The sequence below is a fragment of the Hermetia illucens genome, chromosome 4, assembly GCF_905115235.1.
Source record: "Hermetia illucens chromosome 4, iHerIll2.2.curated.20191125, whole genome shotgun sequence".
Classification (NCBI taxonomy): domain Eukaryota; kingdom Metazoa; phylum Arthropoda; class Insecta; order Diptera; family Stratiomyidae; genus Hermetia; species Hermetia illucens.
This window is the reverse complement of record NC_051852.1, coordinates 15,851,680-15,909,949: the sequence shown is the minus strand read 5'-3', so window position 1 is coordinate 15,909,949 and position 58,270 is coordinate 15,851,680. Positions and strand designations below refer to the sequence as shown.

Genomic DNA, 58,270 nt, shown 5'->3' with positions numbered 1-58,270 from the left:
TCGTTCGGATTTTGAAAATGGCCAGGTACTTTCATAAGTGTTAATTCGGTATGTATGCAAACCTTCAATGCTTCACACAAATCTAAACTGGAAATCTGGACTGTTCAAGGTGAAAAAAGCTAAAGTTAGATAGATAATAGGAAAATCAGGACTTCGAATTGTCAGGTTAACTTGAACTATGTATATGTACATATTTTGTAACCGTAAACTTGCTCTAGGACAACATATGTGCTTCATGTTAGTACTGGCAATAATTATCACATTGCAATATGCATAGGAAGTGCACATTCCGTACTAATCCTATATAAGGAGCCACCATGATCCATAAGATGTAGATGTACTCTAGGATAATCTGGATCTAGATCTTGTGTAAACACAAAACCTTATTAAAATCGGTTTACTGTCTGTCTGTGCGATCACTGAGTTGACCGCATCCCAATTCTCTTGATGTGCTAACATTTTCCGCACCAGATTTTCTGGTACCAACACTTCTCCTAGAGTCTCCTCTAGATTCCTCCTTTCTTCCAAAAATCTCGGACAGTGGAAGAATACATGCTCTGGGTCCTCTGGGACTCCATCACGATTTGGACAGTCGGGTGAGGTCTCCAATTTAAACCTGTGAAGGTATTGGAGATATCCTCCATGTCCCGCGAGAAACCGAGTGAGATTATAATTAATCTTACCGTGTCGTCTCTCCAACCACTCCTTGATGGCAGGAATGAGCCTGTGAGTCCACCGACCCTTTCCCGAGCGTTCCCACCGCTCTTGCCATCTATTTATGGATCTCTCCCTCTCAGCGTTCTTCGTCTGCAATAAGGGAGAGATTGGCTTCGCATGGCATATATTCGCCATCTCATCTGCCAAGATGTCAATCGGCATCATTCCAGAGATGACGAATGCTGCATCATCTGAGACAGTCCTAAAGGCAGAGCATACCCTCAGAGCTGTCCTCCTGTAGACTGCATTCAGTTTGCTAGTGTTAACTGACATCCGCAACGCCTCGCTCCAAACTGGGGTCGCATAGAGTATGATTGAGGTCACCACCCTGGCTATAAGCAACCTAGAGGTATGACGTGGTCCTCCCACGTTCGGCATCATCCTCGCCAGGGCCATACTAGCAGTGGATGATTTATCACAAACATACTGTACGAGTTGCTTATAGCTGAGCTTCCTGTGATGATATGATTCCCGATTTTAACACAGGCGTAATTTCTCTTCCGGCGCTTCGTGATGAGTACCGCTTCTGTTTTTTCCTCCGCAACCGTCAGACCAGAGCTCTCTAACCAACATTTGACAGCACTGATTGCCTCGCTTGAGTATAACTCAGCATCTTCAAGATGCTTTGCGACAACAACCAGTGTTATGTCGTCAGCGTTACCCACCACTGTAGCTTCCTCCGGAAGGGGAAGATTAAGTACATCGTTGTACATGATGTTCCACAGTAGTGGGCCCAATACGGAGCCCTGTGGGGCACCTGTGGAAACAACGTACTCCTGGGGTCCGTCATCGGTGTCATACCAAAACCTCCTTTCAGTTAAGTAACTATCGACGATAGCAGCGAGATAGGCGGGAATACCAACCGTCGCTAGGGATTTGCGTATTAGATTCCAATTGGCCGAATTTAATGCATTTTTCACGTCTCGGGTCACTACCACGCAATATTTGCTGGTACTACCCTTTCCGTGGATTGCATCTTCGAACAACTCAGCGAACATGTCCGACCTGGATTTCACGGCAAGCATAAGGGCCTTATTCGGTACTCCGTCCAGGCCCGGTGCTTTATTGTCTCCTATTCTACCGCAGATCTCCAGCGGCTCACCTCTGGGGACTGGCGGGATTGCCGTCACATTCAGAGGTGGTTAGAATGTGTCGGTGCTCTCCTCTTGCTGGGGGAATAACCCCTGGATGATTTTCAGCAAGAGGGTGGGACACGTGATCTGCGGAGATGAACGGCCTCTGAATCGTCCCATCACGATTCCATAAGCTCTCGCCCACGGGTTTACGTCCACTTCTGCGCAGAGCTCCTTAAAGCATTTCCTCTTGCTACACTGGATGGCGAGCTTAAGGGTTTTGCGAGCTGCCTTATAGGCGCACTCTTTCTGCCCCTAATCGACTCTACCTACCGCCCTCTGGGCCGCTCTTCTGGCTCGGTGACAGGCTGATCGAAGACCGGTCAGTTCATCATTCCACCAGTAGTTTGGTCTTCTACTGGGGGATGAGCACCTCCTAGGCATGGACGCGTCACATGCTTTGGCGATGCATTGAGCCAGGTGGACGGCTCTTTCCGTAGAGGTACCTGCTTCATCAGGTTGATCTAACCACACCTCCATGAAGGTCTGCTCATCCAAAGATTTTGCAGACCGGCCTGAAATCTTCTTCGATTTCGAGCATGATAGTTTTTTGGCTGGTGATCGTTGTGGGTGTAGCGTTCGCTGACGCACTAGGACATACCACGCGCCAGCGAAGGGCTGACAAAGGTCAGGTCTACAACTGAGCCTGACCCCCCTTTCTGGAAGGTGTTTACAGCATCTTCGCTAGCCAAAACTATGTCCATCTGCGCGAAAGCTTCTATTAAACTGCGCCCCCTTGCATTTGATTCTCTGCTACCCCACTTCAGGGCCCAAGCATTGAAATCACCAGCAATCACCTTTGGACTTCGTCCCCTTACGTCGAGAACAAGATTATCAAGCATTTGCTCGAATTCAGACAGTGTCAAACTTGATGAGGCGTAACAGCTGCACACATATACCCCACTTATTTTCGCCCACACAAAGCCACTGGCTGCCTGACTTGCAGTACATTGTATGGCCTGTCGACCACGAGCCCACATCGCCGCTCCACCAGTGGAATCTGTGACCCATATGCCACCGTGATGGTTTCAATATGGTTCACTTATGATGGCAATTTCCATCTCAGATTCGAACGTGGTCTGCTCAAGTAAATGCTGAGCGACCCTGCAATGATTGAGGTTTATTTGAATAAACCTCATTTGCTCATTGCAGTGAGCGGCTTCCTAGATTCCGGACATTTACCACTTGCGGCAATATGCCGGTTATCCTGTCCCTGTTTTACTTGGCACAGTAGGCATATGAGGTCCCTATTGCACTCTCTGGCAATATGGCCTCTCTCCCCACACCTTCTGCATCGATCGGATCGATCAATGCTGCTTGTGCATGCCTTCACGAAGTACCCCGTCTGTCTGTCTGTCTGTCTGTCCGTCACACGCATTTTTCTCGGAGACGGTTGCAGCGATTGACACCAAATTTGGTAGAAAGCTGGGAACTGTGATCGCTCACGCATACAGTGAGTTACATCCTTTCACGACGAATTTAAGGGGAGGGTGGTCCTCATACATGCAAAAGAGGGGTGCACATTTTTTTTTCATCAAATATAGGCATGTGGGGTATCAAATTAAAGGTCTCCGTTAGTACTTTTCGAAACCGTAGTTTTGACATTTGTTAGAATGGTGGGGGGCTGAAAGTGATCATTCCTTTAAAGGGGCCCTTTTCAGAAACTACCCAACCGAAAAATCTGAAAAAAATGAGGAGGCTGCCACTATATCGTGCCTGGGCTCCAAAATACCTTCCATACTGATATTTGTACAACTAAAGTTAATAATAGTATATTACTATAATTTTTAGTAATTGGCTGCAAAGACCCCCTTAAGTTCATGCTAGCACCACGAAACAATATAGGTTATAATATAGAGCATGAACTCACCAAGTTTAGTGGAAATCGCATTATCACTTTGCAAATTCAAGACTATGAATGTCAATATCATCCGATATTTTCACATAATATATGCATATATAACGTGCTACGTACTAAGAAATACACAAAACCTTTCGCACCTGAACCGTCCAGCTTCCGGTTTCCCGACTTGCTTTTTATGCCTTGGAAGGTGGAAAAGTTCACAACCTACCGCTGGCTCCTGCCATACGGCTATGTGAGACTATTACTCACTGAAACCACCTCCTTCTCGCTTACCCCGCGGGACTGCCATTTCAGTACTCCGTCGCGGGCAGGATCAGTTACGAACTGCGCCTCGTGTCTTTATTTGCAAATTTCCTCTGAAGGCCCTCCTTCGTCAGCAGATTGTGGATCGCCTGCATTAATTTTTCCACCGCCCTTCAAGATGTTTCTGAGGCTAACATGTGGTCCACGATATTCTTGGGAGTCAACCGTGCTCTGAAATGAGGATACCCGCAATCGTTATGGGTTTGCACCGATCGTGGAAAAATTGTAAGAGAAGCGTCTTCGATGGTATGGTCACGTAATTCGCGCTAAGGAGAATCTATTTGCCAAGATTGATCTAAACATCGAAGTCGATGGTAAAAGACCAAAAGCCTCGAGATTACACCCAGATCAAGCATTCCATAAAGCCAAATGGCGAAGCCGATCACGACGAGCCGACCCCGCTTATGAACGGGAGAAAGGCTGAAGAAAAAGAAGAACCATGCTCTGACGTCAATTTCCGCCTCCGCTCTGTGTGCGGCGAACCGCAGGCAGTTTTCAATGCCTGCTTCCCATCCGTCAAAATCACCACGCATGTCGGGAAATACCAGGAGTCGCCACGCCCGAAGCGATAACGATAAGCACTGTTCGCTTAGGAATGGATTAAAGTGGTAACTAACCTCACCGTGCCTTCGTTTGATCCATTTTGAGACATCTAGAATAATCATGTGCGTCCAGCGTCCTTTAGGTGAATCATCCCATCTTTTTTGCTATTCCAAAATATATTCACCTCGTGCTAATTGCCGACGAAAGGTATTGAACTCGCCGACTGCATATGATGGGTCATCGAAGCGTCGAAACTCGTTCGCCAAAATATCGATGGGGACTATGCCTGCTATCTACTGTGGCACGGTAAGCGCACGACGTGCGCAATACACTCAATCGCTATGAGGCTGCGATTTTTCTTCTATTTGCTTCCAACTTCAAAGCATATGCCCAGACTGGACCTGCATAAAGCAAGATGGAGCTCATAACTCTCGAGATAAGGAGCCGACGGCTTTGCCTAGGACCACCTATATTTAACATTCTTGCCAGGAATGTAGCCACCCCGAAAACTTTGGCTGCTAAATTTTCAAAATGAAACTTGAATTTCAGTCTTTGGTCGACCATGGCTCCTAGGAATCGTTGGCTACGACTGTATGATGTGTTCACCAATCCTGACCCTTTTCGACGTTTGTTTCCTTCGCTTGGTGATGAAAACCACATCGGTTCTATGCTCTGCGACCATCGGACCAGCTTCCTCTAGTGAAGATCTGATTGAATTGCCTCGTTTGTGAGTACCTCAATCTCGTCAATATCTTGTGCCACGATAGTCACTCCGATATCGTCTGCGAAGCCAACGATTGTCACTCCTTTGGGCAGTTGTAACTTTAAAATTCCATCATATATTATTATCAACAGGAGAGGACCAAGGACTGATCCTTGTGGAACCCCACAGGTATTCTCTACGTCTTAGGTCCATCGTCCGAATCGTAACACAATGTACTCTTCCGGAGAAATTCCATTAATAAGTGCACCAGGTATTTAGGTGCGCGCAATTTGGCCAAAGCCGCAATTATTTTGCTCCATTTTGCCGTGTTGAAGGCATTCTTCACGTCTAGGCTAATTACCGCGCGAAATTTATTAGCCTCCATTGTTTTTTTCGCCACCGTGCTGATCGCATTGACAGTAGATCTTGCCTTTTGGAATCCGAAATGCCTGCCTGAGAGACCAGCCTCATTTTCTGTGATTAATACAAGCCTATTGAAGATGACCCGTTCGAAAAGTTTGCCGATGTCGTTTAACAGGCACATAAACCTATAAGATGAAGGATCACCCAAAGATTTATTTGGGTTCGGGATTAGCACAAGCTTCTGTTTCGTCCACTTTTCCGGGGAATCGTAATGTTTCAGCGAACTGGAACTGTTTTGACGGCTACTGTCAGTGCTTTATTCGGAATGCCGTCTAAAATGACTTCTTCAGTGGTTGCCTTCGGAGTTTAATCAGGATCTATCTGTACAATTTGTAAGTTCGATTCCCTTGAAACTTGTGGGAAGAGAGTACTAGTTATATCCCGCAGCAAATCAGGGTTGGTGATTGACGGTGAGCGCTTATCCTTGATTGACGCCATAACTGCTTGCAGTTCTTTCCTCGTCTTCCTATATCGGTTTTGCAACTCTTCATACTCAGGCCGATTTTTGCTGCGTTGGCTGTCTCCTGGCCTTAAGGCAAACTTCTGCGATTTTGGCATTCCAGAGACAGTTTTAGCGATTCAATGAGAACGATTGTGTGTGTTTTTCCGGTTGAGTACTTTGAAGAGCTGCTCAACAACCAAAATATCAGCGACGTGGAGATCCCACCAACTGAAGACGACAGAAACGAAAAACCAAAGAATCAACAACATTCAATCGCACTGCCCACTGGAAAAGTAAAGATAGGAGACTACAACTTTGAGACCTTCGAAGGTTTCTCCTATCTAGGGTCGAAAATTTCAACCGATAACATCTATGACGATGAAATTCGCGCATGGTTGTTGGCAGTCAACAGAGCCTATTTCCGTTTACAAAAACTGTTCCGCTCGAAACGTCTCACCATAGGGCCAATGCTCTTACTGTACAAGACAATGATCTTACCAGTCCTCATGTATTCCATGGAGACTTGGATTCTTAGCAAGAAAAATTGCGAACTCTTGGCCGTGTTCGAGAGAAGAATCCTCCAAAGAATTTTTGGCTTCCTACATGAGGATGGACGATTCCGTACCCTACATAACGACGAAATCTATGAGCAATGAGCGGGTCACTTAATTCGTATGAATGAGAACGATCCAGCCCAAAAAGTCTCTAAGAGCAATACCTATGGTGGAAAAAGAAGACGACGCAGAGCCTGCCTAAGATGAAACGATGACGTAGGCCAAGACGTCAAACAGTTTTCAGGGATATATATCGTCATCACTCGCTGCGATCAGTAGAGCCTTCAACCCTCTTCATTCATCGATCCGCTTTCACGATTTCGCAGTCGGTCAAATCTTATTACGCCCTTTCAGGACATGGTCGACAACCTATGTAGCACTCGAGAAAAGAGCACTTTTGATGGCAGCCCAATGTTCATTGATATTCTCAGGCGGGTTACTCAATATATAGGGTGCGGCAGCATAACTTCCTTTTTTCAAAACTCAATAAAAACTATTGTATGCATCGGAAAATATTTATTTATTTTTTATAATGTAGGTACATGTCTAAAGTTTTTATTTACATTGTTTTGAAGATCAAATCTGCTAGGTGACGTCCCCTATTCTCCATACATTGCGTAAACCGATTTCTGTGACTTCGGGTGAATGCAAAGGCTTTTGATGCAATTCTCGAGGGTTGGTGTCAGCCCAGCAGCGCATGTTTTGTTTGTTAACCGACCCACACAAATGAAAATGGGCTTCATCGCTAAAAACAACAATAGCACCCTCGGGAACGACATCAAGAAGAAGCTCACACGCGTTCATTCGAGAATTGAAGTCACGTTCTGAAAGTTCCTGCACTATCGCCATCTTATAGGGATGAAAATGAAGATCATCACGAAGAATTCTTCTCACAGAACGATCGGATAGTCCAAGGGCAGATGCGTGTTTGCGCGCAGAACGCCGTAGCGATCGCAACATTGACGCTCTCACTGCTTCAATGTTCTCAGGTGATCTAACGGGCCGAGGGACTCCAGTTCTTCCTTTTGTCGCACTTGCAGTTTATCTGAATGTAGTGACCCATGTAACAATTGATTTGGGTCTGGGACGGGAGCCAACGGGGCTAAATTAAAGCGATTCCGAAATGCACGCTGTGTTGCAATAACCGAACATCCGCTTGAAAAGTAAACCTCAACGGCAAAGGCACGCTCCTCACTATTCCAACGCATGATGGCGACTGAACCGTGTCGGGACAAAACTTTACAGTATCCCCTCTTGAACGAGACCACTAGCGCTCCGCTATGACCTCAACTAACTGAGTGGCGCGCATTTTAAAAAAGGAAGTTATGCTGCCGCACCCTGTATTTGCCGTTCAATCAGCAAGATATTCACCCACTGTCGAGCAACAGCTGGGTCATACAAGCAGTTGATGTTGAACTTACGGGGTTACAGCTCTCCAACCCTGCGGGAAATGCTGGAGGCAACACCATCAGATGGTGATCCCTTTCGAGGCTAATGACAGCGCTTTCTTGTTACGCACATTCAACAAACAACTCCTCAATCTACTGTTGATCGCGAAGTGGTCGACCTAATTGGTCGTACGGCGTCGATCAGTTCAGATCCAGCTGACCATATGGCATGCTCTGTGCTCGACCAATGTGCAACCACTGACGAGGCGGTGCAAGTTGCAGAAATCCATGAACCTCCCAACCACAGTAGATATACTATAGGCAGTACCCTTACAAAAATGACCCCACTTGCAAATGTGCTTGCAGAAGCTTATCTGTACACATCAGAGATGCTAAACAAGGAAAAGGCATAATCTTCGTCAAATCGTATTGGTAAGAGAGAGATGGTGAGCTTTTCCTATTCTGGTACTACGGCGTGCTCACCCATATAGCAAAAAGTTGTTTCACGTATTGACTATACATAAGCAAAAACTTGCCAATCTCACCAATCCATTGGCAAGTCCGGGCGGTATGTCAAACACAGCTGATCGGATTTTCGGTACATCTCGCTCATTCTCAAGGGCAAAACAATTTGAAATCGTGTGTACTCGCACTGATTTCCCCCCTTGAGGGGCAAGGGGGAGTGAGGTAGCTGTCTAGTATCTAACTGTGCTCCCAACATTACCACTGCGGTCGCCAAGAAGGTGATTCCCCATCACATGTCCGAGCAAGGTATTGTCAGAACCCATCTTGGCATTCAGATCACACATCACGACCACAATGCCACGTTTGGGTAACTTCCCCTGAACCGCGTTTAATTGCTGACAGAAAGCATCCTTCTTCACTATATGGGAAGTCTCCGTTAGCGCGTAGCATTGCACAATTGATCAGAATCCTGGAGTTAGAAGTCTGCCAGAAATCGGCTCCCAGGTCAAGAGAGCACACCTTGCGGTAGAAGTCGAAAGCAACCCGGCACCGGATTCGCGTCACATGGCTTTTCAGAAGACAACAACACATTGTCATTGGTGTGGCAAGAGGGAGAGGATTACTCGCCAGAGTCCCGCCATTTGACTTCGCTAAGGCCGAAAATGTCCAGTTTATATCGCTGGAATTCCCACTCAATTTGGACAAAGCGAGTATTTTCACTTTCGTATCGAGGAGCATGTTTACATTCCAGAAACCAATCACGGTTTGTTTTCGATAGCCAAAGGTTATTTCCTTCAGGTCAGCCTCTTCCCGAGGCGTTGTTGATGTTTTGGTAACAGCAGAGAGAGTTTCAATTTTCAGGGTGTTAGCCCGCAAATTTCTATCAACACCCCCCCCCCCTTGCTCTTACGAAGCGAAGACTTGGAGTATATTCCTAAGCCCCAACTCAAAGGGCACAAATATGTAATGGGATTGCACATAATCTGCTATATATTTTTTGTCATACAGGATGCTAATATGACACCCTAGAACTCAAAAACATTAAAAATAATAATTACTTGAGGTAATCCAAAAAAAAAGTTCTTATTTTGTTGGAAACGGAAAACAATTTCCATATGATTCTGGTCTCTTACAAAGAATACTCGCTATCGTCCTGTTTGTTTGGTGTCGACCCCTTCCTCTGCAGATAACATATGGAAACAAAAAGTGGTTTCGACCTACATAGTTGCTTCCGCATTCATTTCAGACACACATATCTGTAGTCTTTTATCCGTAATACACCTGCTGCCTTGGAGCCTTGGAAACCGATGGCGAAAATTTTGCCCAACACCGAACCTAGTCTCGCCTGTCCACAGGCATTAGCTCTTTCTATCCTAGGAAGTTCACCCACAACACCATCTCCAAGCCATTTATAATTTAACTTCGTCATTGGGTGCATCATCCCCTGAAGCCTGACGCACTAGCAATAAACCTATGAGAAGATGCCCAACTATAGATTTTATCGATATCCTTTAATAGCTATCGACATTGTAACACACAACAAAAACACCTGTATTGGTTTCCACTGCATTTTTCAACGGACGTTTCTTACTAGTTGCATTTAGTCCTCTTTCCAGTGAAAGAAAAAAGTTCGCACGATGCATATTTTAACCATTAATAATGATACCTTAGGAAAAGGAATCTCTTCGCAGACACAACTGTACATACATTTATCAAAATGCTTTAATTTAAGGACAATATGTGCACCGACTTCGTGAATGTAGGTCAACTTAATCGTTGGACGCAAAAAGTACAATATTTGTAATGAGTTTCACCTTGCCATTCACAGCGTTTAATTGGAACCGAACAGTGGACTCATAACTAATTAAGCAGCCATGAGAAATCCTTCCTCTGACAGGTTCCACCCCATCTTTACCATTCAGCAAAAACTGGTCATACACACGTCCAAGTCGGAAAGCAAACAAAGACCACTTGTGGAACACAGAAAAGTTTTAATAAAGGGATAATTGAAAACTTCTCCTTGGGTTGGCCTTCACTCGAAAGGACTTTCGGGAAGGACTTGCTGCATTTGGAAGCAGCTAACGCATTCTTATCCCACTGTCCATGTTTTCTTGTGCAGCATTTGTTATGTATGTTTGTTGCATGTTTCCCAATTGTAATTGCAATCGCATTTGTAATTACTTGCAAAAGGACAAAGAATTGGGGCAATATTAAAAGCAAAGGAGAAACTGTTATTATCAAAGAACTATAAAGGATGACGTGTTTAGAGACAGTCGAATGAAACTTCACGTTCAAAACTTAATAACGGTGAACATGATATATCCCGACTATCTCTCATGACTGCATACACTGAATGACATTTCTGCTACTGGCTACGTTTGAGAGAATCTGAGACAGAATAGTTTCGGCATCCCCATAGTGACCATGGTTTGGGAAAGTACTCAATAGTAAGTTGGTCATTCCAAAATCACTGGCGTCATCAGAAACCCTGCCCATGGTATCAGAGATACCCAAGTATAGCGAGAAGTTAAGCCAGTTCAAATCATTACGAAGGATCTCTACTTCCATCTGCGACGGATCCTATATCGCAACGGCAGAAAGATTAATGATCCTGTAGAGCAAATTAATTGGGGATGGGAAGTCTTGGAACACTTAGAAGTATATAGAGAAAAACTATGAGAAAGTTTGGGGTTTACTGGGTCAGGACTACAGTCATCGATGAGCCTTGCCTGAGAAAGAAATTCAGAACCTCATAGACCTTCCTCCAAGTGTAACAAAAGGATCCAAGCAACCTTGGTAGAAAAGGCCCGACTAGTCCCCTAAAAACCAAAGTCCGCCATAAATTTTAACGATTAGTTTATGGGCAATCGATTCATAATAACATCTTCTGGGAAAGGGTGAGTGACTCTACAAAAGACCAATTTCCCAAGCGTTTCACCCCCAGAAAATGGAGCACAATTCTATTAAACAGAAGTCGCGCAGTGAGTTTACTCTCGTAGCAAAAACAGATGAGGGAAATAAAATTCAGTGTTCATACCTCATAGCGAATCACAGGAAGCGTTATCAACGAAAAAATACTACGGCATTACAGGTTGTGCATTCTATGTTACTCACACAAATATGGAAGAGGGTGTGATGCATGAAGTTAAAAAACCTCAGATGTAACATCTGCCAAGGATAACTCGAAAGAATCTCCATCCCAGCAAGAGGCGGTAGAAAAACGTTCCTACGCAAAAGAGGGGTATCTCACCGTGCAGAAAACTCCACTTCTCTAGCCCATTCTTCTTCCGTTAGTCACCCAGAAGTAGTACCGTCCATTTCGCGGTAGTAAGTAAGGTTTTATATTATAACATGTATCACTCATTCTAGATATTATGGACATAACCGCGTAACATTATTTGAGCGGTATTAAGGGTATTTTAAGGCCTAGACGTCGTAGAGTAGGTACCCATTCCCACCCCCCGCCCCCTAAAACTCATCACTGGTCAAGCGAAAATAGACTAGATTGTTTGCCGGATATGTATCCCTGCTCCAGATGACTTGAATTAGGCCACATAGCGGTTGTATCCACCGGTAGGGTAGGTAGGTATCAGTGGCCGCTCCGAGGAGCCCAATTAGCGCATTGGTGCGCCGTTTTGATGCCACAAACAGGGAAGCAGAGTCCAGCTGGCTCAGATCTTCAGAGCCAGCCCGTAGCATTCACGAAGGAAAGCAGCTCTCCGACCCTGCAGCTAGAAATCTCACTGAGGTCCCCAAAGAATGGTTTACCCAGCCGAGCCAGAGCTGGGCAATCGCAGAGAAAGTGCATGAGGGTTTCCCTTCCTTCTCCGCAGCTTCGGCAATGCGAGTTGTAGGGTAAGCTGAGCCTAGCGGCATGGTCTCCTATGGGCCAGTGCCCCGTCCAGACCGCCGTAATCTTGAATGCATTTGCACGCGTCTGGCACAGGAGCTCTCGTGATCGGGCTATGTTATAAGCGGGCCAAATTCTCCCTGATTTGACACAGCTTGTAAGCCTTCGCCATCTCAGGCCCGCGGCTGCTAGGTAGTGCGAGTAGCCTCGGCCCCCGACAGCCGCCAGCGGAACACCGACTGTATTCCCCGAGGGACTGCCAAGAGCAGAGCCTTGCCTGGCCAATCCGTCAGCCCGCTCATTCCCCTCTATGTTCCTATGCCCGGGAACCCAGAGGAGAGTGATCTTCAGCGTGCCGCCCAGATGGTTGAGCGTGTCTCTGCACTGCCCCACAAACCGGGAAGATGTTGTCGTTGAGTACAAGGCCTTGATGGCCGCTTGGCTGTCGGTCAGAATGGCTATGTTACGCTTGGGGCTCGAATCACGCTCCAGCCATCGACAGACTTCCAATATCGCCAGTACTTCCGCCTGGAATACACTGGTGAAACCTGGGAGACCATACGACTTGGATACACCGTGTGTATTCGAGAAAACCCCCGCGCCGACTCCATAGGCCATCTTTGATCCGTCCGTAAAGAATACCGTGTCATAGTCTTGCAACACGCCGCCGGTTTTCCACTTTGCCCTAGTTGGAAGGTCCACAGCAAAGTTTCTCTTGAAGTTCAGCTTGCGTGTGACATAGTCCGCGGGGGATGCCCAGATTTCTCGAGGTATTTCATTTAGAATGTTGTTGTGGCCGTAGGACTTCGCTGCCCAGCATCCGGACTCACGTAGTCTGACGGCACTGCACGCTGCAACATATTTGATGTGGAGGTCCAGGGGGAGGAGATGCAGGAGTACATTGAGACCATCTGCCGGGCAGGACTGCAGAGCCCCCGTAGCACCCGCACACGCGGTTCTTAGAATCCTATTAAGCTTCGTTCTATTGTATTTCTTCTTCAAAGCCTGCCACCATACAATAGATCCGTACGTGAGGATCGGACGCACTACAACGGTCTACATCCAGAGAACCATCCTCGGCCGGAGACCCCATTTCTTCGCAAAGGTTCTCTTACAGGCATAGAAGGCTGTACAGGCCTCCTTAACCCTCAGTTCTATGTTCAACCTCCAATTTAGCTTAGGATCCAGGATTACACCCAGATACTTTACATTAGAGGAAAGAACCAATCTTTGTTCATTCAGCCGTGGTAGATGGAATTCAGGTATCCTTGTCTTGGTGGTGAACAGCATCAGTTGCGTTTTGGTTGGGTTTATGCTGAGTCCGCATCTTGCGGCCCACAGGCACACCTCTCGCAACGCTCCTTCCATGATGTCGCTCATAATGGACAGAAACATCCCAGATACTAATATCACCAAGTCGTCGGCATACGCCACCACCTTCACCCCGCTGCTGTCTAATGTACGTAAAATTTTGTCCATTACTATTAACCAGAGCACCGGTGAGATAGCACCACCCTGGGGCGTGCCTCTGTTCACAGCTCTGGTCAAGTGGTTGCCTCCCAGATCGGACTGGATTATCCTGGTACTCAGCATGGATATAATCCAATGCGTGAGATACCCCTCCAATCTAATACCGGTCAAGGCTTCCTTGATCGCGTTGGTGCTGACGTTGTTGAAAGCTCCATCTATATCTAAGAAGGCAGAAAGGCTATACTGCTTGTACTTCAGCGACCTCTCAACCGTGCCAATTACCTCGTGGAGGGCGGTTTCTGTGGATTTTCCTTTGAGGTAGGCATGCTGGGACTTAGAGAAATGCGTTCTCTCCATAATCGTCCTTAAGTGAATGTCCAGGACGCGTTCTAGGGTCTTCAGCACGAAAGAGGTCAGGCTGATTGGCCAAAAGTCCTTCGCGGACTCATGACCTCGCCTGCCCGCTTTCGGTGTGAAAACCACCCGTGCGCGCCTCCAGGACTGCGGTACGTATCCTAAAGTGATGCAGCTCCGGTAAATCTCAACAAGCCACGGCACAACCCTTTCCTGCTGCTTCTGTAGCATGACTGGCATTATGCCATCTGGGCCTAGAGATTTGTATGCGGAGAAGCTGTTTATAGCCCAGCCGATCCTATCCCCGGTAATTACCGATTTGATAGTCTCGCACAGCTGGGGTTGCCGCAAACCCTCCAAGCAAGGTTCTGACTCACAGTCCTCCTCGCTGGAGGGAAAGTGCGTTTGCACCAGCAGCTCCAAGGTTTCACTAGAAGATTCCGTCCAGGAGCCTTCCGACTTTTTAAGGAAGGATGGACTCTTATGTTCCTTGGACAGAATTTTATTGAGGCTCGCGGATTCACTAGTGCTTTCAATGTTCTGACAATAGTCTAGCCAAGACCGCCTCTTGGCGGTCCTGATGGCCGACTTGTACTTCTTTAGGCAGTCCTTATATGGCTGCCAGTATTTTTGCCTGTAGCAGGTGTTGAAGATTTCTCTGGTCAGCTTCCTGAGACTAGAGAGATCTTCGTTCCACCACGGTGGCAAGGTCTTTTTGCTGTACTTAGCAGGGCACGAGACCTTGAAGGCGATATCAAAAGCCTTCTCCAGAGCCCCGACCTTTGACTCCAGTTCGTCTGTCGTGCCAATCCTACCAATTTGGGCACCGGACAGTTTATTCTTAATTACCTGACCAAACTTTCTCCAGTCGATCCTCCGGGGGTCTCTAAAGGGCTTGGGAACCTCTGTGGCGAGATCTAGACTGAAGAGGATCCAACTGTGGCCAGAGAAGGATCTCTGGTCAGACACTCTCCAGTCCTCCACCCTAAGAATCCCGTTGTCTGTTATTAGGGTGATATCAAGGACCTCCTCCCAACCGTCACAGTTCACCGAGCAGGGGAAATGAAAGGTTGGTGTACTGCCCCTGTTACACACCGATAGATTTGAAGTAATAATAAAATCAAAGAATGACTCACCTCTTTCGTTGATTTCGGAGCTGCCCCAAAGCGTATGCCTTGCATTTGCGTCGCAGCCTATCAGCAGGTTGGCTTTCTTTGCTGTTATGGTGTTCGTCAGATGTTGTAGTTCTTCTGGCGGAGCTGATCGGTCATGAGCCATGTACGCCGAGGAAATATACACGTTCTCTGCCCCCACCTGCTCCAGCTTGACCACAACTAGGTCACTGGAACTCAGGTCCGGGCACAGGAAAGCGTGCAGACTCTTCCTCGCAAGAATACATGCTCTAGGTCTATCCTGATCAGCGTCTCCTGTGCTGTGGAATAAATTAAAATATTTGCTTTGGAGCCCTTTGATGGTTCGGTCGCTTCCGACCCAGGGCTCCTGTATTAATGCAATGTCGATGTTTTCCTCTAAGAGGAAGACGAGCAGATTAGCCGAGGCGCACTTCGAGTGCTGCAGATTTATCTGCGTTACCCTCAGCATGATCTGCTTGCGTGGGGGGTTTGTCAGCCCCCGTCGAACCGTCGATCGCCATCTCCTCCAACAGCTCGTTGGCGGCGTCGATTGGGTCAAAGTCGTCGTCCGGTTTCGCAGAACGGAACACTTTTACTTTGGCATTCCTGACTCCGAACCACACTTTATAATCAGCCTCTTTCAGTGCCTCCAGGCACTCCTCGTTTATGCGGAGTAGTACGGACTGGCTGTTTATCTGAAGTTCCTCCTCCTTTATAACAACCCCGTCGTCCATGGGAATCCCGGGGTTATGAAGGCGCAGGAAATGGACGAGCTTGTCCTTCTCCATGCGGACCTTCGGCAACCAGATGCGAGCGACCGTAAGGGATAATCTTGAGCTTAACGCCCTCCTAGGCGTCGCTGATCTTAGCGACACACGAGCCTAGAAAGTCCTTAGAGAACTGGTCCATGCAAGTTATTACGTGGAACCCACGGACCACCTGAGATGAATCAAAGTGGGGAGTGAGTCCCGGGTGCTTGCCTCCGGTCTCCACGAGATGTTCATAGACCATGCCCGACAGCCTAGCCTCCACACTGGTCCACACCTCCAGCGTTAGTTTGTCGCTAGCAGATCCGCCAACGCCACACGTAAGTGACACCTGGCCACGTCGCTGAAGGGCTTCGCAGTACGTGGCCCGCCGGCTGACGGTTGCTGTACAATTTCTTCCGTATGTTGCTTGGCGTCTGCGCTCTTGCCCACTCTGCTCCGCTTCTTATCTTGTTCGACCTCGTCTTGAGATCGGTTGCGTTTTAGAGCGATGGGCTTCGCCTTCTGCTCGTCAGCCCGGCGTTTGCTGTTGTATTCATCAACAATCGCCTGGTATTTAGCGAGGCCTTTTTCATCCCGCTCGTCGACAGTACCGGCCTCCTTATTCTTGGCAATCTTGCCGAGAATCTGCATGGCCTTCTGGTACTGGCTCTTGAGCAGGACACCCGTGGACCTTCGCTTCTTAGCCGGTTTCCGGCGACCGACATTCTTGTCGGTTTTCGCTTTCGAGAGATCCCCCGACGCTGAGGGCTTCGGGTCAGGAGTACTATGTCTGGTACTCGCTACACCCAGCTTGACGGCAGTGGGTTCTAGGCTGGAAGCCACTAGTCCGTCTGGCGCCTCGCTCCGGGAGGTCCTTGCGGTTGGTTTCAGCACAACGGTGCTACGGCTGGCACCGAGTGTACTGCTCTCGACGGCCACTATCTCCTGGCTGGAGGCTAGCAGCTCGTCCTCCGATGATGCGCCTGGCATCATCTCCTCCTCTTCTATCGTCGTTTTAGTTTTTTTGTTAATTGAATCCATGTCTTGGTCCCACGAGTAGTCCGGGAAGAATGTCCACCCTGGCTGGCCCGGACACCAGGGTAAGGGTCTTATTTGAAACTGAAGGTGCCAAGGTATTCAGAGTTCGCATACTAAAGACCAAGCTCCCCATTGGCCACGCAGCCCTCGGCGTATGCTGTTCCACCTTGGCTTGGGGTCCTATTAGCACCTTCTCCGGTGCAGGGAGGACGATCCCCGGGCTGTTGCTTCAGTCCATCCCCCCGCCAGATCTACTTGCCCCTAACACATGACCAGCAGATAAGCAGATCCTCGTCAGTTGAATGGGCCGACTCCCAGCCCGGCCCTACACACTCTTGGCCCGCCCGAAGACGGTTTCCAGCGGCCACCACGCGGAGGTCGTCTGAGTACTTGCCGAATTATGCAATTTTAACCTGAAGCATAATCAGACCAGGCCGCCATCCACCGGTAACTGCGAAAAAAATCACATATTCAACGAGCGCAAAACAGACCCTGAATGATACCCAGTATTTAGGATAAAGCCCAGGACCTTCCCTCATAAACCATCTACAAGGAGGGGGTGGAAATGGCAATAATCAGCGAACCTTAGAACAAGAAAATCTACGGTGGAGGCTGTTATGGAGGTTATGAAAGCGGTTCATCGGGTTGAGACAAACAGCCGCCCATCTCGACGAGTAGTGTTCCTCATAATGCTTGATGTCAGAAATGCCTTCAATCCCGTACGATGTACAGATATGCAAGACATATTATAAAACTTATTCCATGTGCTGAGCTATCTGTTGCAGATATTGAGGGATTATCCGAGATATCGCTCCTGCTATATGGGACCCTAGAAGGCCAGAAGAGTATTAAGATCAATGTGGGAGTAGCAAAGGTATCCATTTTTGGACTAGATCTCTGGAACGCTTCTTACGATGTCTGCTAAAGCTTCGACATACAAGTCGCGACTGAGTGGTTACGCTCATTTAGCTTTGTATTGGAAAAAAACCGAAGTAGTCACCTTGACTAAAAAGAGAATCGCCAACCTACTCCCATATTGATGGCGAGGAAGCTATACAATCAAAACCAATGATTAAGTAACTTTTTCGAGCAAATCAAACCAGCAGCGAACAAGGCTACAGCTGGAGTGCCTTAAGTTGGCTAATAGCGAATGTTTAGGACCCTATATATTCCAGGAAATAACTTCCTACGAGTCAAACCTAGCCCGTTTTGCCCTAGGGCGCGGAGATATATGCTGAAGCCCTTCGCATTGAATTGTTTCATAAGTACTTTGCCTAAGTGCAAAGATGGAGAACTTTGCAGGTGACATCTGCATATCGCAATGCCAGTTATTTTTGTCCTGACGAATCCGAAATCCGGAAAATCTATCATTCCTTGGATGGCTTGATTTTCACGTTGCAGCACGTACCGCTTCTGCGAGTATACTTCTGATGAGCTTTTCGAGCACTTTCCTGACAGCGCAAGGTATCCTTCCCTCTTGCTTAAACAGCGAGAACCTCGCCATCTTCACATACAGCAAGGAAAAATGGTCTAATTCAGGCAAGCATTGAACGTCCCGAGGAGTAGACCTGGCCGATGATAGATACTTCTACCGAAATACTACAGCACCTGGCATCTTCTTACTTTTCACAATGAGAACTGCCTCTTCAAGCTCTTTCTTTCGATGCCTATTCCGCTGTTATCATCACCTTGTACGGGATGCTTAGGGAATAATACCCGTAAAATGCAGTCCAAATGGTCGGTTTTCGGGGTGGCAAGTTTATAACCCAATTCCCACTGTCTCCCATTTACCTCGTCGAATAGGTCCTGCCAGCTTTGTTGTCATTCTGCAGGGTTTCCTTTTAACTGGTTTATGTTCCGCCATCATAGTGCACGCTTTCACCATAGAAGGCTTATCACAGCTGGGTATCCTCCGGAGCATGGAAGCCTCACAGGCCGTGCTTATCGAATTCAATGACATTACAACAATGTCAGTAGGAACGCCACCATCCCCGAAGTACCCTTTACGCACTGCGAGAGCGCCAGGCTTATGCAAGCCGACAGATAGCGTCAACCACTTCGAACGTGATGTATTGGTGGCGTGGATCCGGTATTTAAAAGTACGAGCCCAATCTTGTCGCAATTTCCTGGATCTTTTCCCTATGGAGTCGTCCATTATTCAACATTGAAGTCGTCCTCCAATCAGAATCCGCCCCTCCGTGCCCAAAATGGCACCCGCCAGAGCATCAAACCTGCGTCATTTCATTCGATGCTACATAAACGATAAAAATATATTAACTCTAAACACCGAATCCAGACATGGTCATTTCGTCGGCCTTCGACAAGAGCCCGAAATTGGGTGCCGGCTGGAACCTAGATGACACTGATACCTGATAACTCAAGTTGCCTTGAAGCTGGGTCGCTGTTCTGGATTTGTTCGCGGATTAGCAATTGCACTCCGGTACATGTTAACCTGTTAATAGCCGAATTTTAGCCTTTTGCAATTCCGCGCTGAAGGCGTGACACCGCCTCAAAACCCACAATGTATGCAATGCTCTCATCAAATATGCCACAATCTCTGCAGAGGATGCATTTTTCCTTATTTTTTACAAGTATTCACTTTGTGACCTACTCGAGCTACATTTTCTCAAGTATTACTGGACAGCTCATCACAGTGAATTTTTTGCCTCAAGAATCTACGGAGGTAATACCTATCCGGGCATTTACATTTGATGGCCTCTTCTATTTAGACCTTTTATATAAGACAGTCAAGATCTCAAATTCCAAGAGAGCACATAGACTATAGACTGATAACTATTATCTTTTTTTCCCAGTAGGCCCATGACCTCTTCATACAACGTACTCTTGTTAGTTGTCTTCGGGCCTAATTTAGCGAGGACTCCACCACCCTTGGTTTTCCGTATGAAAAACACTTCTGCTCCGCTCTCCACGGACTTGACCTTATAACGGATCTCACTGTTTTGCCATCTATCGGTTCAATAAGCAGAGCCAACGATCTAGTCCTTTTTCATTTCCTCGTCCTTTCCGTTGGTAATTCACCATTCGTGGCTTGACTTTGACGGATGATTTTCTGACGGTATGTCGTGTTGCTTCGTATTGTCCTTCTTCTTTTAGCGCTGCTTTCGCTTTTCGGGTGCCCTCCAATAGTATACATGCCCGTCTATGGAAAGAAATTCGATTCAGAAGTTCTTCTACTTCGATCAACCTGTTTTTCATGCCTTTGCTGACATTCTTCTGGGGCATGGACTTCACCACTGCCGCGCATTTCCTGGCGAGCCTCTTCGATTCTATCGAGAACAGTTGACTACGCTCTCACTCCACTTTCGCCTGAATCCACCTGCTCAGTTCTAATGATTTTTTCTGGGCTTTTTTTCTTTGAAAGGAGCACTGCAGGGTACTACAATTCCCGTACCCGCATCGACAACCGCATCGCTTTGCAAGACTTTCTATTTATTTGGACGTCCCGATGTCAAGTCGAGTATTTCAGTCCTTGTCAGCTCTTACGCTGGGCACTACGGTGAGCGACCCGTTTTCGTATTGCGCCTGAATGCAGTTAACTCTTCCTCCTTCCATGCTATTTCATCAATTTTGTCAATTTTATTGGTGTGCTAGGGAGCGGGCTGCAATAGTCAGAAGTTCGTGTATCTTCGGAGACAAAGCGGGGGAGGGGGGCTTAGCTGATCTCAGAACTCACGGACAGATCATTGCTTACTAAAGCTGAAGCTTTCTACTAATACCAGTGCAATGCAAAAAACTCGACTCGAAAGGGCCTCCTGATACACACCACAACTACTATCTTGGAAGAGCTAGGATCACATCGCCCCATCGACACCGGCAAAGATCTGTCAACTGTCGAGGACTCTCTATGTTTCCCGACGTGTGCCGGTCACTTGGGATTCGCTCTTTAACGAGAGGCTTCCCAGCGTCACTCGCCGTATCGTGAGCAACCCGTTAAAGATCAGAGACGCCCCGTGAGGGGAGACTTGGTTTACATTCCTTCGGATAAAGAACCGTGAATATGTTTGGTCTATGAAAGTCTTTGAAGGTGATCTGTTCATAGAAATGTTTTGGTACACCATGATCCCAACGGTACGGCTTCAGCAAAATTAATACAAACAGTGAGGGGCATAACGAAAGCATCCGATGCTGTCGTGCCAAGATGGTGAATGCTTAATAATAAGGACTCAAACTATTGATGAAGTGAAAAAATCAAAAATGAGAATGTTTTGAAGGACTTTGCACGAAAGCAGATCTTTTCTTGTCGATATAGCGATCTCTCCTTTCGCGCGCAAAAAAAGGTCTGCAAAAAGTATAAACAAGCATTGGACATCTTCACCATACCTGCTCCCAATTTGAATACCGTCCCCAATAAAGCCCTTACGATCACTATTTAACCCGGTCTGGTTTATCAGCGTGTTTGAGGCAAGTATGGTAGAAGGATTTTTGTCCACGCGATGAAAAGGCAGACAATTTTGCTACCGAAGCCCAATAAGTAACAAGAAAATCTATATTCACACTTAAACAGGAAAGAAAAGGTGCTAGAAAGGGTCATTTATAACAGACTCTTTAATATCATAGAATGTGGTGATGGCCTATTGGAGTGACAGTTAGTTTTTACCAAGCCGGTTCTATGATCGACAACATAGATGTGGTGTCAAAGCTGACTCGCGGTGCGGTGTCCTCGAACAGATATTGTGCCAATTCGAGAATGAAAGATTGAAACTAAGGTGCTCCTTATGAAAGTAATCACATGATGAGGACTCCTTCAACCACGACAAAGTGTCAACCAGTTATTCATGTTTCAATTCAAATTCTTGCCACAGCGGTTTCAGCAAAGGGTGTCTTCACTCAAAAAAAAACGTTGTGGATCGGGGCGAATGTCAAGAAGTCCTAAAGCATCCTCTTCTCAGGCTACTACCGCCTATGTCGATGGAAGCACTTGATCCCAACCTCTAATCGAATCGACCTTAACCAAAAAATTCTTCCAGGTCCAAAACTACAAACCCATTTCTTCAATATCGTTACTCTAATTTAGAAATCTATTAGCGTTTTCCCCAGTGACACAACCAAGGTGTTTCGGCAGGTTCTGGTGCTGGCAGACAACAAAATACCACTTGAAATCTATCACCTATGGGGTGGGCAGTGCCCTTAATAAGTTATAAGGACACTTCATTAGATGGTCGACGATAATGCCCGAATGATAAAATGAAGTGGGTCATCGGAAATACTTTTTACGTGGAAGAACTATTGTATAGGACCAATTTGAAGGTATCGGAAACTCGGGAAAAATATCTTTGATTAAGCGGATCGGAAGGAAGTCCTGAAGGATACTGTTCAGTTATGACGAGTGGTTGCTTCCATCGATCTACACAAGACGATAAACGATCCCTGCATTTCAATCCCCAGGAAAACTATTTCCAGTGCATTGTAAAAATGGATCGGCAAGCAGCGTTAAAAACTGTAAAATTCGATCAAATCGGATGGTTGCTCCCTATCGTCACAAAATATAAAATTCCAATTCAAAGGCTCTGCCAAGGAGAATACGATTGAGGCAGAAAGATCCCTGACAGTGCCCGAAAACAGATCGCGATTCAGGGAAGGATCAGAATTTAAGTATCTAAATTTGATTGCAGCGAGGGGAAGTGTCACCCCTTCGAAAACTCGCATAAGCCGAAAACGTTGGGTCCATGCGATTGCCAAACTTGAACTAGAGCGGTTCTTATGTGACATGGAGAGGAGCTAGGGAGCACCTCCAGACATAAACAGAAAAAAAGCCTACACCAGAAGTAGCTCTCACATCGATTCGAAATTGGAATGAGCTAGAGTGAAGTTAGTAAAGCGTAGGGTCTTAGTTATCCGCATGTTCATCGCTGGCATCGAGGCACACTTTGTAAAGTGAAAAAGGAACCTACTTGCCAGCTTCACGTTTAAAGGCATGCTTCCGCAGAAACTTATGAACCACAATCTGCGATGTACTGCACATTCCCATTCAAGAGGTGAATTGACAATGATTCTCTTCATTGTTCTGTTACTTCCTACGGAAAGCCTGCCCAAGCAGAAGAAGATTTCACTGGTCCGTAGTACTTTACAAAGTCTTGAAGATCGACCGAGAACACGGGCCGCTGTAAAGACTAAAGATTTATTATTTTCGCAAGGGGGATCAGAGCCAAGCGAAGAGAAACTCTGATTTCGTCGGCAGTATAAGCCATAAGGCCAAAGGTAAGACACTTAGGGTCGCACCTAACAAACATATGGCTTCCCCTCCCACATAATCCTAATTAACGCTGATTTTGAAGTCGTTTAAAAACTGGTGTCCGGTCCTGCATTAATATGTAATGTTTAAGCGATTTTGTCAACCCAGCAGTTCCACTGGCTGTGTTTTGCAGATGACAGGAGGTCAGAAGCGGCCTTTATAGAGCCCATCTGTAGCTACAGACAGGCTGGAATTAGGAAGCATTGCCCAACAGATAGCTACTCAAACGTGTAGCCTATGTACTAATTTTACTAGTGAAGATGAGACGTTAAAACATAGTTACATATTCGGCAAAGACCTTTATATTTATATAAAAAACATATGTGCACATAGGGCACTAAAATATATTTCAAAAATAAATTAACAACTTTCAACAAGAATATCTGATGTGATTTAAATTTCACCAAGGCTTTGACTTTTGCCAAGGAGTTTGATGTCCGGAATCTTTCTCTTCATAGGAATATTCTATTGGATCATGATCCGAATGGTGATCATGATCATGGGATTTATAAACAGTAACAGGCACTGGACGATCGACCGGGACTGGAACTGGAACCTGAAAATAGCGAATTGCACATTAATTAATAAAAACATTGGAGGAATCACATATCAAAGAAACAACATACCCTAACAGGTACTGGAAATGGGCTTGGTACTGGGATCGACAGCGACAATGGCGGCGATAATACAGCTGCTTTCTTTGCAAACAAAGCCTGCAAAATTCCACTGAACCCTGTAGCAGCTGTGGTTGCAGCAGCAGCAGTTGCAGCTGCCGCTGGCGCTGTAGGAGAAGGTGGACAAATCACGATTGGTACAACGGGTGATGGGGGTGGAAGGGGAAAGGGTCCAGGAAAAGGATTTGCAAAAGGATTTGGAAATGGATTTAAAAAAGGATTTGGGAATGGATTAGAAAATGGATTAGCAAAGGGGTCAGGAAATGGAGACGGGAAGGGACTAGGAAATGGATTTCCAAAAGGATTTGCTGGAACTGCAAATGGTCCTACTAATGGGTTTAGGCCTGAATAATCGGGAAGGCTACGTTTGTCTCGTATGGAGAGAACCATTCGAATGTACATGATGAAAATTAGCTGGAGAATCTGCTTCTGAAATAAAAACGGATTTAGGGTTATATGAACTCATTGATGTTATCACGCCATAATTTCTTGAGAAAGTTTAGGAGACAATATTTATTTTAGAAAAATGAAATATCTACAAAATCACTCAATCGAGATCAGGAAAAATCGTCCATATCTTCTAGATAACTTCTCGGTCTCCCGGGGATTGCAATGTGGCTCGCTAGCAGTCGATTTCTCATTTATGGAGACCATTAAGGTGTGATAATAACCACACCCTGTACGAACCGACCTTCCTATTAACAAAACGCCACAGATCTAAATTGAGGAGCCGAAAACCTCCTCCCCCACTTCAAAATGTTACGTGAAAAACAATAACACCAACAAACAAGCGAGACCCAAACTCCCTCCCAAACTGGTGCCTGGTGAAGGAACACCTTCACATGAGGACAAAGTGATGACAAGAAGGGAGAACTTGGGTAGTCGGGAGGTACGCTCAAAACTGACCTACCGCAAAGACCGCAACTAAGGTCCATGATCATAAGGGAGGGGCTAGCAAAAGTACGTCTCTGGTTACCATATCAAACGTCAGAAAGAAAGCAGACCCAGTGGCCTGACGTGTCTCCGATATCTGAAGGAAGGCTTCGGTACCACAATGATTCCGCCAGGAAAATTCAGAATAGATACCGGCCTTCAATGGAGGAACAGACGAAGAAGGGAACAGCAGAGATCAGCCCACAAGCCCACAAGGGGCGTTCGGGTAGTAGTAGTAGTAGCCTTATGTACTACCGGATGCTCGTTTGACGCAACAAACGGCTACTCGTAGCGCAGTACCACGTCACCTTACAATCTTCGAGCCCCTAAGCAGACGTTGCTTCCTGATCGACACGGGCGTTGAGGTGTCTGTTCTCCAGGCACCCGTCTGAACACCCTTATTCCGCAAAACCTGCATTTAGCGGTAGCAAACTCATCTCCTATCAGCACCTATGACTATAGGCAGGTGGAAGTAAGTCTCGGTATCTGGAGACCATCAAACAATTGTTGGTCCTCTTCGCTTCATATGGTCCCTAAGCCAAACGGCGAATGGAGGCCATGCGGAGATTATAGGCGTCTGAATGCTCAGACAGTTCCAGACCGATATCCCAATCATCCATAATTTCACGCACTCACAAACGAATTGTCGTGTTTTTAAGACTTTGCATCTAGCCAAGGCGTACCACAACAACTATTTGCACACCTTTTGGACTCTTCGAGTTAACTAGAATGACGTGTGCAACGCAGCGCAAACTCTCTGGAGGTTCATCCACATTGTTTAACGAAACTTAAACTTTTGTTTCGTATATATAAATGATGTTTTGGCCGCTTCCACTTCCGAATCTGAGCACTTAGAGTTTTTCGAGTGCATTTTTCAACGTCTCCTTAAGGCCGAACTTGTCTTAAACGTTGAAAAATGTAGATTCCTACAGAAGCAGGTGAAATTTCTCGGCCACTTAGTTACCCCTGACGGTGTTCAACCTGACCCAGACAAGGTTGAAGCGATTTTCTACTACCAACCACGGTGAAGGATCTGCGAAGGCTCTTGGGCATATTAAATTTCTATTGTCGTTTCTTGTCCACAGCCGCTCATCATCAAGCGATTCTGAAGGCCTACTTGTCTGGGCTCAAAACTAAAGACTCCTGCGATTTTGCGTGGTCTGCTAAGGCCGTCCATCCGTTAGAGACAGTCAAACAATAGCTTCTTGAGACAACACTGCTAGCATTTCCTCAGCCAGATACTCCCCTAGCTGTGTTCGTCGATGCCTCAAATACTGCGGTAGGCGCCGCTCTTCACCAACGGGTGTATCAAATCTGGCAACCGTTCTTTTCAAAACAACTCAACCCAGTTCAGCGCAACTACAGCGCCTACGATCGTGAACTACTCGCCGCGTACCTCGCTATAAAATACTTCCGCTTCTCTCTTGAGAGCAGGCAGTTCTCCGTGTTCACGGACCACAAGCCCCTTACATTCACGCTTAAACAAAAGCCCGACAAAGCGTTCCCCCGCCAACTTAGGCACTTGAGTTATATCAGCCAGTTTACTTCTGATATCCAACTTGTGTATGGTAAAGACAATGTTGTTGCAGACGCTTTGTTTCAGATTTCGTAGTCACAGTCCCCGCCTTGATCGATTATACGGAAATCGCCGAGGCACAAAAAGACGACGCGGAGCTTCAGAACTTGAAGGCAAATTCTAAATATAAATTCAAGGAGTTTCCTATTTTCTGCTCAAACTGTTACTTACTATGCGATACCTCAATAAAGGACAACGAACCGGTTAGCCACTGAAAAATATTTCTGGCCGTCCATGAACAAGGACGTAAACTCTTGGGCCACACAGTGCATCCCGTGTTAGAAGTGGAAAATCAACAAGCACTTTCGAAAGGAAGTAGGTGTATTCCCTCGGTCAACCAAGCGCTTTCACACAATCCATCTGGACATCATCGGCCCTTTGCGAGATTGGCACGGATTCAAGTATTGCCTCACAATCATCGACAGGTTTACGCTTGGCTGGAAGAGCTGAAATGTTTAAATGAAAGACCCAAAAAAAAAAATTAGCAGAGCAAATACTTACTCGTGAAGGGCAGGTAATCATCGAGGTTTGTTCATCAACATACGCTTTCGACTAGACCTGATATTGGTAGACCGCGCGACAGACGACATTACATAATGACTCAAGACTATAGTCCCTAGATTACCAGGCTGGAAAGAGCGGTACTGCAAACATATGTCGGGTATGATATACCAGTGGGATCCATGGTGATAGTCTATCTTTCCAAAGTCTTAACGATAGAGACAAAGAAGCTTTAACACCTAATAATCGCCCAAGATGTGTGTCATACAGGGGTGTGAAGAAAATTTAGAAAATTTAAAGCGGAAGACAAATGCTACTTCCCACGAGCAGGGTGAATAGCTGATCGTCGGAGGTAATCAGAAACCACATCATCTCCGAGCACAAAGAGAAACCGAAGAAAAATATTTTAGAGGATACATCATTGGACATTGGACATTGGACGATCTAGACCTGGATATCCTAAGGCTCAAGGAGGATATCAAGTCACAACAAAGTGTCGTGTTATAGGGAGAGGACTCTGATCTTAGGAGAGATTTTCAAACAATGATGGCAGCGATGGCCAGTACTCAAATACCTCAGGTAAATCTCTACCATGCCAAAGTTGCACCTGCTGTAATTCTATATGCTCAAGAACTCTAACAGAACACGAAAGAAGCATGCATGTACTTTAGAACTCCTCTTGTGAAAAACCAAGAACTTGAATCATTCTCTGTCAGCGTTTCTGCCTGGAAGTCTCGTAGCTGCCCAAATTCCATTAGAAGCCTGTCGAACTGGAGGACAGTCGTGCCTTCGGGCTACTTTCCAGGAGGCGATACTCAGATACCACCGGAGCAAGCCATTAGATTGATGAAGTACTGCGATAAGAACGACAATTTTGAAATAAACAGAATACTAAGAAATTTCAGAAGCCCAAATGTTCCTATGTAAGGCACCTAAGCAATGACTTATCTAGAGATAAACAGTAATATTAGGAACGAACTGCAACTTGAGATACTAGTGGGAGACCTTAACAAAGTCATCATTGAGGCATATGAAGCTGCCTGCTTAAAACAGTCACTTCATTAAGGAGCATTCCCTGGTGGAACAGGAAAGTCGAAAAGAGAATAGAAGTCCGAAAACTCTTCAACCAGACGAAACACACTGCAGACCGACAAAAATGCACTTCCAGTGTATCGCAACGCGATCAGAGAAGCAATGCTAAGATCTTCTGATATTCTCTCACATTCAGAAATACAGAATGCCCTAATCCGCAAGGTTGTCCCTACCGCTTAAACGAGTAACTGGCTGCACTGACGCTGCCTCACAGCAGAAAGAAAGAAAGTACTTCGAACCAATGGGTAGGCATCCCAGAATACTTCAGGCGGAAATATATATCATAGATAAGTACGGATACTGTAACCTCCAAAGGCCTGTATAGCCTTCTACGTCTGCAAGAGGTCTTTTGCTGGGGCCGGGACCGGGGATGGTTCTTTGAGTCTACATAGCCGTGGTTCGTCCCATCTTAACGTACGGTTCTATTGTGTTTGAACGAACATAATACGATTCAAAGGATCGTTTGTGCATGTGATACCCGGCAGATGTTCTCAATGTACAAAAGGTCCCTGGAGCTCCACATTTAATTCGCTGAAGCATGCATAGTAACATCATAGACGAAGTACCTCAGGAACTCTAAGCATCCAAATGGATTACGCCACACACAAGCCGAATTTCAAGAGAAGCATTGCTGGCCAGAGCAAATTGGGGGTAGAATATTGATCTACTAACCGACAGCCAGGTGACTGCCAAGGCACTTAAATCCAACTAGATTAACTCTAGAGTGATATGGAAAAGCCTCATTAGCTTCCACAATAAGGTCCGCATATTCGCGAAAAGTTGATCATAGACAGACGGTGACATATGTATCTGGTTTCCTGCTGATTTGATTTTTTTACACGAAATTTGAAAGGAAAGCAGATCATAGATTGGAGATCAAGATCAGAACCTTCTACGACCACATACCATAGCATTCAAAAACCAATCAAAGAACCTTCGATTAAATTTCACTACAAAACGATTCACTCACTCATGGATCTATCAATGAAGAAAATGTTTTCACTTTCGATAAATCTAACTCTTACCATGGATCTCATAATGAATATTCGTGATTTATCCAATAGATAATTATCCACAACGTATCTAAACAAAAATATTATTCACAGTAGTTTGCGTGCAATTCTTTCTTTTGTCAGATAACCAACAGTTAAACAATTAACTTGACTGATGTCCACTTCGTTGATGAGCAATTATTTTATGAAACTGACAATGACTAGGTTGATAGGAGTGTAATTTATAGACATGCAACCCACCATCCCTTCCTTCAAAAAATCCTGAATTAACTAGAAATTTTGCAAGTCTAGACATAAAGCTCGATGACTAAATGGTACTCGATGGTTTCTTTGAAGTCATGCCGACGAATGGAGCTCTCTTCAGCAGAAGACCGGTATCATATTTTATTAGAGAAAAGAAAAAATTATCAACAATTGTTTGCTTCCTAATGAGTCTGCTATTATCAGCGTTTTGATAGTCATTGATGTGGTGAAAAAGCATTGTGGCTCCCATATCACAACTGACTCGAGATGAGTCTGAGAAGAAGCACTTCCAGTCCAGAAGAACAAGTAAAAGTTGATGGAAGGTCATTCTCAGAGACGGCACTTTTTCATTGAACAGAAAGGGAAGTTGTTTCGCAATTAATAGGAGAGTGGATAATGAAAAATCTCGACAGGTGTACTGAATAGCTTGCAAAAACGCCGTTGATATCTCAATTAAGAAGAACCTATCCTTCTTTTTTTTGTATTAGTTTACTCACCCCTTACTCACTCGTAGGATAGCAGAACCAGAGCAGAAATCTACGGAATTCCCACACTCATTCCCCCTAAAAGCCACACTCTTCTCCGCAAGTCTGCTATTCCTAAACATCTACTCTCATTTTAGCAGCTTCTTCTATATATGAATAAGTATATTTTTCACGCTAGTTTAGCATCCAATGTTAATTCGTTGCACCAACAAATTATTCATGACTTGACCACCACTTCAATTTCAATTTGTTGCCTCACGGTAGCTATCAACGTTTCGTCAGAGTTCGTCCCCCCTAACGACCCGGTCTGATTATACTTCAAGTTAAGGCTGCATAATTCGACAAGTCCTCTCACGACTTCCTAGCTTCGATGACCCCTGGAAACCGTATTGGGTTAGATCAAGTGTGCGTTTGGCCGTAACGGGTAGTTATGAATAAGCAGATCTGAGGGGAAAATGAGTAGAAGCAGCAATCCATGGATCATGCTCCCTGCACTGGAAAAGGTGCTAACAGGACCCCACGCCAAGATGGAACAGCATACGCCGAGGCTTGCCTGGCCAATAGGGAAGTTGGCTTGTAGTCCTTAGACTCTGAATACCTTCATCACTGTCGATTTCAAGTAGGATCTTTACGCTGGTGCCCGGCCTAACCAGGGTAGACACTTTTCCCGGATAACTCGTGGAATCAAACCATAGACTCCAAAAACAAAAAGGCAAAATGGACTGTAAAGGAAAAATATATGGTAGTAGCAGACTCATCATGGGAGGACCAGCTACTGACGTTTAGCTAGTGGCCGGCGAAGGCAATAAGGTCTGTGCCTGCCGTAGCAGCATGGGGCTGAAACCAAAAACAGGAATCTCCGGGGCCTTCCAGTTTGGAAGCCACTGCGATCGAACTGGGGGTAGCGATCATTACCATAGTACTCCAAACTCGAAACTCGGGAATCGACAAGAATGTCGGCCACCGCAAACTGGCACTGGTGTTCTGCTCACGAGCCAGTATCAGAAGCCCATGCATCTTGTGAGCAAGAATACGAAGATAAGGAGGCTGATACTGTCAACAATGTGAGAATGAAAAGGACCTCGCCAAATACCAGACGATTGTCGAAGAATGCAACAACAAACGTGTGGCAGCAGAAGGTAAACCCCAGGGCCTTCAATGCAATCGATTTCAAAATGAAGTCAAAGAAAAGCGGAGCAGAGTTTGCAACGACCCGGTCGCCTAATAACCTCTACAAACAGATAAGCAGTAACAGCCGGCCTACGAGGCACGAACTTCGAAACCCTTCAGTCACATGGCTAGTAGTCTCTTATGTGTGGAGCTGGCGGATGGTAATTCCGCTGGCAATAAATGAACGCCGGAGGTGTGAACCGGTATGGAGGCTGCGTTGTCGGAGGTTGTCATCGAACATCTCTTGGACGTCAAAGAAGAACGGGGTGGATTTATTCGCTTCTTCGATTTCTCTCCCCTATGGTTTTCATACCGAAAACGGGCAGGCACGGCTATAAGTGCACGAAGGACAGCCAATCAGTCTCACGTCTTTCGCATCCAGGGCATGCATTTAAAAACGATAATGGCGAGAACACCCTTCTCCACATCCCAGCACCCTATCTTAAAGGCAAATATACAGAAAACGTTCCTAATTACGGCAAGCATTATTCTCTAGCTGCCTTTCTGAATATAGAGCGAGCACTCAACAACACCATCACAGAAGCCTTGACAAGTATTGGATTGGAGGGGTATCTTACGCATTAGCTAATATCCATGCTAAGAACTAGAATAATCCAGTGTGACCTGGGAGGAAGCCGCTTGACTAGAGTGGTGAGGAAAGATAAGCCTCAGGGTACGCCATCTCTCCGGTGGTTAATAGTAATGAACGAAATTCTACGCATATTGGGTGGAGTGGAGTAAAGATGGTGTCGTACTCGTATACCAGCGACTTGATGATATTGATGTCAAGGATCTTTCCCTCGTTATCAGTGAAATCATGGATGCAGTATTGGAAAAGGTGTGCCTGTGGATTGGAAAAAGCGGGCTCGACATAAATCCAACAAAAAGGGGTCTGATACTATTCACTACGAAGGCAAAGGTACCCTAATTTCACCTTGCACGGCTAAATGAATAAAGATTAATTCTTTCCTTCAATATATCTGGGAATTCAGGATCCTAAGTTAAAGTGGAGACTAAACAATGAACAAATGGTTAGGAAGGCCTGTATAACATTCTATACCTGGAAGAGGACTTTTGCTAGGAAATGAGATCTCCGGCCGGGCATGATTCTTTGGATGTACATTGCCGTGGTTTGTCCCATCTTAAGGTATGGTTCTATTATGAAGAACGAACAAAGTTTAATACGAATCAAAGGACCCCGTGTGCAGATGCTAAGGAGTCTCTGCAGTCCTGCCCGGCAGATGTTCTCAATGTACTCCTACTCCTTCTCCCCTTAGACTTCTACATTACACACGCTACAACATTCAAGAATGTCAGACAACGCGAATCCGAATGTACCGCTTTAGTAACATCCCATACGAAGTATCTCAAGAACTCTGGATATCCATACGGACTACGCCACAAACACCGAACTTCACGAGAAACTTTGCTGTGGACTTTCCAACCAGAGCAGAGTGAAAGCCCGGCGACGTATTGCAAGACTATGACACAGTATTCTTCACCGACAGATCAAAGATGGTTTGTGGAGTCGGTGCACGTGTTGTGGAGCGCGGTACGCCCGCCGCCACTCGTAGCAGTCAATAAAACCTTCAACCCCATCCATTCGCTTCCACGATTGTGCAGTCAGCAAGATTGATGTCTCTTCGGAATGTGCCGACGTCTTCTGAAGAACCCCAATGCTCATCGATATTCTAATGCAGATTCCCAGATGGATCATACATGCAGTTGATGTTGAACTTAGGGGGACGCAGCTCTCCAACCCTGTGAGAATTGGGGGACGCAACACCCAAGCGAACGCAAGCGAACGTAAGCAACTGTCAGATGGTGATTCCTTTCGAGGCCTGGTTTTGCTCCGACGTCCACCAATTCCAGACCCCCACAAGCTGTCTTGTGTCCTGACCTACACCATCACTCCATCTCAGGCAGGGTCTGCTACTTCTTCTTTTCCTATTACAGACATTGTCCTTATAAATTTTAGGGGCTGGATCATCTTCATCATCCCATACGAATTTGATGACCTGCCCACCGCAACCTCGCAGATTTCATCGTCGTAGCTGTTAACCAGTTGTGATTTTCGACCCTAGATAGGAGAAATTTTTAACGGGGTCAAAGTTGTAGTCTCCTATCTTTACTGTTTTCGTTTGACCAGTGCGATTTGATCTTGTTCGTTCTCTGGGTTTTGGCGCCGACGTTGCTACCTTCGTATTGCCTTCATTAATATGCAGCCTGCTCGATCTGATTGAAGGTAGACTGTACATCTCGGATTGTTCTTCCCGTAATGTCAATATCGTCGGGGTAGGTCGATAGAGTCGATGAAAGGATGCTGCCACTGACGGCCATATTCCAGCAGTTTTCGATGGCTTGGTGCAGAGAGATCTGATCTGTTGCTGATTTGTCTAGAGTGAAGGCTCTTTGGTATGGATCAATGATGTGCTGGGGGTATGGGACTATCCCAGGTTTTGTGCTCCTTCGTGGGTACCAATCCACGTTTCACCCTGGGACCTATACTACTCTTTGATCTGGTAATCAGTGGTTAGCGTTTACCCTTGATTCATGCCATGGCTGCCTTGTATATCTTCCCATAGGTCGCAGCGCGCTTCCTTGCATAACCTCTTGAAGTGACTTTTACTTCTAAAGATGCCTGCCTACAGTTCTCTCCTGGTCTTTTTATATCGGCAGTGCAACTCTTCAGACTCGGGTCGGTTCCTGTTATGTTGACTGTGTCTCCTGATTTTAAGGCAAGCTTTGAAAAGTTCTACAATTTCGGCATTCCACCAGAAGTTGGGAATTGGTTTCTTGCTTACAGTAAGACGTGGCATGGAAACGTCACGTGCTTTCTACATCCTTTCGAGAACTTGCATTATTTTCCTTCTGCTTTTCCCATCGGCATCGACTCCTGCAGAGGTATTTCCGCGAACATTTGTTTGTCAAGCTTCTTGGATGTCCAACCTTCTACGGCAGTTTTCGTGATATGTTTTCCTCCAGTCCTACACATATATTGTCTGCCATTGGAGATCCTTGGATAATGTGTCGCTAACAAACGTAAGGTATATCGCGGACCCCATATCCCGTAACCGAAAAGTATTGACGCCGCATGTATTTGCCAGAACAAACGTTCAGACGTAATGATAATTCCAGCGATATGCAGCCTCTTGTATTTATCCCACAACCCCCAATCTTCGGCCCAAACGTTAAAGGCTATTATTATTGGGTTGTGGCGCCTTGCTTCGGAAACTAATTCTTCCACCATAATTACGAATTCATGTAGTGTGAAGTTTGGCGCAACGTAGCAACTGACTATGTGAATGCCGCCTAACCTAGCTCGTGTGAATCCGTCTTTTGGGCTATTACTAGTGTTTTCGATTCCTCGGTTTCCATAGGTCCAGATTGGCGCTTCTATCTGGTATAACACCAAGGTGGAGATCTTTGCAATATTCACATATGATAACGTCAATTTTATTTTCCAGCACGGTTTGGGGCAGGAAATTCAGCTGTCTATCTGTTAAATGCACTTTTCTCAAAAACGGTTATACTGAATGGCCCCAAAATTGGTGGGGAGGTGGGAACTGTGAACGCCCAAGCATGGAGTGTGTTACATCGTTCGATGTGGAACCTAAGGGAGGTTTCATGCTTGCTAAAGGGGGTGTAAATTTTTCTTTCACCAAATATAGTCATGCGGGGTATCAAATGACATTAATAATTTCCAATGCTGACCTCAGTTTTGAGAATTAATTTAAAAAGGAGGACCCCGAGAATTGGAAAATGCTCGTTTCTTTCACAGACCCTACCAAATCGAAAAATCTGAAAAAAATCACGAAGCTGCCACTGTACGGTTGGTAAGTGGCGAAATGCCATCCATACCGATATCTGTTCAAATCTTCTTTTTCTTCAGCCTTTGTCCCGTTCACAAGCGAGGTCGGCTCGTCGTGATCGGTTTCGCCATTTGGCTCTATCGAATGCCTGGTCTGGGTGCAATCTCGAGGCGTTTAAAACCCCATCCAGCGCATCAAGCCACCGTTGTTTAGGCCTGCCTTTTGGTCGTTTACCATCGACTTCAATGTTCAGATCAATCTTGGTAAGTGAATTCTCGTTAGCACGAATTGCGTGACCATAACATCGAAGACGCCTCTCTCGCAAGTTTTCCACAATCGGTGCAACCCCATAACGATCGCGGATATCCTCATTTCGGATGTGATCAAAACGTGTGACGCCACTAGTCCAACGTAACATATTCGTCTCCATTACCGCAAGACGCCGTTCATTGTCTTTTATAGTTGGCCAACACTCAGAACCATAGAGAGCGACAGGACTGACAACATTGCGGTAAATTTTCAATTTAACACGTTCTTTGTTACGTCGATCACAAAGAACACCAGTTGTGGAACGCCACTCCATCCAGGTTGCGTTAATGCGTGAAGCAATTTCATAACTCAGTTCTCCATTGGCTGATAGCGTTGACCCGAGGTTTTTGAATCGCTCAGTTCTGGGCAGATCACTGCCGCTGACAGTGATTGTGCCTGTTTCATGGGGATCGGTCGTTCAAATAAAGATGGTAATTGTATATTACTATAATTTTTAATAATTAACCGTAGGACTACTACCCTTCATTTCAGTTCTGTCAGAAACCGGCTTCCAGTTGAAAAAAATATGCCTTGCTGTAGCCGTCAGAAACAATGTCGCACGGACTCGCGTCTGCTACCACTTGACTTTCCAAAGTACAAAAGCACATAACCACTAGTGTGGCAAGATGCAAAGGAGTATTTTCCAGAGTCACACCATCTTACTTCACTTAGGGCCAGAATGTCCAGCTTATATCGTTTGAGTTCCCACTCGAGTTGGAGAAAGCGAGCATTCTGAAACCAATCATAGTCCATTTTCGATAGCGAAAGGTCTTGGGCGTAAGATCAGTCCCTATACTTTGAATGCACTCTTAAACCCCAACTCCCGCAATAAGCACCAGAGTGCAACCGCTCACGGGCTGCTGGCGCAGTTGGCTGCGGAGGCCAAAGTTGATTTAGTACTCATCAGTGAGCAGTACCAAAATAAGAGCCCAATTTCATGGAACCCTGAAATTACAGGTACCATGGCCATCTGGGTTCGGGACGGCACGCTCCTTAGGGTTCTTACCCATGTCCGAGGGGACGACTTTTTCTGGATTCGGTATTTAGGGATAACGTTTTTTAGTGTCTATCTTACGCCGAATGAGACGATGTCGGACTTTCGATGCAGGATTGATGCTTTGGAGAACGCATCTTAGGCACAGGTGAGCGGATCCTGGTCGGGGGTGACTTCAATGCTAGGGCACTTGAATGGGATATGTTTCACACAGACTCCAGATGGAAACGAATTCTAGAAATGGCGGCGAAAATAGGACTGTTAGTTCTAAACACCGGATCCACTCCAACGTTCTGGCGCCCGGGCTGTGAGGGAAGCATTCTAGACGTAACCTTCGCGTCGGAATCACTGGGGTCGCTGGTGGACAGGTGGTGAATTCGGGAAGACTTCTCGGCAAGTGACCATCAACACATTGCCTTCGAAGTGGTGGACACAAACTCTCCGTGTGCGCCACCCGGTGCTCTTCTGTGCATGAAACATCGCGAAAGTGAACACCGGGAGGTTATCGCAACTCTTCGAAAAGATGGGGCGCATTGGAGGGTACTCCTGTGGGCGGTGGCGTTGCAGCCAACACTGCCGTAAATTCAGTTGTGAACCTGATAACGACGGCCTGTGAAGCATCCATGCCCAGGAGGGCATCGAGACGTGACAAATCTTCTATGTATTTGTGGACAGTGGAAATCGCAGAGCTCCGGAAGGGGTGTCACGGGTTCCGACGCTTAACACAACATCTAAGCGACCGGGAGGAGGCATGTATCATTGTGACGGAGTACAAATCAGCCAAAAGGAGACTCCGCAACGCAATAAACAGGAGAAAAACTCGCTACTGGAAGGATCTAGTCGACGAGGTGAATGGGGACCCGTAGGGACTCGGAACCCTGTTCACTTAAGGCCAAGCAGATGGATCGTATTGTAAGGGCACTATTCCCTGCGCACCCCGTTTGGGATGATGACGTCGGCGCGGAGAGAGTTTTCCCTATAAAAGTGTTGGAACAAGCAGTCCCCTTTATGAAAATCAAGAAGGCGCCAGTACTCGACGGTATTCCAGCAGAGGTATACAAACTGGTATTCCAACACTGCCCAGACCTACTGCTCGGCGCATTCGACGCTTGCCTGAAACAGGGCACTTTCCCTGCTCGTTGAAAAGTGGCGAAGCTTGCGCTGATCCACAAAGGGAAAGGCGACCCCGAGTTGCCGTCTTCATACGGTCCACTATGTATGCTTGATATTGCTGGAAAAGTGCTCGAAAAGGTCATCGGAAATAGACTCGCTGAAGCGATACGCACTGCCAGAGATTTATCTCCACGGCACTTTGGTTTTAGAGCAGGAAGATCCACAGTTGATGCCGTCATGCAAGGCATGGATGCCATTCGACGAGCGGAGGCACATTGACGCCGAACTCGACGGGTGGTTTGACGGGTTGACGTCAGAAACGCCTTTAATTCCGTAAGATAGAAAGACATTCTAGGCACACTAGACAGTACTTTCCACGTGCTGAACTATCTCTTACGGATATTGAGACTATCTGAAGAGCCCCTCCCTGCTTTATGAAACACTAGAGGGCCAGAGAAGGGTGGAGATCACGTCAGGGATAGCACAGGTATCCATCCTAGGGCCAGACCTCTGGAACGCTACCTATGATAGTCTACTTACGACATGCTAGAAGAGTCGCGCCTGGTCGGTTATGCAGATGATGGCGCGGTGCTTGTTGCTGGACGCACTGTCGAACAGGTGCAAAGCAGGCTCGGCATATTGATGCGACGGATAAGCGGATGGATAACTACTCATGGTTTCAACCTTCCACTGGAAAAAACCGAAGTACTCATCCTGCGTTCGACGAGTCAATAATCGTGAGAAAACCATCGGTAAAGTGCCTCGGGCTGACTCTTGACTCAAACATGAGCAAATCAAAGCAACAGCAAAAAAGGTTGCAGCTGGAGTTTCGGCGTTAAGTAAGCTAATGGCAAACATTGGGAGTCCCAAGTCTAGCAGGCGATGTCTCCTGCGTAGTTCAACGCAGTCTGTCCTGCTGTACGGCGCAGAGGTATGGGTTGACGCTCTTGGCAAATATATATATCGTAAACGTCTCGCGCAAATACAAAAACGGAGAGCTTTGTGGGTGGCGTCTGCGAACCGTACTGTCTCTGAACCGGTCGTGATGGTGATCGCGGAAATGATCCCCGTTGCTCTTTTTGCTAAGGAGCGTCAAGCCAAATACAAGCGCAAGGGAGGTTGTTGCTCGTGAAAAACGACAAGCACTCTAGACAAGTGGAAGCTCTCTTGAAACTAGAGGCAGATGGACTGCGCTGCTTATCGGAAACTTAGGTGCGTGGCTGAGTCGGAAGCATAGTAAGACTGACTATTTACTTACCCATTTTTTAAGTGGGCATGGAGATTTTCAGTTCTTACCTCCAGAAGATTGGAAAGGTGCGATCTCCGGATTGTGTATGTTGCAATGGGGTTATAGACGACACCCATCACACTTCTTTTCTTGTGGAAGGTGGGATGGGGTTCGTTAACAGCTCCATTTAAACACAGGGGATCTCTCTCTAGACAATATCTTCGAAAAGATGCTAAGGAGTGCTGATAGGTGGAGCCATGTTGCCCATTACGTTCAGGTGCTTCTCGATGCTAAGAAGATAGAGCTCGACCACTGGAGGAACCGAATGGCAGGGGGTTCCTTGAACTGACAGCTCCCTTTCTCCTCACGCCTCCTGTTGGTGAGGGGAATTCCCTGATTTGAAGGCTCCGCATGGCGGGAGAGTTCGGGGACTAGCCTGAAGTAATGTGATGAACGGTTCCAGGCTAGCTTTCTGACGATGGGAAGGTGTTTAGTTAGTAGTCCGACGACGTACCGAACCAGAAGTCTAACACTGTGTCCGTAAATGCATTCACCTACCCTACCCCAAAAAGCAGGGCAAGCAACGCTTTTCGCTAATGGAATTGTTCGCCAGCTTAAAGGTTACGGCAAGCCAAAGCCAGTTGTCATTGAATACTTCATACAGCTATTATTGGTGGCTCTTGCGATTCTGAATTTCCATAATTTCGCAAATCTCCTTCTATCAAATGAACGCGCCATTATCAATGCTTTTCATGAGCATCTCCTTCCCTCTCATCCTTATTTCAATAAGAACGTAGTACGACTGATACCATGTATGTCCCTATTCACTTGTTCGAAACCTTCATGGTACTTCCTTACAATTTCATTCCCTTTGAAGTTGAGTCCATATCCTCTTGACCAGCAAATTTGGATCACTTACATACATACTTCCTGTTTCGTCTCTCTTGGAAGAGGAGTTACCTCCGTTCTTCCATTCTTGCTTCGCCTCCACTAGTTTCGAGATTGTATTTTGAAGTGCCATCACCTGCATCGCCTACCTCGCTCTTCCTAGGCCACGCAATAATCTTGTCTGAGTCCTGGGCCGGTAGGTCGTCACGGCTCCCTTTGATATTTAGGAAAAATCACACTTCTAGCCACTGTACTCAAACCTGACACTGCCCAAGCAATAACGTCCTTGGATATCGATGATGGGGGCCTACTTACAAACTTCTAGAAAGTAATCGCATTGAATTTTTACTACCTTATGCCGATCAAACCTGATTTCTTTCTTTTTCTATGGTTGAGTTTCCCTTCCCATATACTGAGTATCTTTCCCCCAGCCAAAGTGAAATAGAAATGATCAAGCTCCACGAATGCGAACACATTTTAAGCGTATCTATTTCCATAAATTCGACTCCGATTATGCAGTCATATCTAGGGTTTGGGGAATCATATTAGATGCTATTGAGTCGAATAGAAGGAGAGAACGTGCTTAGCGTAACGAAATTTATTCATTTTCGTTAACTTAATTCATTTTCAGAAATGTTATGCGACATGTGATCTGAACGAAAGGCGACAACATGCGTTCGAGATTAACGCATAAACTGGTTTCCCATAAACAATTTCTCCTAATTAATATCTTCCTTGTTGTAAGTATAACGATTCCACCCTACCCAAGATACATGGGGTATTTTATCTCCATCCATTCATAACACCTGCTCTGAAAATGGTAATCTCTTTTCACATATCATAAGCAATGGAAAAGATAGTTTCAAATATAGATCATAAAATTGCATCTAAATAAACATAAAGTCGCGTGGAAAACCAGTACAAAAGTCGTTCTGATACGTATTTCCAATTACAGATGGAAAGAAGTAACTTGTAACATTCCAGTGGTGGTGACAACAGAAAAAATCATTGCGCAATCCAACGTGCAAAAGTAAAAATTCAAGCAAACCCAAGTTAAGTACTTGCAACTATATCAGTGACAGGAATTAAATTATTTCAGAGCATATAAAGTAAAAAAACTCTAAGCAATTTTCTCAGTTAATTTTTGTAAGCGGTGCTAGTGAAAGGGTTGAAAATGAAATGCTGGGTAAGATCCTGTGAAGAAGAAGTGCAAATAATGTTGTGAGGATGAGTGACTGAAGTTTTCGTGGAAATGATCACGAAAAATTCTGTTTTCGAAGAATAAGTGAATTTAGAAGTTTTCGGCAATTTTCAGAACATAGTGCGTTTGAAGTTAGATTTACAAAATAAAAGTGTTCCCTTTTTCCTTTTAAACAGCTGCTCCCCTTGGCTTTCTGTTTACTCTATCGACCATCGGACTCAGCTGATGATGACGAAAGTTCCACTGGAAATTCGGCAGAATATAGCACGATAGATTTCTCCAGCTTTCTACCCCCAATATATGAAGCTCCAGTATTTCAATACCCAGAGAAACAAGCCCCCCAAATTCAAGCATCGCTTCGAGAAGTATTTCGTCCACCCTCTCTCCATGAACCCATCATATCGGAAAAGCAACAAAAGGCAGGACAGAACGCATCTAAGCAAGATAATATTCCACAATTTCAATTCTTGAAGCAACAGCCGAAACCATTCGAACCAGCAAAATATCAAGAGTCCAAAAAAAATTTCGAAGATTCCCAAAAACGTTTTCAACAAGTTCAACAACAAGAATACCAGCAACGACAACAATTCAAATTCCAGCAGCAGCAACAACCTGAAGTTCTACAAAGAGGAATAGAACAGTACAATTTCAATTTACTACCGCAATACTTGCAGGAACAAATTTACCAAGGACGTTTAGCAACACCTGCTACCATCTACATAGTCTACGTTCCAAGCCCAGCACCAGTCCAAGAATTCACGGATCATATTGCACCAGAACCACCTGCCCGACTGAATCTTCCTCAAATCAAACAAAATGCCAACCCCAAGCCGATGCTTTCCAGTAATTTCAAAGCAGACCCACCAGATCAGATGATGTACTCAAGTGTTAAAAGCGAAGGACAATTCGAATCAAAAGGCCCCATCGCCCAAGGACAAAAACCATATCAACCAAATTACTATTCAAGCTTAATCAACCACGGATCATACCAATCGAAATCTTCGTTCCGTTTTGGTAGAAAAGATTCATTCGACAAGAGACCTGCATCTACTCACATGTATCCTGTTCATCCCAGATCTATTTCAAAAGAAGACTTAAAAGTAATTGTCGAAAATGCCCACAATTATGCTTTATATAGTCAAATCAAAAAGCCAATGCAGCCACCCACCTCAGCGCAATATTTCACAAGGATATATCCTGTTTCCGGTGAACAAGGTCAAAACAAAAACCCGAAATCTTTTCTTTCTAAATATAATTTTATAAAATGAGACTTGAGTCAACTTGTGTCAAGTGATTTCGTCCTAGAAATAAGGAAATTTTCATATTTATTAAAGGACATAGGAAGTAATCTACTGTGTTTTTGTCCTTGACTTTGAAATGATATAAATTTGAAGAAGCGAGAATGCGAATGCTCGTTTTCGAGCTGGGAAAAATGCTTTCTCCGCTCGAGCAGACGATATGGGCCCTCATAAGGCGGTTGCAGCGGCTTCCGGACTCTCTAGCCCAGCAGCTGATGTCCTTGTTCATAGCGAGCCAGAAGTATTTTCCAGTCCGAGTCTTCGCAGAAAATAGTACGATTTGAGCCGTAGATAGGCAACTCCCAAATTTTGTATTTGGGGTTGGACTTGAGTCTCTGAAGCATTGCGTCATCTTCTTGTGCCTTGGCGATAGTCGGAAGGTCGACTGACACGGGGATGTTTACTTCGGAGGCACGTGACAAAGCGTCAGCAACTACGTTGTCCTTACCGGACACGTGCTGTATGTCAGAAGCGTACTGGCTTATGAAGCTCATGTGTCGAAGTTGACGAGGGGACGCTTTGTCGGTCTTTTGATTTAAAGCATACGTTAGAGGCTTGTGATCGGTGAACACTGTGAACGGCTTGCCTTCTAGAGAGAAACAGAAGTATTTGATGCTCAAGTACGCGGCGAGCAGTTCTAAGTGCTAGTCCCATTGAGTGGAGTTCAGCTGCTTAGAGAAGAAACTCAACGGTTGTCAGACTTGATTCACCTTTTGCTGAAGAGCAGCACTTACTGCGACGTCAGAGGCATGAACGGATACGGCTAGAGATGCATCTCGTTGAGGGGATGACAAGAGTGTATCATCAACCAGCTGCTGTCGCGATTTTTCAAAGACCTGGACAGCCTCTTCAGAGCACACAACCAGTCGTGTGTCCTTGTCCTTGTCCCAAGAACCTCCACAGCTCTTTCACTGTCTTAAGACGCGGCGAGTTTGAAATTGTTTACGCTTTGTCTGGGTCGGGTTTGGATTCCGTCAGGGGTATTGGAATGGCCGACAAATCTCACCTGATTCTGGAGAAACTTACATTTGTCCACGTTTAGGATTAGTCCGGCCTCAAGGAAACGTTGGATGCACTCGAGGTGGTACAAATGCTCAGACTCTGACGAAGAAGCGACCAGGACATCATCCAGGTATACGAAACAGAAATCAAGGTTTCGCCGGACCGAGTGGATAAACCTTTGAAAGGTTTACGCCGCGTTCCCCAGCCCGCGCGTGAACTCGAAGCTACTGGGATTTGGTGATAGCCCTTGGCTAAGTCCAAGGTCGAAAAGATGCGGCAGTTTGCGAGATGGCACACAAAGTCGTGGATGAGTGGTATCGGTCTGGAATGGTCTGGGCGTTTAGCCTTCGGTAGTGGTTCGGGGCGCTATTCGTCGTTTGGCTTAGGGACCATATGGAGTGGTGACGACCAACAGCTGTCTGAAGCTCAGTAGATACACTGTTAAATTAGTTGCTCGGATTCCTTCCGTGCTATAGCCAACTTCCTGGGTGGTAAGGGACGCACCTTCGCGAAGATAAGAGAACCAGTGGTGTTGACGTGTTGCAGAACCTCGTGTTTCACTGGTTTCGAGAGGCTACATTCCGTAGTAATCTGGCTGAACTTTTGGAGGAGTGCCCGAACACGAGCGTCCACAATGTCCTCTAAGAGTACGGAAAGGTTGTTACTTGGGTGGGTGGAGATTCTCTCTGACGAAATGAAGCTGGTTGTGGGGTCTGTAAGTGACCTGTTCTGCAGGTCCACTAGCAACCCATAGTGACACAAAAAGCCTGCGCCTCAAATCGGGAAGCCGACATCCGCTAGCATGAACCGGCACGAAAACGTTCTATGCAGGCTAAGACTCACGTTCATTTGCCTGTACCCGTAGATTTGTGAGGAGTTCGCTGCTGCGAATTTCAAATTTTGTGGTATTAATCGATGGTGCCGGGGCACGGGAAGAACCGAAACCTCCGCGCCGGTATCCACAAGGTAGCTACGGTCATAAAGTTACACGGTAGTGGTCATCTTGTAGCTTTATCCCCGAATCTACAATGTAACCAAGATATGCCTGGATCCGTAGGTTGTCCAAACAATCGGCCTTTTCGGGTGGTGGACTGTGAGCGAGCTTGCGACCTACCACCCGAACGCTTAGCGTTCCATGCTCCTCCCATTTCGGCCATACTTACAACAAGAGCGGTCATTTCGCGTTTTAATAAAGTGCGTGGATGCAAGAAGTCGAAACTGCACGATCATAGCGGGTGATTTTAGTGCATGGGCCGTGAATTGGGGTAGTCGCTCTGCGAACACCAGGGACCGTATTCTGTTCAAGGTTTTCGCGGAGCTAGACTTGGTGCTTACAAACACGGGAAATGTTTTCACTTTTCGTGGGACAAGGTCGGGCTCAATAGTCAATCTGACATATGAATACCACATTGGCGAGGAGAATCGCATGATTTGTCAGTAAGCATTATACTCATAGCGACCACCAGGGAATTTTCCTAATAGCGGACCGTGGTTGTGAAGAAGATGGGAGGGCGAGAACCACAGCTGACCTGCCCGCATCTTCCGCTCGATATCGTAATGGCGCTCTTCCCCCCGGTTAAAGGGAAGCGCAAACAACAAAAACAATCATTGGGCGTCTACACCATACCTGCGGTAATTGGGGAGGAACTTGCGCAAATTTTCCGGAGAATTGGCTATAACTAAGAACTCTGTCTGGATGCTGTTCCCAATAGAGCACTTAAAGTCGCTGTTAGGACTAGAGCCGCCTGGTTTATCAGCGTATTTGAAACATATATGGTAGAAGGAGTTTTACCCGACCGGTGAAAGAAGCAAAAACTAGTTTTGCTCCCGAAGCCGAATAAGCACCATGGACATCCCGCCCCGTGGAATTTGCCTCATCAACACGGCAGGAAAGATGCTCAAAAGGGTCATTTACAATAGATTGCTCTCTATCATTGAATACAAGGATGGACAATTTGGATTTAGACAAGCCCACTCAACGATCGACACCATGGGCGTTGTTTTGACACTGCCTCGAGACGCGATATCGTCTAACAAATGCTGTACCGTGGTGACGTTGGACGTCAAAAATGCGTTCAATTCCGCTAGCTGGGAGTAGATAAAAAGCTCACTGGCTAAAACGGGTGTCCCCAGCTATTTGACTAAGCTTCTCGAAAGTTACCTTCCAGAGAGGACACTTTGTTATGAAACAGATGAGGGATCCAAGCAGTACACCGTCACCGCAGGAATACCGCAGGTCTCAGTGTTGGGTCCTCTCCTGTGGAACGTGATGAGGGTGATGATTGACGTTAAAATCAATTTCTAGGGACACCTAGCCTATGCCTGTTAGAAAGTGGCAAATACCAGCGTATCATTAGCGCGGGTGATGCCTAACATTGGAAGCCCAAGATACAGTCACAGATTACTTATGACCGGAGTGGTTCGTTCCGCACTATACGGGGCATCAGTTTGGGAGGAAGCACTAGCGTGTGAGAATAATCGAAGGAGGTTAAATATGATTTACCGCTTAGTGGCGCTAACGGTGTGCAGCACCTTCAGAACAATATCAGGCGACGCAACGTGTGTTATAGCAGGAATGATACCGATAGACGTTCTGGCAAGTGAGACACACTGCCTTTACGAGAAGAGAAAAATGAATCCACGTGAAAAGGATGCAGAATACCGAAAGGCGGCAAGGCGAGAGTCGCTGGAGAAGTGGCAGCAACGGTGGGACGACTAGCAGAGGAGTCACTGGACCCACACTTTATTTCCCCGTATTGAGGAGTGGCTCCGGGGACAACACGGTAAGATTAACTACTATCTCAAGCAATTCCTGTCAGACCATGGTGGTTTCAGGAAGTATCTGCACCAGTTCAGGCTGGCTGATTCTCCCTTTTGTCCTGAATATGGTTGCACATCTGAAGACCCGGAGCATGTTTTGTTTCACTGTCCACAATTTTACTCAGAGAGGAAAACCAATCTAAGCCCGCAGAACATCGTCAGGGAAATGCTGATGTCAGACAGAAACTGGTATGCGGCGAAATTCGCAATCAAAAGTATAGAGGAGCGACTTTGAAAAGCGGAGCGCGCAAGGAGGACGCGAAGAGCGGAAAGTTTGGCCATTTAAATCGCAGTCTACCTGACGAAGTAATGCTTTGCGGCGGTTGGCGAGGAAGGAAGAAGGAGTTAACAGGGGTGGTTTTAGTGGATGAGAATCCCACACACTACTGCAACCTGTGATTTTATGACTGCTTAACTTTAAGATTCCTAACAAATTCCCCATACAATCTTACTTGCTGAGCTCTCTTGCCGTCATAAAGTAGATAATCATCCGATAAAGCACAAGAGTAACGTGATCCGCCGTAACCAGCCAATCCTAGATAAGCAGAGACTTCTTCGAATAGAATGACGCTTAGAGAATTGTATACTCTCTTTTCAAGAAAAACCCCTGCAGAGCTGCTGATTATCCATGTACTCCTACCTACTCCGCACTGAACGCTGCAAGAGCACAGAATTCAGATAGTAGGAATGAAAACAGATGCAGCTAAAGTCCCCATTAGCAATCGCACATGATTCAGGTTCTTGGTCTGATCCTGCAATCTCACTTTCTCTAAATGATTCAGTAACTTTTATTTGTTTTCTTTTTGTTTGTTTCATTTTTGGATCCCATCCCAGTGAAAGTTCCCACGCCCCGAGCTTAACTCACTTGAATTTGGAAAACTGACATGTGAGTGGCGCAAGTTCCACGAATCCTTCTCCAACTGGCTAATACACCAACAGCTCTACTACCAAACCCTATCTCCAGCTCCAAGTGGTGACCGCTGGGAGCTCTTTCTTAACGAAAAGCTGCAGACGGTGAAGGATGATCTCCCACGCCTAAAAACCGGACAAATTGTACCAACTGGTCCTCCAGGTTGGGGTTTCACCCAAACCTGGCAGCCCTACACGGAAAACCGAAGTTATGAAGCGACAAAAGGAGCCTCGAACTGGATTTACCATACAACGACGAACCCGGCAACGGCAAAGAAATAACAATTTGCGCATTTTCTCATGGGACGTGCACTTCCTATTCAGAGATGAAGCTGCTGAGCACCTATCCGATACCCTGTCCCAATATAGGGCTGTGTCACACGAAATGGTTGTTGGAAGTACCTGGTTTGCGCAGAAAGCGGTCCAAAAACATTCGCTTCTCCAAACGGGACCACTTTTAACCAAATTGACCACGTGTTGATCGAACGCCGCCACCTCTCAGCCTTGATGAATGTCACAACATATAGGGGAGCCAATCTAGACTCTGATCACTATCTCGTTGGCATAGTACTCCGAGCTCAAATAACAACACCACCCAGAATCCTCTCTGACAATCAGGCAAGCCATCCACAACACAACCCTCCGCAACACCTATAAGGGGGAAAGCGATGCCGCAATAACCGCAATCTACAGAGATCCTGGAGATGAAGCATCAACAAATGATCTTCACAATCACCTGAAGAACGTTATCATAAATACGGCCACAAACATGCTTGGCCCCAGCCGCAAAAGGAGTCGGGACGGCTGGTTTGATGATGAATGTAAGCTAGCAACGGAATGGAAGAATGCTGCATGCCGAGTAATACTGCATTCTCAAAGAACACGGGCGGGAGGGCGAACTCCGGAGAGCGGAGAAGCGACGGAAAAAGGAAGTCTGGGAGAAATAACAGGTCTGTGAATTGGAAAAGTGCAGGGAGTAACCACACCTGGCGCGGAAGTTCTACCAGCAAGTATGAAGCCTTACACACCTCGATGTTCATCCTGCCGAGATAAAGAGGGAAATTTGATTTCCGACAGAATGGACATATTGCATTGATAGGTTGACTATTTGATGAACTGCTCAACAACCGACATATCAGCGAGTTGGAAGTCCCGCCAACTGAAGACGACGGGCAAATCTTGCCACCACCAAGTATAGAAGGAACACTCCCTGCAATCCACCCACTTAAAAACCATAAGTCGCCAGGAGCCGATGGAATTACAGCCGAATTGGTTAAATATGGAAGCGACCAATTACACCAAGTGGTTCATCAACTTGTGTTCAAGGTGTGAAACAGCGAATCAATGCCTAACGATTGGCAAGGAGGCATTATCTGTCTCATACATAAAAAGGGAGATATCACACAGTGCAGCAATTATAGAGGTATCACGTTGCTGAGTACCATCTATAAGATATTCTCCACTATCTTGCTAGGCCGGATAGCCCCATACGCTCAGAACATTATTGGCCTATACCGAAGAGGAAGCCTCTTCGGCAAATCAGATCAGATTTTCTCTCTGCGGCAAGCGATGGAAAGACTGTTGGAATATGGACAACAGTTGCACCATATATTCGTCGATTTTAAAGCCGCCTATGATAATATAGCCGGGGTAGAACTGTACCCGGCCGTAAGAGAATTCGGTATCCCGACGAAATTGATAAGACTGACTAGGCTGACACTGACCAATGTGCAAGGCCAGATAAAAGCAGCAGGATCACTCTCAAGACCATTCGACACCAACAACGGTCTACGACAAGGGGATGCCCTATCATGCATCCTCTTTAACCTGTCCCTGGAGAAAGTGATCCGTGATAGTGAGGTAAATGCAAGATGTACGATCCTCTTTAATTCCACCCAACTTCTGGCCTATGCTCACGATATCGACATCATGGGAAGAACGACCCGAGACGTTCAAAGGGCCTTCATGCAGATCGAGCAGGCGGTGAATGGCGCGAGGCCCAAAGGGCTGTACATCAATGAAGGCAAGACAAAGTATATGGTTTCAATGTCAGCACCAAAAACCAACCAACCAACACCACCAAACCGCACTGGTCAAAGGGGAAGAATAAAGATAAGAGACTACAACTTTGAGACCGTTGATAATTTCCCCTATCTAGGGTCGAAAATCACAACCAATAACAGCTATAATGATGAAATCCACGCACGGTTGTTGTCAACCAACAGAGCCTATTTCAGCTTACAAAAACTGTTCCGCTCGAAACGTCTCACCATAGGGTCAAAGCTCTTACCGTACAAAACAATGATCTTGCCAGTCCTCATGTATTACTCGGAAACTTGGGTTTTTAGCAAGAAAAATTACGAACTCTTGGTCGCGTTCGAAAGAAAAATTCTCCGAAGAATTTTTGGCCCTCTACATGAGGATGGACGATTCCGTTGCCTACATAATGACGAAATCTATGAGCGATGCCATGACCGTCCGGTTGTGGATAAAATCCGGCTCAATAGGATATGGTAGGCGGGTCACTTAATCCGTATGGATGAGGATGATCGAGCCCGGAAAGTCTATAAGGCAATATCTATGGTAGGAAAAGAAGACGAGGCAGACCCTGCCTGAGATGGAGCTTTGAGGAATATCGAATTGGTGGACCTCGGCGCAAAATCGGGATGTCTGGAGTTCCTTATTAAGGCAGGCCTAGACCGGATACCGATTGTTGCGTTGCGTGTTGTTGATGATGATGATTGTTTCATGGCTGGCTGCCATGCCTTTGGATTTAATAGCGAAAGTAGGTCAATTTTGGCAGAGACCCTTTTGCCGAGAAAGGCCTCGTTGTAACTTGGGCCACCTGTTAACCACCGCAAAGTAGGTAATCGGTGGAAGTAAATGACTCTACAAGAACAATCAACAAGAACTCTTCTATAGAATTATACTTAAAACACTCTATGACCTCTTTTCCAGACAAACACCCGCATAACTGCTAATTATTGTTGCACACATAACATAATCATGGTGTATGAAGAGCGCAAGCATGTAGAAAGTAACTTATCATCGAGCTCCATTAACACCGGATCAACACAAAATCAATTCAACAAAATGTTTGCAAATAAAAAATTAATTTAATGACTTACGATTCAGCATCTAACAACATTCAAACAACTTTATTCCCATTTGATTGCAAATTTTCTTCAACTAATCATTTTCCGCACAAAACCGCTCAAATGTCAAATTTATTTGAAGTGATGGGCATAAGCGAGTGGAGCATGTGCGACAGCAACTGGAGCATGAGCAACTACAGCTGGAGCATGATGGGCTATGCTATAAGAAGCAACACGTGCATAAGGCGAAGGATAACCGGCAGCAACTACAGCAGGTGCTGGCGCTACAACAGCGGGTGCGTGGGCAACCACCGCTGGAGCAGCATAAGCTGGAGCTGCATACGCTGGAGCTGCATAGGCTGGAGCTGCATAAGCTGGAGCGGCAAAGCCTGGTGCAAGAACTGGTCCATGTCCATAACCGAACGCTAATCCACGCTTAGTCTTGGCAGTTTCCTGGTTTTGCTCTTCAGCGGCATAGGCACCAGCAGCCAAGATGGTCAATACAATCTATAAAGGCGGGGGAGTGGTATATAATTAATTTTTCAGAAACCGTTTTAGCGCTTGACCACCAAACATAAACAGAACAACAAGCATAACACCAATCGTAAATGTTGAATCAAATCATTTCCTAGCCATAAAAAAATAAAGTTACTCGCTTAAGTCTTTCGTTTTCCTCATATAAAGAAATATTTACAATTAGCAGAATTCAGAGCTTTTGCCGTGTTAATGCTTCTTTGTATGGGATTTAGGTAGGATTTTGATTTTTTAGAAATCCATATTATAACCGCTTTCTCCATAAAAGTTTTCAAATTGCGATGGATTTGTCAATCCAAACCTTCGTAGCAATAATTCATGCAAATAGCACCTCAAATCAGAAGGAAATGTACCATAAAATTCAGATTGGATAAAAAATTAAAGTTAAAGTTTGGATTAAAGCGGGAAAAGCTTGAATGTATTTATCATTCTTCCGAAATAATCACGATCTCAATGCTTTCAAACGTTTCACTTTACGAGTACAATAGGTCCCGAATACAATTTATCGACGAGTATATAATAAACTCCAGTAATTAAGGAAACTATGAAACTATTACTCAAAACTTACGAAAACTTTCATGTTGTCGGATTGTTACAAATTGAGTTTAAGCTAAACGAACTTAAGAACTTCTTGAGTGATACTAGTACAGAATTACGAAAGGTTTTTATATTTATAGGCAAAATATGAACGCACATTCGGTCCAAGTAAGTTACCCAAATGATATTTTAGATAGATATGGGCGGGAAAAACTAGTGATTAATCTCAAACGAGTTTCCATTTAACTAAGAACTAAAGCGGTATTTTTTATGAAGTTTGAAAAACACCCTTCACAAAACAAACTGATGAATGCTTGCATTTATGCAAATGTAGAGCACGCATATGGTCTTTGAAAATTGTTAGTATTGTACCGGATCTGTAAGAAAGCCGTTCAATTTAATGTTAATGTTGAATTGATTAAATGTTGTTGATTTGGTTTTCCAATTTCATGACAATTCGGATTTATTTTTATAAGACAATTAGCCAAAATCTGAATTGGAAATTATATGGGGCCATGTTGAAAGAGCTGTAGATGCTTAATTGGCTTTTAACTCTAAAAGGGTTCAGTATTTGGCTAAGCTCATAGGATCCTTATAGGACAGGTTTTGCATCACTAATATAATAATAAGATTCTTTAGAAGGCTTGGCTTTATCCTAATCTTTTTCTATATCGCTACAAACCGACTTGAATACTTGACTCCCCAATCCACTTTTATCCATGTCCTGCAATAGGAAAGATCTACCTACTCGTCATTGATCTTGTTCTGTTCTGCATGGCTGGTGAAGTGAACCCCACTAATATGAGGAAGCGCAACTAGGATCTTGGTGCCATTTCCTATGGCATGCATGGTTTTCACATAGTGAAGCATTTCTGACGCTACTAACTCCACCAAATGATGAACAAGTTTGAATACTTCTTTGAGCTCATAATCTGTAATAAGGCTTCACCTCAAAGTCGGACCTTTTTCGAATGTTGAATGCCGTCCTTACGTTAAACGTGGCCAGGCTATTGCAACTTCCGGAGTTTGATTACTTTCGAGACTTCAGGATCGTCAAATGCCTGGTACAACTTGTTGTTCTATCTGATTCTCCATTGGTTGTTCTCTCGTTTAGCTCCTATTATTGCCCTCACGACCGTCACCTCGAAACTATTGACCAGTTTTTCGGAAGTTTGTGTTAGAATCCATGTTTCACATCCCTAGCATAACACATTATCCAGTTAGCAGTATCGCACGAAATGTTTGTTAGAAGTACCTAGTTTGCGCGGAAAGCGGTTCACAAACATATATGGACTTCTGCAGACGGGAACACTTTTAACCAAATGGACCACGTGCTGATCGAACGCCGACACCTCTCAGACTTGATGAGTGCCAGAACATATAGGTAGGCCAATACAAACTCGGATTATTATCTCGTTGGCTGAGTGGCGATAAAGTCGGCTCTAAGCTGCTAAAGTTTCTCTGGCTGCAGCGACTCCAGGAGAGCACCCACGTCATCTTGGCCTTCGCGGACTCGAGATCGCTGGAGGTATTGTCCCCCACGGCCGACAAAGTACACGTGGTCACGGAAGTTTCCCAAGACACAACTCGGGAAATCGACGAGCTGGAATCGATGGCAACGACATTGGCTGACGCGGTCACCAAGCTCGCTGCGACGCTAGGTACTTTACATTCGGGAAGTAGATCTGTATCGCAATCACGGTCGAGATCTGCTTCCCGAAAGGCACGTTCGGTTAGTCGTACGCCGAGACCCTCATCGGCCTCGACGGTTTGTTGGTACCATCGGGAACACGGAGCTCAAGCGACAAAATGTACCACCGGATGCACGTTTAGCGCAATAAAAAACAGGCTCATTGGCTGCTTCGGCGACTGCTACTCAAAGCGCAGTATCACGTCGCCTTGCAATCTTCGACCCCCTAAGCAGACGTTGCTTTCTGGTCGACACGGACGCTGAGATTTCGGTACTCCCTATACCCCGTCCGAATACCCTTATTCCTCAAAGTCTGCGTTTAGCGGCCGCTAATTCATTTCCCATCAACACCTTTGGCTTTAGGCAGGTGGACATGAATCTCGGACTCCGCCGAACATTTTCATGGCGTTTCATTTTAGCGGACATCAGCATCCGCATATTAGCCGCAGACTTCCTGTGTCACTATGAGCTACTGACTTACAGAACAGGACATTAATAGACTCCGCAACCTCGTCACACACGTCAGGGAAGATTTCTACCTACCGAGATGACACTCTCTCGATAATTTTCGAGGACGTTGCCAACCATAGCATTCGCACACTTCTCCAAAAGTTTCGCAACATCACTACGGGAAGTAGTTTCTCCAAGCCGGTGAGGCACGATGTGCGGCACCATATCAATACCACCGGCTCTCCAATCTTCTCAAAGGTGTGTCCTCTTTCACATAAGATGCTTGCTGTTGCAAAGAGGGAGTTGAAAATTTTATGAAACAGGGTATCTGCAGATCATCAAAGAGTTGGTGGTCCTCTCCGCTTCATATGGTCCCTAAGCGAAACGGTGAATGGAGGCCATGCGGAGATTATAGGCATCTAACAGTTCCAGATCGATATCCCATACCACTCATCCATGATTTCACGTACTCACCAACAAATTGCCGTATTTTTACGACTTTGGATCTAGCCAAGGCGTACCACTAAATCCCTGTAGCTCCCGAAAATATTCCGAAGACGGGTATTTGCACACCTGTCGAACTGTTGGAGTTCACTAGGATGACTTTCGACGATTTCCAAAGGTTCATCCTCTCTGTTTTACGAAACTTAAACTTTTGTTCCGATCTGAGCACTTAGAGGATCTCGAGTGCACTTTTCAACGTCTCCTTGAGGCCGGACTTGTCTTAAACCTTGGAAAATGCAGATTTCTACAAAAGCAGGTAAAATTTCTCGGCTACTTTGTTACCCCTGACGGTATCCAACCTGACCCAGACAAGGTTGAGGCAATTAAGAGTTAAGGTTCTTGGGTATGCTAAATTTGTATTGTCATTCCTTACCCAGGCCCGCTCATCATCAAGCGATCCTGGACGTCTACTTATCTGGACCCAAAACTAAAGACTCTCACGAGGTTGCGTGGTCTGCTGGGGCCATCTATGCGTTTGGGACAGTCAAACAACAGCTTCTTGAGGCAACACTGCTGGCATTTCCTCAACCAGATGCTCCCCTAGCTATGTTCGTAGATGCCTCGGATACTGCGGCAGGCGCCGCTCTTCACCAACGAGTAAACCAAATCTGGCAACCATTGAGCTTCTTTTCAAAACAGCCCAACGCAACTACAACGCCTACGATCGTGAACTACTCGCCGCATATCTCGCTGTAAAATACTTTCATTTCTCCCTTGAGGGCAGGCCGTTTTCTGTGTTCACGGACCACAAACCCCTTACATTCACGCTTAGACAAAAGCCCGACAAAGCGCCCCTCGCCAACTTAGGCACTTGAGTTAAACCAGCCAGTTTACTTTTGATATCCAACTTGTATCTGGTAAAGACAATGTCGTTGCAGACGCCTTGCCTTAACTTTCGGAAGTCACAGTCCCCGCCTCGGTCGATTATACGACAATCGCCGAACCACAAAAACGACGACGCGGAGCTTCAGTGCCTTCAGGCAAATTCAAAATATAAATTCAAGGAGTTTCCTATTTTCGCCTCAAACTCTTACTTACTCTGCGAGATCTCATTCATTCATTCTGGTCGATTTTAACAGGGAAGTATTTCACGCGATTCACGATCTTGCGCACCAAGGCATCAGGCCGACGAACCGGTTAGTCACTGAAAAATATTTCTGGCTGCCTAACAAGGACGTAAATTCTTGGGCCAGAAGTGCAAGGTTAACAAGCACGTTCGAAAAGAAGTAGGTATGTTCCCTCGGTCAACCAAGCACTTTCACACCATCCATCTCGAGAATCATCGACAGGTTTACACCTCTGTCTGACATTACGGCGCAATCATGTGCCGAGGCATTCTGTCGAGAATGGATTCTGCCCTTTGGTTTCCAGTCGCCATCATCGCAGACCAGGGAATGCAATTCGAATCTACTCTTTTCGCAGAGTTAGAAAAATTCCTTCGCTTTAAACGGCATAAGATTACTGCATACCATCCACAGGCCAATGGTATGCTGGAACATTGGCACCGAACGCAGAAGGCCACTCTAATGGCCCGCGACGATCCGTGGTGGTCGCGGTCCTTGCCTTTCGTCCTCTTCGGTTTCCGTACAGCCCAGCGAGACAAGTTCGCGGCCAGCCCAGAGAAGATGGTTTAGGGGGAGAATCTACGCCTCCCTGCCAATCCTATTTTGGAGATCAGAGCAGGATTAAACGACTCCTGAGTCGATAGTGCGTCTGCTTAAGGAAGCGATTTCGAAGATGCGGCCGCCTCCACCGTCGAGACCCACGACATTGGCGGTCAACACCCCCAGGAGTCTCGATACGTGTGACCAAGCCTTCATCAAGGTGAAAACCCCTGAGAAGCCGTTGCAACCACCATACGAGGCCCTTTTAAAGTTCTGAAACGAGGTGAGCACTCGTTCAAACACAATGTCCGCGCCCAAGTGGACATCCTTGTCGAGGCTGAAGGCCTTCGACGAGCCAGCTGCCGGTTCGAAAAAGTGCCCACGAAGCATCATATTCTCCCAATGAACCCCATTGGCGGGATCACGTGGACGGTTTGCTTCGCTGAACCCGTGCGGTTTGAACTGGGGGCGGAGCGATCTGGCGGCACATCGGAGGCACGAACCTAGACGCTATTAAAAATTCGCCGCTATCGCTGCATTCTATGGCCGCAGAAACAGCTGACGGACTGGCATGAGATTGGAGCGACAAATGTCAGGAATGACAGTGGGTGAACAAAGAATCTTGTTGAAAAACAGGTGTCACGTCCGCCGAACAGAGTTAAACAGAAAGAAGAGAAATTTAATGTAATTGATTTAACGTACTGAAATTTAACTATTTTCAAATTTAAATGTATTGCAATGAGATTGTATTAACATAAGTGTGTTTAAATAAAAGACGCTAAAACATCAGTGGTCCATTCCGAAGACGCTTCACTCCAGTCAAATAAGCAACAGATCAGATTTTCTCTCTGCAGTAAGCGATGAAAAAACTGTGGAATATTGTTGCACCGTCTTTTCATTGACTCTAAAGACGCCTATGACAACATAGCCAGGGTAAAACTGTACACTGCCATCAGAGAATTCGTTATTCCATCAAAATTTATAAAACTGACTTGGTTGATCCTGACCAATGTGCGAGACCATTCAACATCAACAACGGTCTTAGATAAGAGGATGTCCTATCATGGATCATCTTTAACCTGGCTCTGGAGAAAGTTGCAAACGTGAGAGGCACCATCTTCTTCAAGTCCACCCAACCACTGGTCTACAATGGCGATATTGACATTATAGAAAGAACAACCCGAGATGCACAGTCTACCTTCATCCAGATCAAGAAAGCGGCGCGAGATCTTGGGCTGCACATTAATGAAAGTAAGACGGAATACATGGTGCCTATTTCAGTTTACAAAGACTGTTCCCCTCGAAACGTCTCCCCATAGCTCTTACTATACAAGACAATGATCTTACCAGTCTTCATGTATTCCTCGGAGACTCGGGTTCGTAGCAAAAGAAATTACGAACTCTTGGCCGCATTCGAGAGAATAATCCTCCGAAGAATTTTCGGCCCCCTACATGAGATAGCCTCCATAACGACAAAATCTATGAGCGATACCATAACTGTCAGGACGCCAGACAGTTTTTAGGGATATCGAATTGGTGGATCTAGGCCCAAAACCGGGATGTATGGAGTTCCTTATTAAGGCGGGCCTAGACCGAAAACCGGTTGTTGTGTTCATGATGAAGGTCAAAGGTAACTCAGTCAGTGCTTCATTATAAACCACGGAAAGGACTTTATATTGGCTAAAAATAGTTGCCGATTCACATCAAATACTACTCCTCTGCGCCGTAAACGTACTCAATGCTTAGATATCAACTTCTAATATCTTCTTATCTACTTTAAATTAATTTGAAGCCAGCCAAGCCTACCCAACGCTATTCAACTTATATCATTACACCAAATCTAGATTCTAAAGGATAACGATCAATTTAACGCCCCAAATAAACTAAGCCCCAATGACTCTCAATAATTAGTGGTCTTAGTAATTTTTCAACCTCAATAACGCATGAACGCTACCAAGCACTGAATACAGAATGACATGTTAAAGTAACTTGTCATTAACGCAAGTAACACTTTTTTAATTCTCATGGAGTATATTTAACATTTTCGATTTTCCACAAAAGCATTAGTTTTAGACCGGTACGCAGCTGTAGTCATCAATATCAGGCTAAGTCCAAATTAAATAAAGTGAATGGCTAACTAATGGCCCCATGCCGATTCAGCTGGGACACTTTCGAACCGCCGAAATGTGGAAGAATTATGCGTATGCAAAAAGAACATGTGAATAACCATCAAACGTGAGCCTGGAGCTGGAGAACCAGGCAAAGCATGTGTCTAAGTTTCGCTGATTTTCCATCTTTTTTCTTCGTTTTCTTTCCGTCTTTTTATCTTATATCTTATATTATAAATATGCCTCATAAATTGCACAGCGCGCTGCAAGTAACTTATGGAAAGCGCTTGCAGTGATTGAAATAGATTATAGGCGTATGTTTTTCACTACTATCGGTCACACATATGACGGGCCCCCAAAACTCGTATGCCTATTGATTATCTTTATTTAAGGCCAGGTGAAATCCGGGGGATGAATGACTAAGCGGTCCGTAGAGAAGGATTTTGATTTAATAACCTCCGTATAAGTGCTTGGATACTGTCGGATCAGTGTGCGCTTATTAAATCTTAAAGACTCGTATCGAAACCATAAATCAGATACAAGTTTAACCCTCTACAATGTAGTGAAAGCAAAAAACCATTTAATATTCGTTAGAAATGGGAGTAATGTCAGAAGATATTCCTAACTTTTTCAGATAAGATTTCGATTTCAGTGGTAACATTTTTCAGATAATAATTTCAGATAATAACAGTCTATCATATCTCATTCATTTGTAAACTCGGTGGGGTTAACATGTATAAAACGTAAATTAATTCCGAACTATGGACACTGTAGTTATCCATTTCAACTAGACCTCACGTCTCTGACAACGTGAAAAGATACTATTATATACCAAATTATTGCAGGCATAATCAATGCAATATTCACAATCAAATTCCTCTTAACCATGACTACATATCTCATAACATTGTGCATAAAATAGAAGTACATCATTTGGTTCATTTTCAAAAATTAAATCCAGTTTATGTCCGTTTCTGACTGTTTCAATCTATTTTCAGAATTTTAGATAATAGTTGCACCAAAGTCTTGTAATTTAAGCCAAGTGTGAGCAAATGTTAAATCGCATAGTATACATATGTTGTCGATAAATTAAACACAATTAGCA

The 58,270-nt window shown here is 45.5% G+C and overlaps 3 protein-coding genes across 3 annotated transcripts; 1 reads left to right on the top strand and 2 right to left on the bottom strand.

Annotated features, from left to right (window-relative positions):
• Nucleotides 1–23,782: 23,782 nt before the first annotated feature.
• On the bottom strand, nt 23,783–29,347 carry LOC119656291 (vegetative cell wall protein gp1-like). The gene is made up of 3 exons (XM_038062727.1): nt 29,184–29,347; nt 24,009–24,485; nt 23,783–23,938 (listed from the first exon to the last, which is right to left on the bottom strand). Exons 1-3 carry the CDS (start codon nt 29,193–29,195, stop codon nt 23,783–23,785), a joined length of 645 nt encoding a protein of 214 aa, XP_037918655.1. The 5' UTR covers nt 29,196–29,347.
• Nucleotides 29,348–40,120: 10,773 nt separating this feature from the next.
• LOC119655949 lies at nt 40,121–41,962 on the top strand. The gene is made up of 3 exons (XM_038062153.1): nt 40,121–40,153; nt 40,369–40,599; nt 40,791–41,962. The coding sequence occupies exons 2-3, from the start codon at nt 40,588–40,590 to the stop codon at nt 41,880–41,882; spliced, it is 1,104 nt and encodes a 367-aa protein (XP_037918081.1). The 5' UTR covers nt 40,121–40,153; nt 40,369–40,587; the 3' UTR covers nt 41,883–41,962.
• A 7,820-nt stretch (nt 41,963–49,782) lies between these two features.
• LOC119655950 (cuticle protein 12.5-like) lies at nt 49,783–50,997 on the bottom strand. Its single transcript, XM_038062154.1, has 2 exons — nt 50,841–50,997; nt 49,783–50,245 (listed from the first exon to the last, which is right to left on the bottom strand). Exons 1-2 carry the CDS (start codon nt 50,850–50,852, stop codon nt 49,871–49,873), a joined length of 387 nt encoding a protein of 128 aa, XP_037918082.1. The 5' UTR covers nt 50,853–50,997; the 3' UTR covers nt 49,783–49,870.
• Between the last annotated feature and the right edge of the window lie 7,273 nt (nt 50,998–58,270).

Bases quoted from the DNA above. Each gene is read 5' to 3' on its own strand.
- LOC119656291 (XM_038062727.1), bottom strand. The intron at 23,939-24,008 runs GTATGTTGTTTC...CGCTATTTTCAG, and splicing joins CATTTCCAGTACCTGTTAGG to GTTCCAGTTCCAGTCCCGGT.